Below are 72089 nucleotides of genomic sequence, written 5' to 3'. Positions count from 1 at the left end.
ACATTGTATATTTTAATTTTATTTAGTGAAAGGTTCACTCCAGCTTCTGTGCTCCTTTAAATTCCAGAATTACTTGTTTAGAAAACTGCATTTTTAGGGACTCCCTAACTCAGTATATGTGAAATATACAGAAATACTAGAAAAAAATAATAATAATCGTTCTCTGTATGTCACAAAAAGCTGAAAATGCAAGGATAAAGTACAGCTAGATTCTCTTCTTTGGAAATGTCAAAAAAGTACGATTTGGGGATTTTAACACAATATTGGCAGATTTCGGTTTCATTTGGATGTAATTCTCTTTTCACAAACATAAAAGCACATCTTTTCAGCTGTTAAACTCAGAGATAAATTCAGTTTGCATTAGACAAGTGTCTTTATACTGTAAATGTAAGCTCTGAACTATTTAATTAAATGTAGCTTTGAAAAAGTGTGATTGTTCTGAGCCTAGTGCCTTTCTTCCTGGGGAATAGCCGTGCGCATTCAGCCAACGCAAGACCCGAGGCAGCTGGCGAACACAGCTGTGAAGCTTCCACTGGGCCTGCACCTTCCTCTTTGTAGTTGGGTTACAAACAGAATTAATACCATTTCTGAAGCCACCTAATTAATATGAGTTTCCAACATGCCTGGGGAGTTGGGTGGATGCCCCTAGGTTTAACTGGAGTTCATCAAAACTTTTAAATTCTTATTGTAGTATTGCATTATATTGCAAGTTCATTCATGGACTTCTTACATTACACGCTGTTTAAATGCCACTTTTTTAATTATGCATAATCATCTTTTTCCTATTGTCAGCAGACAATTGTTACAAACTGTTCAGAAAAATAACTATTCTTCAAGAAAACTGGACTGCTGAATAGAATTAAAAACACATGAAACTGTAAAATTTGGAAAGTTATTAATATTTCCCAGCATATTCGCTTAATTTGTCATACCAGCTAAGAGGAACACCATGGAAGTTTTTTTTTTTTTTTTTTTTTTTTTAATTTTGGTCTTATGGTTTTGCTGTTGAGAACATTTATAATGCTGCTTTTTTGCTATTATGTACCTTACAGAAACATTAATGATTAATATTAACAGCTGAAAAACTCTTGGTAATGACCCAGCACCTTGTAGAAACTAATTAATGATGTAATTCCAAGTGGAAAAAGAAGGAAAATACTGACTTTAAAATCACATTTTTTGAAAAAGGGGGGTGTATACATTTGCCTACTTATATGAATATTTTCTACAGAGACTTACAATGTTGCCTGACAAATGCATATAATGATTTACTCATGTATGCAGGGTAAGTATTTTGCTCCAGGGGAGTAAGGCAGGAGATGGGATTCAAACCTGGGTGAGAGATTTAACCACTATTCTATTTGATTTCTACGCTTTTAAAACTACATTTCATGAGCAGTGTTTTCCCACTGTCACACACTTGCCCTGAACATGACTTCCTCCAAATGAAATGTATTCTTTGATGCTATATAAAAAGTTTTTAACACTTTAAAGATTTTCATGAATTTTATATCGAAGCCAATAACAGATAATAAATAAGAACTTTTTCTTTTAAAACTATTTTTAAAAAAAAATGTGGGTTAACTTAAATGCAAGGAAAGAGGTTTTCATTATATGCAAAGAAATTACCTATCTAGTATTGTTTAACCCAGGTGAAAATAAAAAATGAAAATGAAGTGAAATGAAATTTGAATGGTTCCTTTTCATATTGCGATTACCCTTTTGGATACCTTTACATTTTAAGACCGTAAGGCTTTTTTCTCATCTGTTTGTCTTCAGCCAGCATATTAATTCAGTGAATAGCCCTACAGATTACTTCCTGCATCTGCAGACTCAGAGTCATCACGTTGTTTAGAAAACTGTGCACACAGAAAATCAAAGGGATATTGCACTTAGTCATAACCAGATTAAGTCTAAACTTCGCTCGCTCATAAATTATTAATGAATTCATCTTAAATGATTACATTACAGTTTGAGCAGCAGATTCCATCTCCACTGGAGTCTCTCTGCCCCAGTTGTTATCATCAGCAGCAAACAAATTACTTGCTATTAGCAAATGGGTTTTACATACAAGGCTGATTCAAATATATATTGATTTATATATATATATATATACATTTTTAATTTCTTTTATTTTTTAAGAGCTCAGTCAGATGAAAACATGGAAAGGGCTTGCTGACCATTTCTAAAGATGGTACTGAAGATTTTATGAATGTCAAAGTAGAACAAACACAACTGTATTAAACTAGGATTCAACAAATGCCTAGGCAACATCACGGCGATAAAGTTTAGCATGTCTGGCCCTACTGCTGACACAGACAGACAGAACCCAGCGTTCTTCTTTGGCATCTAGTTCAGAGCCAAAATTAAAGAGATGTCACATCCCACTTCAGTCTGCAGGATGGTCAAAGGTCTTGCTTTGAAGAGAAAATCTATGGGAAATCCCTGGTGTGAACAAGAGAACCCCCCAAAAAAGGGAACGTTTCAAACAAATAAATATATGAGTTTTCAAGGTGCCCTTTCTACATCATAGTAGGCAATTGATCTGTTTATTTAACCCAAAGGAGAATCGAGGGAGTCTTTCTCTTTAGGACAGCTTCTCCTGCTTTACAAACAAACCTCTGGGTTTCTATATGGAGAGACAAAGTGTGGTTCAATGTGGAAACGGCACATCTTTAAAGTTGGCCCTTAATCTTTGCAAGGCATTTTGAGCCACAGGATTTTTGCACTTCATTCAGAAGTGAGGGACTTGAAAATAACATCTGATTCTGTTCTTATTTCACTTCTGTGCAGACAAGCCACCAAAGTCCTTCCTTATATGATTCACACTGCTACATATTTATTTCAAGTTTCTGAAGTTAAGAAAGAAAGAAAGAAAGAAAGAAAGAAAGAAAGAAAGAAAGAAAGAAAGAAAGAAAGAAATGATATATGATATGACACGATATGATATGATATGATATGATATGATATGATGTATTAATTTGTTGGATATTTGCAAAAGCAAGATAATGCAATTGAAGGTATATAAATACATTCAACAGCAAAGTATTGTAGAAATTATACATTTTTGTCTGGGGTGTCAAGAAAAAATAGAGCAAAGATGAGAGAGTGCATGTGTTTTGCAGGTGAAGTCTTTGTCACCATCATCCCGCTGACCAAAGTTTCCCGCTGAAAAAAACATCCATCTCAAAAGTGAAACAGTTTCTTTCTAAACTCCAATGTAATCTTACATACATATTGGCTTTGAGCACCCAAGTTGAGAACATCTTTTTTCATTGAAAGAAATAAAATGTATTTTTAAGATAAAATATTTTTATTAGAACTACACATATTAGTCAAACATACGCTTTCAACAAGCAGCGTGGTGGTGGTGTGGTGGCTTAAGCTGGTGCCTGCTGTGTGGCAGGTCTGAGATTTGAGCCCTGCTTTGGGGTGCCTTACGCTGGGCTGGTATCCTGTCCTGGTTATGGTCCTTGCACCTGGTCCTGTGTTGTTGGGTAAGGCTCTAGCTTGCTGCAACACTGCTCAGGACAAGTGGTTGTTGGTGAGGGATGTATGCTTTCAACACAATTACATCCTGAGCAACATGACAAACATTGTTAGAAATAAGAGGAAAGATAAGTAGCTGCAGAGGGTTAGTCTGAACACAGGGATGAGTAATTTAGTTATGAATATCATTATTATTAGTAGTAGTTCAGTTCTTTGTTTGTTCTGTCTGTTAATATTTCAAAAATAATTTATTTCACCTGCTTCACACATTACCATGAAATAGCAGTTTATTTCTTTTTTATTGAAAAGGAAAAATGGAACAACACTGTGTGAGCTTTTACATTCTTAGGGAAAAGTTTAGTAATCTCTTTGCGCTTTTGTTCTTTAGAAAAAAACATAGAATTAGACAACATATTTTCTTTTTTTCCTGTCGGAGCAAAGCTATGACTTCAAAAAGATCAATGTAGCATGAAGCCTTCTTTTTGTTCTGTAATTTAGAAATTGCAGTATCAAACAATATTAAACTTTTTCAATAATTGTTGTATGAGAAGATTTTTTTTTTTTTGTATTCATTAAATAAGAACTTTGTGCTGGAAGAAAAACGCAACAAACGAACAGAAAAAGAGAACTTCATAATCTGAGTTGGACGCCTTGAAGCTCATCACCATTACTTATTGCAAATTTTAAAAAGTGCTTTTGAATTTTGAATTAAATAGCTGTCTTTATTATTTTCCCAATCTGCTTCCTATCTTTACTGGCACTACAAGTCTCCTCTCATTATGATGGTATTCTAGAGCTGCTCATCTTGTTTCCTGGGGAGTACAAGGTCCATCCAGTAATGGAGGTCATTTAACAGCAATCAGAGTTGACAGGGCCTGGTTCAGCACTTGGGTTTAACATTCATTACAGTAGTCAGGAGTTTTAATAAGCAGTTACTTTTAAATGTGTGCTTCCTTTTCAGCTGACACCTGTTGACTCCATTCTATCTTTTCGTTCCACCTTACCCTTCACCGGTTCTTTTAGGAATGTTTCAGGAAATAGCCGTTTGATGTAAGTTCTACTATAAAATCTATAATCATGTACAAACGTTACATGCGAAGTGGTGCTAAATGCATGTGAGAAAGTTATGTCTGATGACTGATGTACAGAAAGCATTATTTCTGTGTTTGCTGTCAAATGAAGAAGGAGAGATTGCAGGAATCTCAGGCAATGCATGTTCATTCTCAGGAAAAAGAGAGTACACTTCCCATTGCCGGCAAGCCTTTCTCCAAATATTTGCTGTTTTTCTGATCTGGCTTCATGTGCCATTTAGAATTAGCTGGGTTATTAATGTTTGCTGAGTGCGCTATGAAAAAATTCAATATCATTTTGATAATATTCATTCAATGTATTATGAACTGCCAAGCAATTCCCTCTTGGTATTATTAAAACTGACTGTAGGACTGGTGATTTATTTAACTCAGTTTTGTTGAGTGAGAAAAGAAAATAGAAATAAAGTCACATAAATTCTGTATTTTTTTATTTGAGAGTCATGACCATATATCAGGCCACAGTGTTTATAAGAGATTTAATAATTACATTGGTGTGCACAATAACTGTTAACTAAAAACCAAAATATAGCCAAATATATAATTATATATAATATAATAATTATATATAAACATATAATTTTTTTATATATATAGAGTTAACCAGTGCAGTGCACAACCCTATTTATATTTATAATTATATCTATTTATCACATCATATCTCTTACTCGCATTCCCTTGCATTTGTGTACAACATACCTGTACACACATATGTCTAGTGACTATTTTTGTATATTGTGTGCGTTATTTTTTTTTATATATTTTTTATCCTTTATTCACATATTCTATCTTCTCATCTGCATCCTGTCACTGTCATTCTGTCTGTGCTGTGGAAGTTTTTGTCACCAAAACAAATTCCTTGTATGTATGAACATACTTGGCAATAAAGCTCGTTCTGATTCTGATTCTACATATATATATATATATATATATATATGTTACTTGGTGGTATATATACATGTATATACCGCCAAGTGAGTACCTCAGGCAGCAGAAGACAGAGGGTGATGAGGAAGAAAAGGAGACATTGTGGAAGACCAAGCCCTTCCATGGGCTCTACCATCAGATAAAGGGAGGGGCTGACATCAAGAAATCCTACCAGTGGCTGGAAAAGGCTGCTCTGAAGGACAGCACAGAGGCTGTGATCATAGCAGCACAAGAACAGGCTCTAAGTACCAGATACATAGAGGCTGGAATCTACCACAGCAGACTAGACCCAAGGTGCAGGTTGTGCAAAGATGCCCCTGAAACAGTCCAGCACATAGTAGGTGGGTGTAAGATGCAAGCTGGGACAGCGTACACTGACAGGCATAACCAAGTGGCTGGGATAGTGTACAGGAATATTTGTGCAGAATACGGACTGGAAGTCCCCAAGTCCAAATGGACGACACCAGCAAAGGTGGTTGAACACAGCAGAACTAAAGGTCCTGTGAGACTTCAAGTGCCAGACTAACAAGCAGTTGGTGGTCAACAAGGAGGAGAAGATGTGGCAATCCAAAATGATGGCAATATCAGAAAGAAAGAGTGTGAGAAGATCCAGAAGTACCAAGGGCTGAAGGAAGAATTGGAACGGATGTGGAAGGTGAAATCCAGAGTGGTCCCAGCGGTAATAGGAGCACTGGGGTTGTGACGCCAAAACTGGAAGAGTGGCTCCAGAAGATTCTGGGAGCAACATCTGACGTCTCTGTCCAGAAGAATGCAGTCTTAGGAACAGCTAAGATACTTCACAGAAGAGAACCCTCAAACTCCAAGACCTCCAGTAGAGGACCCGAGCTTGAGGAGGACACACACAGCACCCTGTGTGGGAGTGAGAAGGAGATAATATATATATTTATATGTTTTATATATATGAATTTTTTTTTTCAAATGTACACACACAGTCTGCAACTGCCTATCCCAACCAGAGCCTAACCCAGTAACACAGGGCGCAAGGCTGGAGGGGGAGGGGACACACCCAGGACAGGACACCAGTCCATTGCAAGGCACCCCAAGCAGGACTCAAACCCCAGACCCACCAGAAAGAAGGACCAGACCAAGCCCGCTGCACCACTGTGTCCCCCTATTTTTTCAAATAGATTCACATAATATTTTTTCTGCTAACCACAAGATAGACTACATACTATGCAGAAAGTAAAACCAGAAATGTTTACCTCCTGTATATTAGGAATTTTTTGCGAAGGCTGTATTTATAGTTTAGGCCAGAGAATTCCTCAAACTAGTGTGATTAAAACATCTCTGTTATCCCCTGACAAATATCACATAAATTATGGTCAGACCTTTTTTAAGATTATAAGCTGGAATGTAACAGCAACACGCTCTGCATGCACATCTCCAGCATTACATGAGGTGGAACAGTAGGCCTTTTGGTAAACTGTCAAGTCTCACCATCTCATTTCACTGCTTTTCCTGATTATATCTAGTGTCTTTTCCCAGTGTGTTCAGACTTAGGTATGTGGAATAAAATGCTTCCATTTCAGTGTACTGGAAGAAAAAAAGGAAATATAGTTCATAAGGTCATAATTTGCTTGAAGGATGCTCTGGAAGTGGTGGCTGTATAAATGTAATAAGACAAACCCATCCACTTGTCCTCACAGGAGCAGAATGTGAAACAGCAGAGCCCCAAGCTTCTAATCAGCATCACTGCTGATGTCTCGCTCAGTTTTAAAAGGTGTAACATTTAATTAGCGCTTCAACATCCCAGTTCTGACAGTAGCAAATTATCTCTCTAACAAATGCCTCAGCCCGACATGTTATGGCATGAAGAACGCCCTTGTTGACTGGCATTAACTAATATGTTTAGAAATTAAATTGAATTCCCCAAGTGATGAAATAGAAACAGGAGATGAGCCTTCCCAAAAGAAGAGTTTTATTTTTTTAAATACTTCAATTATGCATGGAAAACATCATTGCAATTATAAAAAAAGTTATAAAAAAGTTATACCACAGGAGAAAACATGCAATAGTGTTTTTTTTTTTTTTTTCTGGTACAGCCATGTTTCAGGATGAAAACAGTATAAAGCAAGAAATAGTCAATAATGCCATTTTATTATAATATACCACCAGCTTTGGAGTGTGACACAGGTTCAAACAAAAAGGGTTATTCAAATATCAGAAAAAAATTATAATAGAAAATGTAAAATGGACACACAAAAAGTAAAAAAGCACTAATTAAACCTTCTGTTTGCATGAGGTACTTTTCATTAAATGAATATCTTAAACAAATGCATAAATTTATATTCTGTTCTGTTCAAATAGAGTACAGTCAAATCAATTTCAATGTAATTTAGTCAAAAACGCAAACTGATTATTACACATGCCTGCTTATTCTTGAAATAAAGCCAGTAGACGTTATTCTTTAAGCTATTCCTCTATGTAGGATTTTGGATTAAAGGTAAATAACTTGGATCTAAGGATACAATGAGCTACATTCACTTTGGCAAATAGAAAACATATGCACTTCATACTTAGGTTATGATAAAAAAATTGTCATCTAAGAAACGAGCACTGGGGATTATGTGGCTGTAACAGAGATTTTAGATCTTAACCATCTCACTCCATTGCAAACCAGGGCATATTAAACATTGACTTACTGTAAACTTGAAATATAGGCATCTCTGAATCTTACATTTACATTTACATGTATTCATTTAGTAGACGTTTTCCTCCAAAGCAACGTACATCTCAGAGAAATACAATGTGGGCATTACATTAGCAGGAAGAGCGACAAAGTTGCAGACGTGTGATTCTTAAGGAAACTTAATTTCTTTCCACTATTCATCCCACGAGTAGGTGCATAAAACTCAGAACAGATGATTCCTATCACCTTCCTACAATTTATTTTTTTTTTAAAGGTACACAAACAAACATTTACGTACACTGCAGGAGTAGCAGCTGAAGTTATGGTGCATGAACATTCACTCCTTACATGAGCCTTACCTTATGTGAATCTTGATTACTATCTTATTTTGCTTGTATGTTAGTTCCTGTTAATAACCGTATGACTGATCACTTAATTGTATAGCCTCTGAATTAAGATTTCTGAATGTGTTTGTATAGTGAAAGGTTTTTTTTCGGCAAGGGGAGCTGACCACACCTACTCCCCTACCCATACTGATAGCTAAATGAGTACATTGGTCATTGAAAAACAAACGAGTAACAGGGCAAATTGAACAAAGTATCATAAAGTCAGTGTCATGGCCACTGAGCCAGGAGACAAGCAGTAGGATACAAGTGCAAGATTGTGGGTCGTGAACCGTAGGGAGGGTCGGTCAGACATGCATCGAGCAACCGAGGAGCAAACGTCGTACTTGGGGTAAATCCATGTTCATCATCAAAGTTCAGAGCTGTGGTCAAAACTGAGGATGTCTGGCGCTGGGACAGGAAAGCAGGGTGAGGGTGAAGTGGTAGAAAATGCGAGACAAAGAGTAGAAGAAGTGAAGTTGTCTCACTGAGATTCCAAAACCTGAGGGCGGTGGTGTAGGGCCCTTTATACTTGACCCTGCTGATTCAGATCAGGTGCGTTCAGCTGAAGTGTGGTCAATGGCGTCACAGTTAGAATCTTTAGAGAGCTTGGAAGGATGACTGGGAGGGTTTCAATTTCTGATTTATGCAAAAGTTCTGAGTTTGAGAATCTGGAATGTTGCATTTGCAATAGCCATTGTTTTACTTTTTGTTCCAGATTCTTAAATGTTCTTTCTTTCTTTCTTTCTTTCTTTCTTTCTTTCTTTTTCAGCTGGGTAGTCTTGTTTATTTCACTTGATTCAGTTTTTATGGTTGTTTCACAAGTGCGAGGATAAAAATTCTCACAAATCCAGTCACTTTTTTCCTATGCCTGGTCACTTCCTGAACCAAGAATGTCTCTGCGTGTACAATCACATCAATACATTTTTCTCCAAAATAACTTACAGCTGAACTCAAACAAGACTGTATTCTACAACAAAAGGGTTACATACAAGCATATAATTATTGAAGTGCAGCTTTCTTTACTGATAATATTTTCGTAGCACAAACTATTGCGTGGCCACCTGTAAAAATGGCATACACGTAACAAAATGTCTAAATAAACATAACAGATGGTGATGGACTAATTTAAAAAGATGAGTTTTGACACTTTAACATGGGAAGGGATTCAGCAGTGTTGAGCGAAATCAGGACTGAATTTTATGATTACTTGTGAGTGGGATTGGTCGATCACATTTTCTGTTATCATATGTCTATGATCGCTCCATAAAGGTACCCCAGACTTGCACTGTCTTGCAAGCCTGATTGGTCGAGCTGCAACCATAGTTAAAAGTATAAGTTGTAGAGGAAACATTAAATTGTGTATATGTGTTGACTATGGAGCGGTATGAGGAGTGTGTGTGTCTACAGAACATTGTGCTGAGAAATATAACTGCTGGGCAGGGTGTAGTTACTCAGAATATATGCCTGCATAACAAAGGCCAGAAGAGTAATGGCTTAGCAGGATAGGGAAAGGGCCTCGGGGTTAGGAGATAAGAGCACTCCTTCAGAAAATAAAGCCTCCCATTGCCGTTACTGCCTGTGGAAGTTAAATGCACCAATGAGAAATAAGTAACCAAAATTATAGCCAATGGAATGTATACTATGAGCTGATCATGTGTCGAACATGCATGATGTTTGCTATAAATTATGAGTTTTTGTTGTTCAGGGAGACTCCCTTATCTCTACCTAGAGAGTGGGGCTCTCCCTTCGGCAGAAGTGAAGGATACCATCAAGGAGAACTTTCTCCTGTCTGTTGTTACGTCTTTTATTCAGTTGGTTTGTGCAAATTCCTTCTACAAAGCCTGTGAAGAAATTATGCACTTTTGCCTGATAAGGAACCCTCTAAAAAATCATGATAAATTTATTTCATGACACAACCTTTGACCTTCTAAATCTCTAAGCAGTGGACTTGTCATGATACCAACAGTGATATATAAGTCTGGGGATACTGGGCATTCAGTTCCTTCTGGGTGAATCTTCCTCTGTGCTCAAATTTGAATGGCCATTACACACATGAATTTAATTTGAAACATACAAGCACTAGATAAAGGGCTGCTCTATGGCTCTTGACTCAATACACTCTATGTATTGTAGACTCATCTGTCTTTGAAGCAGCCACATAAAGCTTCTTCCACACACTGAGTGGATTTTGTGTTCAACTGTACTGCTATCAGAGGTACCTTTCTGGAATTGCCTACAGCATCTTCTAATATAAAATCTTGTATGTATATTTATGAATCTATGTATCCACTAGGCGTCACGTTCAGCTTCAGTAAAAAAGAACATATCACTTATAATACAACAGAACCATGCTGAAAGATTACCAGCATGACAATAACAATTCCCTGTTGACTTCAGACATGATCTAAATTTGTCCTTGGACTGATGTTTGAATTGGACTTGTATAAAAATGGTGCGGTGAGATCTGTGGCCACATATCTTTGTATTTGTAATTCCATGACTCTTTGTAAGCTCTGCAGTTTGTTCCCCACTGCAATTGCTTACCTGATTATATGTCCCATCTATTCTTTCTATTCTATTCATATATTTGCATTTTTAAACTACACAGCTTGACATGGAAGCTGGAGAGGGCATTATAGCCCCCGAGGGTTTTAAATGCTTAAACCAGGCAACTTGCAAGGCTCAAGCGGAAAGCTGATAGCTTTCAAGGGTCCCAGTGGGCATCTCAGTGGACTTATTCAAGATTCACTCAAGCAGACTGGCTCCAATATTACTTTCCCCCTCATAAAATCTCTTTTTAGTGGAGAGGTTGACTGTACAAGCCTACAGTTTTTCACAACTCTTCCAATTCACCAGTCATTAGGCGCTTCTTAAATTTTGCTGCAAATCACAAGCTGCATGATATGTAAAAATTGTATGACAAAGATCCTTGAGCCATGTAGGTCTATGCATGGACAAATAGATAAAATATACAATGGGAACTGCAAAGGTCTCCATTAGAAGACAAGCATGAGCTAATCAGAAAATTAAATAATTTTTCCATTTCCTAATTCACCCTCTTTGTTCTCAGAATGATATGACTTGCTTCGTGTATTCTAAATTTCTACAGATAAAATTTCAGTAAGAACAGTGTTCTAATTCAATTCGGGAAAAGAAGCTGCAACAAAGGAATTTGTTGAATCTTGCTGGCCAGTGTGTGTGTATCCAAATCACACATTAATACTACTACTAACTCAGTTATCTCTACTATAGGTAGAAGGCATCCGAAGCCAGCTGACTGAGGAGTAAGGAACAAGCCACAAACTAATCCCCCTGTTCTCCATTGTACAATTAATCGCAAACATAGAGCACAATTTCATACTGCTGTGGCAAACTGCTTCTCGGTATGCCACAATATATTAGTTTTACAAAGGTGTATATCTTTATCCCTCCGTTGGTTTTTTTTTTTTTTTGGCATCGAATTATTTTATTCTTCATAAAAAAAAAAAAAAAATGTGAAAACCAGTTTGCAGAATTAACTTCCAAGACATATTCTGAACTTACATTTACTTACTTAGCAGACGCTTTTCTCCAAAGCAGCTTCCAACAAACGCTATGTAGTCTTATGAGCCCACGCACTTTATTCTTCGAGGTGACTTACACTGCTAGATAGACTACTTACAATGGGTCACTCACCCATACCTCAGTGAAATACACACACTCTCTCTGTCACTCACACACTACAGGTGAACCTGAATAGCATGTCTTTGGACTGTGGGAGGAAACCCAGAGGGAGAACATGCAAACTCCATACATACTGAGTGGGGAATCAAACCCATGCTCTTTCACACAACTCAAGCGCTACTTGCTGTGTCACCCAATCTAAGATGCTGCTGCTTTTCTTTTCTTTCACTGCAGTGATGACTGCAGTACTGTACTTGCACGTCATCTAATGTTATTATATATGATTACTATTTGAACACTTAACAGCATTGTAATGTATTCTTATGTTTTATATTAATCCTCAAGCATATATTGTATTTCATAATATAATGCACAGTACACTGAGGGGTCCATCAGTAAATAATCATATATTATTCTTTATTATTTGTTGTCTGGGGGGAGCAGTGGCACAGTGACGCAGGGGGTTGGACCAGGTCCTGCTCTCTGGTGGGTCTGGGATTCGAGTCCTGCCTGGGGTGCTTTGCGATGGACTGGCATCCCATCCTGGGTGTGTCCCCTTGCCCTGTGTTGCTGGGTTACGTTCCGGCTCCCCATGACCCCATATGGGACAAGTGGTTCAAATGGTGTGTCTGTGTGTGTGTATGTGTGTGTGTGTGTATGATTTGCTGTCTGAAGTCTATCCATAGCAGTGTGACCTGCATTCTAGCAGCAGTTTAATATGTAAAAAAAATTAAGTTTCTTTTGTTGATAAAATAGTTCTGAAGGCATTGTGGTCACTGTGTCAAATCTGTTCCAATTAATTACACCAATCAAATGCAATAATTGCACACATTGTCTGAAAGTGCTTGTCCCGAGTGGGGTCACAGCGAGCCGAAGCCTAACCTGGCAGCACAAGGTGCAAGGCTGGAGGGGAGGGGACACACCCCGGATGGGACACCAGTCCATCACAAGGCACCCCAAGGAGGACTCAAACCCCAGACCCACCAGAGAGCAGGTCTTAGCAAACCTGCTGCACCACCGCGCCCCCCATGCAACAATTAATTTTCCTTTTTTTTGTCTTGGAAAAACGCTAGGAATACATTATATATGTCATGACATCTTTCACCTGAGCAGGATCCCTGTGTTGTTCACCATCATCAGCTTTGAAAACAGACACTAAAACTCAAAATTATGCAAACTAGGTTCTAGAGCATAATCTCTGCAAAGGCGTACATCATGTCTTACAGATATGACACTGCATTGCATCAGAATGCTTGCTGTAACACATTTAGCAGTAAATTGATGCGATCAATCTGTCTTGCAAGATCCAGTACAGTAAGTCTACATTTTCCGTAATAGAGAAGATCAGGTTTAAGTTATAGAGCTATGGTTAAGGGGTCAGCTCCAGTAAGTCAGCAATTTAACCTTCAGCCAGTCATCTCAGGTGACTGCTGCCCTGCTAATTTAAAAAAAAAAAAAAAGTAAATTTAAAAATAAACACAAACACAGATTTGCCTCCTATCAGTTTATGAAAGTGTGCCTGGGGAACTTTTCTTGCCTGAACAACTGGAACATTTTGCTTAACAAGTAAGAATCTCTGGGAGGTTGCCATTATTTACAAAAATATGTTTCTAACAATCCTTAGGCATACAAAGTCTTTAAAAGCATGTTGCTCTCACAAGGTACCCCTAAGGGCTTTCACATTTGCCTTTTACAGCAGAATTTTTAGCTCTTCAATGAGATGATAAGAAATTCTTTTCTTTGTGGCCTCCACCGCTCCCTACTTCTGTTCTCCCCAGGCTTATCGATGCAAGTAGTTATTTATTTTTTGGTTAAAAGCATTATTTGCATTATAAGGCCACTCCCAGTTATCAGAATGCAGTTTATGTTTCAGTGCGGCTTTTTTGTTTGTTAAAAAAGTAGTAATAAATGAAAATCTGACGGCATTGTTCGTAATCAAACGGTTTTAATGCATGGTGGCATCATGGAAGCTTTTTAGAAATTCTCCGAAGGATTGTGCACTACCAAGAAGAAATAGCAACAGCTGTTGAAGAAGGACAGCGTCTGTTTGAACAGAACTGCCCCTTAGGTTATGTAAAACACTGCGTAGCCCAAAGGGCAGGTCTCCTTCTGCAACAGATGTTCCTATTCCATCTTAGTAGTGCACACCCCTCCAATATCGTATGCAAAACAAAAAAAAAAAAGGAAAAAAATCAGTTACTAAAGAAAAAGTACATGTCAGCTCTTCTGGCTTATCCAAATGCTTCTCTACTGCACACAGGAAATTATTGATATTATCCATGACTGGTAACCAGGGACAGATTCAGAGCCTGGTGCTCTGCCACATCTATTTCACAAAAAAAAAACTGATTTAGGATTTAATCAATAGTCATGCTTTCCCATATTTACCATCAGTGCTTTAACCACTTCTTTGTCAACGTCCAGCCAGGGTCTACAGATTGTATCCCATGTAAAAGATGACCATTCCTGTAAGTGTTTGGCTCCAGAATAACATACTATAAATGGATGCATTGCTCCTTAGCTCAAAATGTGAGATATTTGAAATAATTCACTTTACCCACCTTGTAGCGGCCTGTTATTTTTGTCATATTAAACTAGTGTATATCTATACACGGTGTGACACTGAATGCATTGATTGCAATTGATAGCAAAGCCTATACTTATGACAGAGAAACCCCCTCAATTGAATAACTGACCTCACCTTGATGGAAAATCAGTGTATGTTCTGTTTGCAGTCAAGTTAGTTTACATTTATTCTGTCAGCTGACACTTTTCTCCAAAGCAGCTCACAATTATTTACCCAGTTATAAAGCAGGGTAATTTTATTAGAGCAGCTGAGGGTAAGTACCTTGCCCAAAGGTACAACAGGAACAGCTGAGATCTGAACCAGCAACCTTCAGAGAGAAAGGTAGCAGTGCTAAGCACTATGCTATCAGCTGCCCACATAACAGATGGCTTTGGTCTGTGGCAGATGTTTGTAATCCATTATGGGCAAAAGAATGTATTGGTCACACAGTACTGTGAAAATGTATTTGCCTCCTTTCCAGTTTTTCCTACCAGATCTTCTGTCTCTTCTATTCAGACAACTCACTGTAATTATCCCGTTAACTAGGCTGATTAAAGTTAGGGGTAATTGTACATGTCATTATCTTCCACACCAAGGAAATCACATAACAATAATACTGGTGAGACTTTTTCAGTGGTTAAGAAAAACCGATAGATCAAGGTCAACCAAAGCTCTGCTGTTTTTCCCTTATGTATATATACACACACACACACACACTTTCAGAACCACTTGTCCCATACGGGGTCGGGGGAACCGGAGCCTACCCGGCAACACAGGGCGTAAGGCCAGAGGGGGAGGGGACACACCCAGGACGGGACGCCAGTCCGTCGCAAGGCACCCCAAGCGGGACTTGAACCCCAGACCCACCGGAGAGCAGGACCGTGGTTCAACCCACTGCGCCACCGCACCCCCTCTTATGTATATATCTTAGTAGAATTTTTTTCATATGAAAATTAGTTAATTTCTGAGGTTTTTCATTTAAAAAAAAAACACAATTTTTTAGCTTGGAATTGAAACAGCTCTGTGTTTCAGTTTGGTTATATTTAGGAGGCAGTGTCATTAATCATTTTAATACACATTTCATTCTTTAAAAATTTGACACCTAATTTTCCCTGCCAGAGACAAATGAAAGTCATCACTAAATCCTTCATCTGTGGCATTGTCAGCTATCATTCTTTTACCAACAAAATTAGAAACAGCTATATTTTTACTCATCCTCATTGGGTAAAACAGTTGGTTAAGACATATTGTGCAAGCATGGTACCAGTGATGTGCAGAATAAGTTTTATGGTATTTTGAAATGCCAGCTGCGCAATGACTACCAACAAGGGATTATGTTCTTCCAGTACTATGTCACCTGAGATCCTGTAGAGGACATTCTCAAAGAAAGGTATCAGCTGGTTATAGCTCACCTTTTCACCTACACAATGTCAGTGGGAGTGCATTTCTGTTGTATACTTGCATTGGCAAGTCTCAGAACTTATTCAGGGTGTCTCAATAGCCAGGGCTTTGTTTTGGTGTTAGTATGACAGCTAGCCAATTATTGTTTGCCAGTGATGCAACTGAGCATCAGCCTTCAGCCTTGAAGATTTCAGTTTTTTCCCTGCTATGAGGCTGACATTGTGTGGTCTCATAGCTCTCAGTCCATCAGCTGTATGCGTGTAGCAAATTTCCCTCAAATCAAGCCAAAAAACAAAAAAGGAAAGGGAATCTTGTTGAGCTGTCGCTGCTTCCAAAAGATACTGCTGGTTAGCAATACATTTTTATTGCAACTTGCTATTGTTCAAACTCTGTTCGTGTGAACTATGTTTTGTCCTCACCACTCCTCTCAGGATGGATGTGTGTTGGATAAATGGCTTCTTATTAACAACCATGGCTCTTGACACCACATTCTGTGAAGCACAAAATATACTATATTTCAGATATCTGAAAATGTCTGGACTCACTTTACAACAAACCCATAGAATCAGTGTATTCATTCTAGGATGTGGTGATTTTCAATAAACTCTGATTATCTATTGCTACTTTCATCCAGCTAAACTTTGTTAAAAGAAAAAACTGAAAACACTGTAATAGTCAATAACAGTTATCTCCCAGGGCTCTGCTGACTACTATTGTAAATAGCTTTTCCTTTTTGGCCAGGCTTCTACTCCCCTCCCTCTTTCCATGCTCTTGTTCATGTTTCCGGTACTTGCTTCTGTGACACCACAAGCTAAGGTAACTGTCGGCTATTTGGAATGACTGTCTAATTAATGTCATCAGGTCAAATGCTGGAGCTTGTGACTATTTCAGTTAAGTCTAACCTGCACAGAAATGTATATGGAACAGTCAGTATTCTTTAAATTAAAATAAAAAAATTAAAGCACATTCGGAACAAACTAAATACTGGAAATTAAAGTGTCCCTTTAAACATGACAGACCAGCAATATCACTCACGGAAAAATTACGACAACAAAACTGAAGAGACGTATAGACAGACAAAACAGAGAGAGAAATATTGATTAATTTACGCAGTTACGCATTAAAGGCAATTTAAATTCACCAGTTAACCTGAAACACGTCTTTTGACTGTTGGAGGAAACCACGGTACTGGGAAGAAACTCAAATAAACACAGAAATAAAACAGACCAAGCTGGATTGAAACGTTCATTTGAACAATCCTGGCACTTTTGAAGCGGCATTACTACCTGCTGGGCCATTGTGCAGTCAATGTAAAGGTGTGCAAATAAATAAAAAGTAGCACTGACAGCTAAGTCCACTTACGCAATGAGAGATCAGTACGACCCCAAAACCGAGAGGACTCATTATAGAGGTAGCAAGAAGAAGTAAGAAGCCAAAAATGTCTACAGTAACGTGTGTCTGTATTGCAACACTAATGGACTGGAGGTGTTCTCTTTCTGACAGCATGCACAGAAATTCAAGTCCCAACCAGACAAATGCAGGGGCGGCTCATACAATTGTGGGCAGCTGAAGAGGCAATCGACACAGTAATCATTTCGGCAGGGCGCCCACTCAGAGTGAATCTGGCAGCCCCGGAGAGCTGGCCTCCTCCTGCAGCTATCCCGCAATTCGCACGGAGGGCAGCTGGGCTGCACAGTCTATTGGTATTCAGGAAGGAGGGAGAGAAAATTGCCATATTACGGGAGTCAGAACCCTGTGCAGCTAATGGGTTTGATATGTCAATCAGCTCTTCATCTCCTGTGAAGACTTCAGGCTGGATTTGTGTCGTACTGTATCACCGGAAAAAACCTGGGCATACTTAATTTAAGAGCATGAGCATTCATCTAAAACTTTATTCTTGTATCCAAAGGCTATAAGTATAACCACAAAGGGCAGTACTTGGCCTGGGTTAAAATAAAAAACAGAGATATTAGCATTTGCCTAAGGGCTCAGAACCAATCAAAGTGCATGCTGTCATTTCCCAGGTACAAACAAGCAGGATATCAGTGCAGCCACTGTGCTTACAAGTCCTGTGTACCTAATAAAATAAAGTCCACAACTGCCATTGGCCTAATCTGGTCAAATATACTCATGTCACAGATGCTGCAGCACAACAGTCTACACTGTTGCTCATTTAAGTAAAATGCTGTTTTTATATACTGTGTGTATATATGTATATATATATATATATATATATATATGTATGTATATGTATATTCACAGAAACAGCATTTTACTTAAATATATATATATATATAGGACATGATCTCAGAGATCACTTATCCCAAGCAGGGTCGCAGCAAACCAGAGCCTAACCCGGAAACGCAGGACGCAAGACTGGATGCCACCATGACCCCTTATATAATAATATATACACACACACACACATTTTCAGAACCGCTTGCCCCACACGGGGGTCACGGGGAGCCGGAGCCTAACTCAGCAGCACAGAGCATAAGGCTGGAGGGGGAGGGGACACACCCAGGACAGGACGCCAGTCCATCGCAAGGCACCCCAAGCAGGACTCGAACCTCAGACCCACCAGAGAGCAGGACCCAGCCAAGCCTCCTGCGCCATGCGGTTGTTGACAGTGGATGGTTACTAAGCTTTGTAGGAAGTTTATTAATTAAGAGCATTATTTTTGTAAGCATTCTCACTTTGCAGCTTTTTCCCTAAGTTCCTAAAACTTTTTCACAGTATTATATGTATATAGAAACATACACATATATATTTTTTTTTTTCCTTTTCGACTGAAAGCACCATGAACATTGTTGATATTTAAAACTGTCTTCTTCAGTGCTTCCTTCACCCATCACCCAAGGTTACTGTTTATGTTGCCACTTTTTAAAGTCTCTGTATAGAACACCACCACGCCTGTGCACACAATTTACACACCCATGACCCTCACAAGACTTGCAGTAATCTCTTCTTCCTTCCCTCCACGCCTCTTTGGCCCCAAGCTCAGACTTGGAGGCCATGCATCAATACAAGAGTTAAGCACAGGCTGCAAACACTACTTATGCTTTTTTCTTTCACCCTCAAACACCCTTCAAGGACAGACTGTTTCAAGCTCGAAGTTTGAAAGCAGACCATTTCAAAGCAGGCATCTCTATATCCTAAGAGCTGTAATTTTCTATTGTGTTTTGACAGAAATCCTTTACAAAGTACTATACATTTTATGGGTATAGCTCTTTGTGAGCTCAAAGTATATGCCTTTTTTGATATTCTCTAAATTGCGGTCAAACACTTTGCTATTGCTTAATTTTCTTTTACGAAAATAGCGCATCGGAAGCTGCCAGGTTTGTCGGCTTTTTGACAAGCCTCTGTCATGAGCAGATACCTTATTCAAGGTTGTGGCCCTGTGAAAGTTAAAGAAAAAGGGGGGTGAAAAAAAGCTCACCCACCACTTCAAAGTCTGAGAAAGCGTACGGTGGCCCTTCTTCTGAAACGTACATTTACAACATTTAATTCTATATTAAAAGGTTTGCAGCGGCTAAACATGGGCTGATTTAAGTGTGATAATCATTTTACTGTCCCCTCCACATCTGCAGTGATTAATTAGTTTCTCAGCCTATTTGTTTTATCAGTTTAATACATTGGAAGAACAAAAAGGCACCTGCATCAATCATAATTATTTTACTGGTACTAAAATTAGTGACGGCCACTGGGCAAATATTACTTCTGCTTTCAAGAAGAGAATGTAGCTTCTGTCAAACAATGATCATTGAATCGATAAATATCACTCTGCCTGATTGTACTTAATTAGAAAAGTAAAGGTAGCACTGGGGAAGCTATTTGGAACCTGGCTGGCGTGGCTGGCAGAGCCAATTAAGTTGCTGTATTATTGCAATAGAAAAGGAGATTAAATTAAACTGGGAATGTTACCGATGCTTTGCCAGTAATGAGCTCCAATGACGTGAGGCATGATTTGAAGGTTATTAACAAACGTGTGAGTGCTGCTGGAAGGAATCCAATTAGTACTTGCACGTGCTCCAAGTAGGGCAATGCCAAGTCAACACAAATATGGCAGAAATTGATCACTGCATTTGGAGTATAGGGGAAACTCGAGGAAATTATATCTTTTCTCGTATTCTTATTGGCTGGGTGCTATTCGAGATATGAGCTCTGTAATATTTGTAGCGTGACCAGGGAAACCTGAGATTGGAGGAAAGGCTAAAAACTAACAACCGAATCACCCTGCAGAGCTGCCCGATGAATCCTACTAATTATTGACTGGCAGTTTTCCTTTTTTCTTCATCTCAACTTCAGTATTGATCATAGCAGTGATGGGGTACTGCATTCAGTCAAGCTGTTGGGGGTGGGCAGGTCCAGATCCAGCTGGCACAAGATAGGTGTATATGCAGCTTCCCCGCTCCAGCTGTCAGCTGCAACTCCAGCAGGCCAATACGTTTCACTCTGAATTGCACTGTTGATTGCTAATGGAAACCGTGCCATGCTTTACAAATTCATAGTACTGTATGTGTGTACTGTTCAACACTGCCAAATGAATGTACATTTGTCATGCTAAAATATAAAAGTCCGCTGCTGTTATTGAAAGGAATTTAGAGAAACAGGCAGACAGTTCAGTTAATAAAGCAGATACTTTTCTTGGGTACCTTTTCCTGTAATTCAGACTTTAGCAAGATTTATATATTTATGTAATTCTGCTGTTTAAACATTTTAGCTATGCATAACCACATATGAAGCCCATCAAGGAGCTTTTTTTGTTGTACATTTGATGCTGATCATCTTGCTCTGTCAATGACAAACACTAAAAGGAAAGTAGAACAGGCATCCTATAACCAAAAAACTGCAGGATCAAATCCAAATGGGTAAAGAACACTGTGCAAATGTTTAACCTGGATTTTTCCTTAAAATTTGTTCCTGCCTTACAGGGTAAAAATATTAATTATTCTGCACAAGGCTCTCTGTGCAGTAAGTTTAATAATAACATTAATAATGAAAAATGACAGATTTGCCTTTATCATCAATCAACATTATGCAGTAGTCTATATCAGCTGAAATTATGGGAACTATAATAACGGGCCCTACAAGCAAAGCTGTCCAGAAACTCCAGGCTAGTTATGAAAACACCCCAGCTGGGCCAATTTATTCTTCTCGGTTCAGTCAGTCACGTTAGGGGCAGCTGGACATCATTACTGGTGCTGGATTTGGCAAAGGGCTGCTGATTAATTGTCATGATGTCAAAAAACTGCCAATTCCTGTATTGTGCCATTTTACCATCACTCCACCTCATGCCAAATAAGTTGCACAATGTCAGTAATTATTATCATGATTAATATGATCAAGACCAGTCAAAAAAAAAAAAGAAGTTTCTTTGAGATTCAGTGGCCGAGGAAATACTTTCATGAGATCATTGTCACAGAGGTGTGCCCAGCAGGTCAATAAATCCTACCCCTTGCGCCTGCACTTGACCACCTGCACCTGTTTGCCACCGTCAGATTCGGGATAAAACGAACATCAGCACAAACGGACGCTGCAGAATTTTGAGCGAGAAAGCTGGTCTGCTCAGTTGAATGTGTGCTTGCTGTCTGAGTCCCAGACCAGTCCTGAGGTCTTTCTTGGCTTTGTCTGGTCTCCTCTGTTCAGTTTTCTAAGCTACACCTCCCTGATCCTCAAGGATTCACTTATACACAAGCCCATTATACATCACTGTATTTTTCACTTACCGAAAAAACACTTTGCACCTGGGTTCACCTCAAGCTGTGTTTCTTAATGATCCTTAAATCCTATTTGCATGCTAAATAAATTTAACAGCAACTAAATATAAAGCATCCTGGATATGTTTTGTTTTTCTTTTTGTTTATACAGTTTTTTTTTTTTTTTTTTTTTTGAAACCATAGAAATATATGATTTAATCAATTAAACTGCCCAACCCTTTCTAATCCTCCACTCATGTTTGGCTTCAAATTGACCTGTTTCAATGATTAACAGCACTCTGTTTTTATTTTTTTATTTTTTTTTTCTCAGTGTGAAATTGCTGACATCCTCAGCAAGGGAGATTTCAGCTTAAGTAAATGTAATATTAACTGAATGTGTTTGTTAAAAAGCCAATTATTTTCAAAGTTTTTACATAGGTAATCTGAATGTACAAATTGCCAAATACCTCAAAAACTGCACTAGTTTTTCCTATCACGACACTAGTCATATAATTTAATTCTTAGTGTTGACTGTCTGTAAGTTTGACTATTTGAGCTTGCCCTGGGTGTGGAGGTCCCTTCCCACAGTCCAAACATACCAATGAGGTACATTGTTCTTTTTAAATCCCCACTGATATATGTCTAAGTGCACCCTCACATGGTCTGCTTTTTCCCTAAAGTTTCCAGAATAGGCTTGGCTTCCTAAATCTCTGCCCTGGATGAACAGATTCTGAGCCTGAATGAATGTAAGAAAGAATATTCCAAACAGCTGAAGGGGATGGTTGATGTGTCTACACAACAAAACCAAATCCTCACTTCACTCTGAACTGCACTAGTTCTGCAGTAGCTTCTGTCCACATTTAAGTGGTTTATTATCCATGCAGTTATTGATCAAATATTTGATTATGATAGAGAGATGGTGGAAGAACTGCTGGGAAGTGAGGATGAAACTAGTGCAGTCCTGAACAAGATGAATTGTCACTTGATAAGGAAGACAGTCTTGATTTATATCCTCATCTTGAACAGTTCATAGAAACATCTGTATGAGTGTGAGTCTTCAGTTAATGTGTGGGAATATTACTTTCTCAAGATTTTAAATATACCTTTCAAAAATATACATATGGCTTAAGTGGTGGCTGTGTCCAAACCATTAAAAATGTTAATAAATCTAATATTAAATCTTCAGCACAAAAATTTCTAAATTTCTAAACCTATCTAGCATATTTGATTTCTAATAATAATGCTATTAAATCCAAAGCAGCAGCAATAATAATAATAATAATAATAATAATAATAATAATAATAATAATAATAATAAAACTGTAGATTTTTTTAAGAGAAAAATTGGTTTTTCCTTGGTAAAATGTATTTAAAGACACAAAAATGCAAATAATTAACCTGTATTGTTGAAGGAAATTGTGTTTTTGTAAAATACAAAAAATTCAGTCTTTAGCATGGAAAATACTAATTTTTACTGATATAAGGTGATATAAAATGGAACTGCTAGCATAACAGATGCAGTGTACTGATTAATATAACACAATGGTTAAATTCAAATATTCCTTAAATGAAATATTGTTACAATAACCATTTGGTTCCTCCATTGCTGTATCCAAAATTGGATCTCTATTATCATCTCTGTGATATATGTTGGGGCTGTCCAAATATCCAGGCAAATAATCTGAGTTATGTTAAAATTCCTATATCAGCAAATGAATGAATGATCACAACAGTGAATCACAACCTTCTATGGGGAGAACAGCAAAGCTGCAAACATGAAGCAGAGCACACACCTCAAGAGCTACAATTCTGACCTGTTATTCTCTCCTTTGACTTGAAGTACTGGCAGCTCCCCCTGGATAAATAGCAATGGGACAGAGGAGGAAAAATGTCATCTGTTATAAACTCTCTCCCTTTAATTTCATCAGCCATGTGTGTTGTTGATGGCTTTGCTTCGAGTCAGGGGTATATCAACCTGTGGCTTGAGCTGCAGGTGGGTCTGAGCTTTGCTTGGTTGGAGTGGAATGATGGGAATAAACACATTAATTAAAAGCTGGCAGCTGTTAGATCCCAGAGAACAGCTTGTGAAAGGACAAGAATAATAATTGTACAATATGACTCTAACAGCGCCATAGAACAGTTATGCAAGTTTTCTATACATTGTATGTTTCTACTATTCATCAATGGCTCTTCAGGAGGTTTTTGTCCCAGCTAGGCTGTGAAAAAACTGATTTGTTGTCTTTACAGAGCACATGTAACTCCCTTTCTGTTTTATATGATCTAATGGTACTAGGAAATCTTACTGTAATCATGTGTACAATACCAAAGTTGAATTGCCCAGCTAAAGATCAAAAATTACTACAGGTGATAAAACATGACTTAGAGATGTGTCCAAGGAGCAAGTAGTGCAGTGGTTGGAGCTGTTAACTTATTATTGGAAATAATCCCTATTCCTACTGCCGTACTTTCAGACAATGTACTTACTCTTAATTGCTCTTGTCGAGAATGTTAGTTTCTTTGTATGAGTAAATAACTGTACAAAGTCTAGTATACAAACCCAACACTGTAAGCTGCCTTGCACAAATGTGTCAGAAAAATGTAAACTTGTTTTAATCCCTGGTTTGCAAAGGTGATTCTTCTCATCCAGTCTATTGCCACCACAGTGCGATCAATATTTGCCCATCACCGCAACATTATGTGTCCTACAAATGCATACATAGTAATTAGTTAGTATTTTCCCTCATTTAAACTGCATTCAAACTGATTTTTCCAGAGTAGAGACTGAAAAAAGAGGCAGATGCTTGTTTGAGGACCAATCATGTACAAGGTTCCTATCTATATCGGTCCTTCAGGGCCCTACTGTCTCGCTCTGAATAAATAACATCTGCTCTGTTTGGGAATAACTCTGCCTTTCCAAAGGAAACAACTTAGAGAGGCTTATCAAATCAATACAGTGTACAAACAAATTAAAGTGCACGTGCAGTTGACACAACTCAGAGTCTAACCCCCACCTCTTTTCCCTCTCGGCAGTGAACCCCAGTGTCACAGAGCTTCATTCCCATGCTCCAGGTCTTCAGGAATGAGCCTTCAAATCACAGCCCCACCAAGATGCACAGCTGCATATTAATTTCACGTAGCTGTATGGGCTTTGTTTTGATCTTGAAGTCTTTTTTGAAGCTGTGTTGCAAAAGCTATAACATTTCAGATGGATTTCCAAAAACACTTTGAATGCATTTTAGCTAATGTACTCTATACCTTTTGATGATAATGCAAAATACATGGGAGGCAGCAAGGGAAATATCAGGGCAACAGTAAAAGCTAGTTATACTATTATCTGCAGTTCCAGACAAACTGTGTAATGATTGGATAAAGTCTACAGTAGGAAATAGTTACTGTGAGTTATTTCTAAATGGCTTAGGCTGTTTGCATTTAAATACTTTTAATTTAATTAGTGCATGTCTAATTCTTTTTTGCAAATTAAGTAAATTCCAAAACATCTCTGTTAAACCACTAGGCATATCGTTTAATCAGTCTTAAATTAAAATAAAACCACATTTCCTTTCTTCAAAATGCCCCTTAGCATAGAAAATTCTTATTGATTATTAAAGACAACCTTCAAAAATGTCAACAATGTTATTGCCAGTTGTGACTTTTCTCACTCCGAAGGATTAAACCATTTAAATGAAAACGGATTTAAGCGCAGGGTTTGTTTTTCCCTTTTTCTCTGCCACACCAGGATATCTTCGGCGAATAAGGGGGATTTCTTGAGTTCCGAGTCGCCCTGGTTCAGCGGCAGCATCTGCAGGATTACAGTCAATGCTCTGTGTGGAAACAAAAGTAGACAAACAAATCACTCGCTCATCTCAGTAAAATTTGTGCCACTTGCCAAATCAGTTCTGCATAGTTATGTTCCCCATACAGTTTTTTTTCCAAAACAGAAAGGCCAAAGATATATTTTATTTGATTTTTATCCAGGTTATCTACAGCCCTTATCTGGGGCAATGTCAGTTTGTTTCTCGCCTAAAGAAGCCAAGGTCATAATTACTGCCAGTTTTCTCTTTAGTCCTCAGAGCCGGATAGAGCAGCACACGATATGGGAGGCTGACCTATAACAAGCACCAATGTATCCAGCACAACCAGGGAACGTGCCAGTGAAAGTAAGAGATGGGAAGCCATCTACTGGTGGATTTATGCAGTGTCTGAGCTGTCTCTATCATGCACTCCCACTTTGACTGCTGGCTTTTCCTTGTCAGGGTTCTGGACATGCTGGAGTCTCTGACCACCAGGCTAAGAGGGGTACACTCTGGACAGGATGCCAGTTCATTGCAGGGTACCCTTACACACACACGCATTCACACTCTATGGACAGTTCAGAGTCACCAATTTCCCTGAAACATGCCTTTGGACTGTGGGAGGAAACAGAGCACTCAGAGGAAACCCACACAGCCGCAGAACACGCAAACTCCACACATACTGAGCTGGACTGAAACCCACACACATACAGCCCAGGTACCATGAGGCAGAAGGGCTACCTGCTGTGCCATTGTGCCACCCTCTTCATTGTTCGGTTGTTTCATACCACTCAGTGGGCCATGCTAAAATTCACATTCTCTAAACCTTAAAAAAGTTGTTTTATATGGGATAGTTCCATAATTACAGCTCTTTATCTTGATAGAGATTGATGGAAATAGTAAGGCTGTGCTGCCACTTGAATATTTGTGTTACAGGACACAGTTTGACAACTAGACATGAGTTTTTTAAAAAGCAGAGAAAAGCATATCAGTTTATTCAGTATTCACCTGTACATGCATCAGCATAACTTTTAGGACATACACTGATGAGACACAACATTTAAATCATTGACAGGTAAAGTGAATAACATTGATTATCTTGTTACAATGGCACCTATCATGGGGTGGGATATATCAAGCAGCAAGTGAGCAGTCAGTTCTTGAATTTGATGTGTTTGGAAGAAGGAAAAATGGGCAAGCGTAAGGATCTGAGCGACTTTGGCAAGGGCACAATTGTGATGGCTAGACGACTGAGTCAGAGCATCTCCAAAATGGCAGGTCTTGTTGGGTGTTCCGGGTATGCAGTGGTTAGTACCTTCCAAAAGTGGTCCAAGGAAGGACAGCCGGTGAACTGGCGACAGGGTCATGGGTGCCCAAGGCTCACTGATACGCGTGGCGAGCGAAGGATAACCTGTCTGGCCCTATCCCACAGAAAAGCTAATGTAGCAAAAATTGCTGAGAACCTTAATGCTGGCCATGATAGAAAGGTATTAGAACACACAGTGCATCCCAGCTTGCTACGCATGAGGCTGCATAGCCACAGATTGGTCAGAGCGCCCATACAGTGTGATGCTCTGGGCAATGTTTTGTTGGGAAACTTGGGTCCTGGCATTCATGTGGATTTTGATTGTTGTTCCGTCATGGCAACGGTATTCCATGATGGCAGTGGCCTCTTTCAGCAGGATAATGTGCCCTGCCACATCGCAAAAATTGTTCAGGAATGGTTTGAGGAACATGACAAAGAGTTCAAGGAGTTGCCTTGGCCTCCAAATTCCCCAGTTCTCAATTCGATCGAGCATCTGTGGGATGTGCTGGAAAAACAAGTTCGATTCATGGAGGCCGCACCTCGCAACTTACAGGACTTAAAGGATCTGCTGCTAACGTCTTGGCGCCAGATGCCTCAGGGCACCTTCGGAGGTATTGTGGTGTCCATGCCTCGACGGGTCAGAACTGTTTTGGCTGCACAAGGGGGACCTACACAATATTAGGCAGTCGGTTTTAATGTTGTGGCTGATCGGTGTATGGTAAAAGAGCAGCCTTCCAGAAGTCTGTGTTTTTTGGTTGTATTGGTTGCTGCATTAATGTACTGTGAAGTCAGGCCATTCCTCAGTACAAATAGGAGGTCTGGAAATCGCAGTGAAATTATTTTACATACTTTTTTGATATATGTACTAGGGGTTGAATCCAACAAGATAATAATTGCACCACAAAAGCCCGAATGATTTAACAATATTAAACTGCTGGATATATAATATATAATTTATAATACAATTTATGTTAACCACATAGTGTGGATCCTTGAAGTCACCTTATAATACACTTTTTAATACGAGTGACAGAACAGAATAGAAGTTTTCCTTTAGCTCTGTAGTTCATCATAAAACAACCTGTTAAACTCCAGGGATAACACTAAGGCCATTTGTCACACCACTCCAAAATGTCAGCGCCGGATTATAAACACAAGGAAAGCTTTTGATTTCACAAGCTGAGATTCACAGACCACTTTTTAACCAGGGAGTCACCAGTTTCTGGCACTTTTGTTTCTGTCTTCAGACTTTAAATTTATTATTCTTTATATGGAGAATGGTGGCATTTTGTAGACACTGCCCCTAAATTAACCTTTAAAAATGAAGTGATCAGGACAAAAGCCTAAACTGTAAGCGTGTTTTTCCATTGCTAAATAGCGCTGTTATAAACAGGACAATACAGGAGAATGATGTATTTTGTTATGTTCTGGATAATTGCTTTTGTAAAAAAAGTTCTTCGAAATACATCCTGGGAAAGCAGTGATGCAGCTTTTGTTTTTTTTTTTAATCCAGTTCAGATTGAATTCCAGTGAAGAGATCTGATTTAAATTATACAATTTTTCTCTGGAAGCATATATGTGAATGCATAGAAACTTTAATACTGTGAGCTCAGAATCCAATTTTTTTAAATTACAGTTATTGTTTTTAAAATCTGATAAATTCATAAAGGGTTAATATTTTAGAGAAAATTCTGCAAAACCCATGAACCCTGTTGCACTTTGTCAGACTTCCTCGACGGGAGCTGTAGCTACAAAATGATTTGCATTCAATCGAATTGTTTTCAGCACCTCCAGTCAAAGAGGTCCCTTCCTTTTTTATAAGTGATAAAAGACAATGAATTATTCAACAGCACCTTTAAAGAATGAGTTAATGTTAGATTGAAACAGCTGGTGAAGTAGGCATCTGAAGGTAAGGATTTCAATACTATTTTATATCACAGTTCTCCAAAAATAGACTTGAGATGTTACTGGAACATGTAACAATTTGTAAAAAGCAGTGTAAATTCTGTCTTCTATGACTTTTACATCACTATATCCCCCAAATTATTATTATTATTATTATTATATGACTTTTTAACAAGTACAAATACTACAGAATGACCATTTAGAGTTATGTTATGTTATGTTATGCTGAAATGGTTGCACATCTGATTTTAGATCAGCTGCAGAAAGATCACATACTGCGACACCTGACGCTGACGGAAAGCATATTAGAGAATGGACAGCACTGTGTGTGAAATCCTGGGGCTTGTTTTTGGAGTAATTGGTTTTCTGCTCTTAATATTAGCCAATGAGACTGACTGCTGGAGGGTAAGATCTTTAATTTGTCTGACTTTGAGCGGTGGCTAAATAAAAATGACAAATGAAGATTTTACTAGAAAAAAATACAAATAAGTTCATTTTATATTTCTGAACCAAGCCTAACCAAAGAATAAATCAAAAGCAGACACTGATGTAAACAGTAAACACAAAGTAGAAGATGCACATAAGAGTAAATACTACACCCAACACACACAGAAACATTATAGGGTTCACCCTAATAATCTAGATCTGCAAATTCATGGCTAAAAGTGTTGGAATTCAAACTAAAGCTGCAGATGGAGACTTTTAATATGACTGTTTCGAGATCCAGAGAAATCCGGAGGAAGAATCTTTCTACCAAAAGTGCAGACATCTATCACCAACTAGCTGTAAAAACATGGAATTCTAAGTCCTATCTTAAATCGCATACACTGTACAAGCAAACTAGTTTTTACAGATTGAGGAAAGCACTTTGCATTCATTTACATTTTATTTATTCATTGAGCAGAGACTTTTAACCAAAACAACAAAGTACAATTTTTAAACAGGTAGCATTAGCAATAGCTTTACATCACAAGAATTTCATAGTACTTTGTACACCGTACTTGTACTCATGACAATAAACCTTGAACTTGAACATGAGTAGTAGCACACAGAGCTGAAATACAAAGGGATTTGTGCTCAGTAAGGAATGAAATTATACACACACACAGATACAGACACACACTTGCTGAAGCAACTTGTCCCAACCGGGGATCGTGGCGAATCGGAGCCTAACCCGGCAACACAGGGCACAAGGCCGGAGGGGAGGGGACACACCCCGGACGGGACACCAGTCCATCACAAGGCATCCCAAATGGGACTTGAACCACAGACCCACCAGAGAGCAGGACCCAGCCAAACGTATTCTGTTCTGTTTTATTATTACTATTATTATTATTATTATTACAGACTCAGCAAATCAAAATTGAACTATTTACACATAAGCATACATTATTTGCTTTTATAAAGCTTGGCCATAAAATGTCTGTGGGTTTGGAAAAACATGGACATTTAGCTGTGTTTTCGTTCTTTAGCACGACGCTAAAGACCCGTATGCCTCTGTGGGGTTGAGCTTGAGGTGCCGAGGCCTCTGGAGTGAATGTGTCCTTGACTATATGGCCAATGTGTGGACGTGCGACATCCACCTCTCCTACCTGGGGGACCTGCCTGGTGAGGAGCATTTAACCATCTCCATGTGAATCACTGTTATTGTGCCAGTAGAACCTGACAGCATGGTTAAAAATCAATAACTTTGCTACAGTGTGTAACAGGGCTGTTCAACTGAAGTCCTTGTTGCTCACCGGGAGGTTTTGTTCTACCCCAGATAGTGAACATCTTGTCTGACTTACCTTGATTGAACCCTTTTAACTCTCTTCTTAAACTCTTAGGAGACCTTGAAAACCTGCCGAGTTGAACCCTCCAAGACAAGCCACTAAAATTAAGCCTTCTTATAAATATGGCTCCATGGTTTGAAGCTTTTCATTCTATCCTCTGGTTCCTCTTCACAGCTGGCATGACAGTGGTTCGTGTGCTGATTGTGATGACATGTGGGATCTGCATTCTGGCAATCCCATTTATGATCTGTGGGATGAAGTGCACCAAGCTGGTCAGTGATGAGAGAAGCCAGAAAGGAAAGCTGATCTGCACCTCTGGGGTCCTCTTCCTACTTGGAGGTGACTGTCATTTTGATATCTTCAGATGGAAGCATTCTGAGTCTCCGATGGATGTTTTACATGACACAATAAATTAATTTGCTTCCAAAAACTTTTGAATTAATTTTAACATTTGTCTAAGTTCTGCATTTTCTAATCATTTTCTGACCCAGTCGGCTGCAATTCATTCCAACTAAATATGAAATAAAACCTTGCCACCTTACAGGTTTGTCCGGAGTAGGGGGGCTTCTCTGGTATGGAACTGAAACTGTCATCAAATACCAAGAGGAGGCATGTATTTTAGAAGCCAAAAATGATCTGATACTTGTTATTCATTTAAAGCAAAGCCAGTATCCCTGTAATGAAACTATAAAAAATTCATACTCTCCTGGCTTGATAGCTGGCTTGCAACATTTACATCCTTTTGATTTTACCTTTATTCGTTCAGTCAGCATTTTTCACCAAAGTGATACACAAAATATGTATTTCACAGTAGATTAAGAGCTTTAGATATAGACACATGACACATGGCTTATGGGATTTATGCACTTTAAGTCATGCATTAATATAAACAGTTAATTGAAGCTGTATCTCTTTCAGGTGGCATTAGGCATTCCTGGAGTGACATACGAGTTGGGCTACTCTTACTGGTTTGCAGCTGGAGGAGTGGCCTGTGTATTGTCATCGGGAATGGCCCTGCTGACAGCAAACCATGTCACCCGTAAGAGCGATTTCATCAGAACCATACGGTGCAATCGGGCCCATGTAGGTGGGCATCCACAACGGGCCATGGGTGACAAGACATACGTATAACCTGGTGATTTCCCTAATCCACCTAAAATCTAATCTTTGGTCTGTAAATTAAGGAAAAGACAAATATTTTTTTGGGGTAATTTAAATACATATTCAGTTGTATTTGCTCTTTCTGATTTTATGACCAGGAGTTTGCTGCAAAGCATAATTTCTAAATGGAAATCTGTCTGCCCCAAAGCATTAGGCAAACATGCTGTGCATGGCCTATTGATGTGAAGGGTAATAGGAGGTTAATTTTTTTTAATAAAGTTTGTAGGTGATGCTTTTCTCCAGACACAGAATATTTGAAAAAGAAGAGAAAAAGCACTTCTTTCTATGAAACTAAATGCTAGAAGAAAAAACTCTTTGACAGCCCTAGGAGTTTCTGACACCACAATACCTTTTGTGTTGTCCTTGCCAGTGAAAATCTGGTTCTTTTACCTTTTATATAAATCTCTTTTCTGTCAGCTGTTGTGAAAAGAAACATAATGAAGTTATATCCCAGGATAACTTGCTAAGAGAAGATAAGTACTGGTACAGTTAACAAAACTACATTAACCAAACTCTCTATTCAATCTTTACTACTTCATAAACTGTAATAGACATGTTTATGTCAGGCACAAATCTTTTTGTTTCAGAAATACACTCTGTGTACACAGAACTTGAAAGCTATAGAGCAGCCAGAAGCCAAAACAGTCTGTGGGCAATGATCGCTCTATCTGTGTAATATGACATATTTTGCACCACTCAGATAATCTTTTCTTTTATTTAAGTTCAAAATAAACACAGAAGACCCTGAGATATGAATCGTTACTGTTCTGGGAGATTATATATGTATATGCAAGCTGAAACACAAGCAGTTTTAATGTTTTAATTTTCCCCCAACAGCCTAATTTTTAAATAAGTTTAATGAAACTTTTATGTATTTACCAAAGGATCTATGTTACTTCATGTACATATCTCGCTGTTTTACTTAGTGATGAAGCTTGGATAACAATAAGATCAAACTGAAAAAATTAAGCAGAGCCATTTATAACACACATGCACACATGAAAATGTAAACTCAAGTCTTACAGATAAACTGCTGTAACAAAGATTATTCCTAAAATAATTTATTGGATTTTTTAAAAACAGCACTTTGAAATAAAACTTCTAAAAATCTGAGTTGTAAACCAAACAGCAAAACTATAGAAATAGATGCTATAAATTATAATTTACTCTTATATTTAGACAGCAGAAATAGAAAAATGACAACAATCCCACATTTCAATGAATTTAAGAGTAATGCAAAGTAATAAAAATCCACGGAATCCATGGAAACAGTTATGACTTCTTGCTGTCCTTTTGATTTTCACCCAGTTCACAACAAACTTATATACACAAGCGTAACAAAAGGCAGATGTTAAAAATGTACATCACTGTTCAAATGAAAAACAATAAACAAAATGAGAGGGAAAAAACTAACAATGACAATGGAATATGGCTGTAACAGCCGGAAGTAAAAGGGACACGGACGTGTGTTTCTGTGTGTCCAAATGCGGACGAAAAGGGTAATGTTCTCAAAAGCAGAGTGAATATATCTATGTGCTGAGTGTTCTCAAAAGGGAAATAGTACAAAAACATGACTTAGACCGGGCAGTGACAGGGGAATAGGGCAAGGGCATGGAGGACAATCGCAGATGGGACTGCAGCGCTGGACTAGAACACAAACACTGACCAGGACTTCAGAAACATATGAGAAAACATAGACTGAGAATCACTAAACAATCACAAGGAAAGGCAGTAGAGAGCTGATCAGGAATCCCCAACCAGATGTTTGTCCATCACTCCTCTTATGGTGCTGGGGTTTAGCGTTTATTGGATTCAGGTGTCCTTGGTGCGGCCAAGTGGCTCTGGGGGTGGCACTGGCTACATTCATCCCGAGTCCAATCTTTAGGGGTCATGAAAGTCCCACTCTCTGATGCAGAGGAGGATGCCCCCCTTGGATGAGGAGCAGGATGATCAGGATGCACCCGGGAGAGGTCCTGTGTGAGGTTTGGGTTTCAAATGTTACCTGCCGGGACCCAGAATTGCTCTTTTGGTCCATACATCTCCCAGTCCAACAGGTAGGACATGCGGCCTCTACGTCATCTGGAGTCCAGGAGACACCTGACAGTATAAGCTGGGGCACCATCCACCTCAAGGGGTGGAGGTGGAGCAACCGGTGCTGTAAAAGTGGCATGGAAGCAGGCTTGAGCATGGAGACATGGAACATAATGGACAGGTAATTGTAAGCGGTATTTGGCAGGGTTAATTCACTTCACAATCTTGAAGGGTCCAATGTATCTTGGGGACAGTTTTCTTGATGGCAGGTGCAGTTTGACATCCCTAGTGCACAGCCAGACTCTGTCTCAATCTTTCAGATGTCATCCAAAATGGTCCACCTTATTGGGGCAACAAAAGGTGTGGCAGGAAGTACGGGCTCTGCAGGTTACAGACTTGGGGGCACGTTGTACAGTCAGGAAAGAGCATCTGCTTTACCTCTCCAGGCTCCTGGACAAGAAGAAGGCCCATCTCGCTTGCCTGGAATTCAGCTTCTTGGCTTGTAGGTGCACCAGATTGTGGTGGTCAGTCAAAACCACAAATGGGTGAGTAGTGCCCTCTAACCAATCACTCCATTCTTCCGAGATGAGTTTAATTGCCAAAAGTTCCCTGTTTCCAACATTATAATTCCTTTTGGAGGGAAATAATTTAAGAAAAGAATAGACAGCTATGCATTTTTAGCGGACTTCCTTGTCTTTGTGACAACACAGCCCTTGCTCGAACCTCTGATGCAGCCACCTCGACTGCAAAAGGCAGTGAAGGATCTGGATGTCTTAGAATATATCTCCGTCTTGATTGGTTTAACAGTCTCATTTTTGTGTTGCAAGACACAGGGTTGGTTTCAACTTTCCCCCTTCTATCGTGGGTGGTCACATCCAATGAAAATTTGGGTTGGGATAAACTGAGGGCATCGCACGGGGTTTCCTCTCAGAAGAGTCACTTTATTGCCATCGATTCTGCAATGTGTACAAGTTGCAAATGATGGGTGCCTAGGCGCTCTCCATTGGAGGCCACCACCTATTGAAGAGCATTTAACTCTGCTTAGTTTATCGTTTTGTGGCAGATTCTTCTGTTAAATCCAGAGGTAAAAGGGGCCTGTGTTGCTGTGCATCCAAATGCGGACGAAAAGGGTAATGTTCTCAAAAGTAGAGTAAAAATGTCTACGTGCACCGTGCAAAGAAAGAAAGTGCTGCAGTGAGACAAGGAACGTGGAACAAAGAGATGCGCTGAGTGTTCTTGTAAGGAAAACATTACACAGGAACATGACTTAGACCAGGAAGGAACATGTGACTGGGACAAGATCACGGAAGACAGATGCGGACGAGACTGGAGCGCTGGACTAGAATACAAACACACTGCGAGCAGGACTTCAGAAGCATATGAGTAAACATGGACCGAGAATCGCTAAGTAATCATTAGAAAGGGAGTAAAGCTGATCAAGAATCCGCAGCCAGATGTTTTTCTTTCACTGCTGAACAGCAAAAACTTTTATTGTGCTGGGGTTTTAGTGTTTATTGGGTTCAGGTGTGCTTGGTGCGGCTGAGTGGCTCTGGGGGTGGCGCCAGCTACGTTCATCCCAAAACCAATCCTCAGGGGTCGTGATAAAAGGAAAATCGTTCCCTTTATGAATTTTACGTGAAACTAAATATGCTAAAGATAACTACTGCAATTACTGAAACCGTGCCAAGTAAATACAAAGTATCATATGCAATATTAGAAAAACGTAATTTCTCTGCATACAAACAAATATGTGAAAATAAATGTACTGTTTAGGTTCCTTACATATTACAAAATAATATGAATGTGCATTATATCTATACTACACTGTATATGCTGCTACATGATGTGCAATAAATATTAATATATTTTAAGAACAGATAAGCATGAAAATAATTATACTAATGCTTTTCCAGCTCATGCTGAAAACTACAAATACAATTAGTCAGATGCTTTTTTTTGTACGTATGCTTTTCATTTTTTATACAAAACACCAATTCAGAGAATGTTTACGTAAGAAATATAAATAATAATGAAATCATTTAAATTATTTATTTTGTCTTTTGTCATATGTTACTACATTACCACAATATCTGTAACTGAGAAAAACTACACTGTTCAGCAACAAAGCACATTAAAAAGTAGTGAGACCCAGGTTTACTATAGACTTTCTTGATTAGGGCTGGTTTGAAGTGGGTACAAGTAAATCCTTAGATATTTGAAAAATTAAGAAACAGTCGCCCGCATCAGATGAATGAATCCTCTGCCATGTGTGCAAAGGACTGGCAAACACCTTGAAAATACATTTTAACTGTGCAGAAGAAAGTTTAGGAATGTCCATCTTGTATATTATAGCCCATTAAAGTTAGAAATAATGGTACTGCAGGTTATGAAATCTGGTGGTGCTTGCGGGCTGACTGGTTTCTTAATATATATTCACAATCTCGGGTCAGCGGGCACTCTCTTCCGATGGTCATTCTCCTCTGAGCTCTCCTCCTCATTACTGGTCCCACAGCAAGTGTCCCTACACCCGAGAATCCATGGCATACTTCTTTCCAGCTGCCGTTCTCCCATACTTGTATATTGACCTGTTGTAGTGTGAAGACCTGGCATCTAGGGACAGAAGCAGATTTATTTACCTGTGGCAGTGGAAAGCATTTTACCTGTCCAGGTATATCAGTGCTTTCTGAATTATGTCTATGAGCTGATTATGTTATTATGCCTATAAGTACACGGAAATATATATATATATTTTTTTTAATTTTTTTACAGAAAAGCCATTATCTCTCTCTCACACACACACACACACACACACAGTCTGAACTGCTTCTCCCATTCGGGGTCGCAGGGAGCCAGAGCCTAACCCAGCAACACAGGGTGTAAGGCTGGTGGGGGAGAGGACACACCCAGGACAGGACACCAGTCTGTCGCAAGGCAACCCAAGTGGGAATTGAACCCCAGACCCACCGGAGAGCAGGACCCGGTCCAACCCACTGCACCACCCTGTCCCCCTAAAAGCCCTTATCGTGACCTGCAAAAAGTATTACGCTGGCATTTTCGAAGTTCAATAATTCTCAAACCATGAAACAGTACTGTAAAGTTTTAAAAATATATTTCTTGGACAAGATTTAATACCTGCATTTTTGATGGCTTCTGTTAAGTTGAAAATGATATTGAACCTGAATTTAGAAAGTGACAACTCTCTGCACCTTCAATTTTAAACACTCGATAAAGTTTTCTGACAAATCCTTCCACTCTAAGAGAGGAAATATCTGATAATTATGGTCTCTTGTTCAAGCAAATTTTCGAAATGGCAGAAGTCAGCAGGTCCTTGAGAAAAGTGTTTCGTGAATTTTCCACATTGACTCATTGAACTTGGAAGTGCAGCCAGCTTGGAGGTACAATTGAGATGGCCCTTGACACAAAATTGTGAAGGACTGCAACTAAATCCCGAAAGCAGCTAAATCCCTTCCTCACAACGGGACATCCAAATCCACAGTGTCAGCGGTTCATACGAAATGTCACATTCTGCTGAACCATCTGCAACACCACGGTGCAACACCACAACACATCATACGGAAAACAAGATCTGGCTACGTGGCAATTATCGCATGAATTAGTGCATGAGTGGTTTGACATGTACTGTGTCCCCTGGAAATGTACCACCTATGCCGTTTCAGCAGAAGCATTCAGATGAAATCCTGAAAATAAATAGCATATGCTAAGATTTGTCAAGGGATGCTGCTGCAAACTTTTTCGTTTGTTGCGTAACAAGTCTTGTATTAAAAGGAATACGCAACACACACAAAGTGAGCTGTTGGCAGATTTTTTTTTAGATAGGGGGTGCTGTCTGACAAAAAAAAACTATGTTCTGTCAAAATACTTTACATTACTTCATTCTATGTATTACTCTAACAGTAAAGCAATATTGGGACTTGTTCATCTTTGTGTGACCACTATACACACACACTGGCTGAAAGCACTTGTCCCAAGGGGGTCACGACAAACTGGAGCCTAATCCGGCAACACAGTGCACAAGGCTGGAGGGGAAGGGACACACCCAGGACAGGACACCAGTCCACCACAAGGCACCCCAAGCAGCGCTTGAACCCCAGACCCACCAGAGAGCAGGACACGGCCAAACCTGCTATGCCACGGTGCCCCCCGTTACCACTATAGTTTTGCATTACACTATAAACCATTACTTACTGTGTTAAGATATAGAAATGCCTCTCAAAGGTATGTTTTATTACAAAATAGCAGAATTTAAAATTCATGAAAATGTCCCCACAATGATAAGCTCTCATGTAGTTGGTCCATGAACAGCACTGCTCACCTCTAAAAATGTATAGACAGCATGTCAGCACAATGGAGGTTAGGAAGCATCCTGTTGAACCTGCCATTCCCAGCCAGCAGGACCAGCCAAACTCATAGTGCATTCCTAAGTAGACGTTCTTCAAGACGAGGGTGGCCCTCTCTACGTACACATCCACAGCATACCACACAGACCCGATCATTCCAGGGATTCCTGTAGACAGCAGCAGAGAAAGCAGTCCTTCAAGATTCCGATGCCCAAGTCCCAACGTGTTGCAGTGCAGTACCATGTCAAAGGGCCACTCTGCCACATGGTCATAAAAACATATTGATCCGGTTCACTTAAAAGCCATGACTTTTCTAAAAAGCCCTCAATACTTTTGGCTGTGTGAAAAATTGCAGAAAAATAGGTGCGGTGTTTTAATATCCACCAGCAGAGTGACCGATGGCTGAGGTTTGATGGCCATTATGGGAAAAAATTAAGTTCTCTAAATTAAGGAAAAACTGCTGCACAAGAATTGCTTTCAACATACCGGGTAACTTTGCCTCATTTAATGGATCACTCTGATTTCACTCTCCCACCTTACCTCCCAAGCCAAAAATGAACCCTGCAAAGTAACATATCCTTAGTTTGACGTGTGGCTCTTCCTTGAGCAGTTTGATGACATCCAAGCCCAGTACAAGGATGATGAGTGCAAAGCTGGCCAGGATATCAGCTGTGATCATCAGGGCACGACTGAGCACTATTTTCACTGCAAAAGACCACAAAAGGGAAAATAACAAAAATATGTAAAATATGTGACTTTTAAAAGCTTTTATTGGAGTTCATTCTTTAATCTTATATAATATCTCAAAAATACTGTATTTTCCAGTATTGGCATATTTTACACTTTTTTTCAAGGTCCGAGGTGCTACTGGAGTAATTCAATACTTAAGATTTTAAGACATTTCATGTTAATGGTGTATATCTGTCGATATTTCCTAAAATCGCTTAGCTGCATATTGTACAACAATCTATCTGGTACTTGATGATAATTTTTTTCATTTTTTAAATTTTCTTTTTTTATCTTCTGACACTTTCAGATCTAAACAGTTTGTTATTTTCCTTGTAAAACAACTAGCTAACCATGGCAGTATGGTTTGGCTGCAACTAGCATAGAGGTCTCATAGCATCTTGGTTGTGAGACAGGGACAAGGGTTTGATGCCCGTTCAGTGCGCGTGGCATTTAATTTACATGTTCTCTCTGTGTTCAGGTGGGTTTCCTCCTGCAGCCGAAACATGTCTTTTAGACGAAATGGTAACTCAAAAGTTCTCATTGTTTGAGTGTTTGAGTATGGATGGTTACCCTGCAATACAATAGTGCCCTGCTCAGGGTCTACCCTACAGAGCCTAGCACCCTATACTTCTGGGACAGGCTCCAAACCACTGCACCCCTGCAAAAGGAGAAGCAGTTATAGATAGTGAGTCAGTGAACAAGTAAAAAAGCCTTTATATTTTCCTGATATTTCCAGTTTAAAGTGTTCTTATTTTCCTCACATATACATAGTTAAGCTTAGGGAGCTTTTTTTTTTTTCTTGGGATGTTTGGAAATCACACACACACTGGCTGAAGCCACTTGTCCCAAGTGGGGTCACGGCAAACCAGAGCCTGACCCGGCAACACAGGGCATAAGGCTGGAGGGGGAGGGGACACACCCAGGACGGGATGCCAGTCCATCACAAGGCACCCCGTAGCAGGACTCAAACCCCAAACCTGCCAGAGAGTGGGACCCGGCCAAATCCGCTGCGCCACCACCCCCCCTCCCCCCACATGAATCATACTCAGTAAATTTATCTGATAACATTGCACTGCAATTAAAGCAAGAGCTTTACCATTTCGCTACCCAGGACCCAACAGTGCATACAAGCTGTTGTTCTCTGCAAGTTCTATGCCTACGTCTTCAAGCCGAAGTCATATGTGTGGAGTTTTTCTGAATGCGTGGGCTCACTTCAGAACTTTTACCCCCATATTTCCATTTATGGCATTCGAGTAATGGCTCTGAAGGAGTGCCAGGCTGGTGGAGCAGAAGCAAAAATGTTCCGTCTGCAATTTCTGAGCAGCAGGAGGCAAGCCCAGGAGTACACATTTCATTTAGTGGGTAGAAACGCGGTGAGAGGGTCAAGGCATGCCGTGGCGTGTGCAAACACTGCCGATTGCTTTTGCTTGATTGAGTGCATGGTAGGGAAGGCGTTTTCTTGCACCCCATCTTCTTACTGGAATCCTTCGTGGTAATGAGTCAAATTCCCAGAATTCGAGCGCCAAGGAGAGAAAGTGTTTAAGCAACTTACAGTTTCTGTTTATCTTTTTGTTTGGGAGCCCAGACTACACTCCATTGTTTTTTGAGCTATAGTTAGTACAATGTTTTGAATCCTTGAAGGTTCCGTGAAAACCTAAGAAATTTTATATCTACATCATCAAGGAACCATCTGTCAGCTTGGATACGGCTACAGCTCTTTGCAGGGTGCAGCAGCTCTAAGCAATTAGGTCTAGGACAGGAAGGTTGGTCGGCAAGAAAACGATGATAGCAACAATTCAAAACCTCTGTGAGCATACATGTATGTGTGATGGTACAAAGCACAAAACAAAAATGAAAGCACAGACTCTCAGGGATAAGGGGACTGGAGAAATATAAAGTATAGCCTCAGACGATGTCTTAGTCTAGTTCACAAAATAATTAAAAAAAAAAAAAAAATGGAACAACAGCCATTACTCACAAAAGAAACTGTCAACAGCCCTCCAAGAAAGCACCAAAACAACAACCTGCCTGTCAACTGAACCATCACCCAAGAATGAGCGCCGGAACCTTATAAACACTAAGAACAACCTCAGACAGTTCCAAATCACATTTAATTAACATTTCTCCGGGTATGCATTAGAATCAACAGTTACACGATGCAATGTTTATATTCACAATACACAATCACATTAAACATGCGGCCATAATTTCATTAAACAATCAAGATAGCATGGGTTACATCAATTTTTCTTGCCCTGCAACTGATATTGTCTAAGCTAACCTACATATTAGAAAGGATTTTGTTTCCTGCAGGTCCTGTCTGTTTCTCAGGCAACATTTCTGTATAAGGAAAATATGCTTCTGTTTCAAACTTCATCTGGATTGCATTTCCAGCACAATTTATGTGTGCACCTGCAAGTTGTATTTTACATTTCTATGTAGCGCTGGAAACCAAAGCGCCACATCTCCTCTCTGAGACCAATGAGGATTTCTTACTCAGCCCTCAAGCTAGGCCCTTAGCATTGTTCGGCTCTGTTAGGAATTGTCTCGTGCCATAGTTTACCCCATTATTTAACCCAGCAATCCATTCCTGTCACCCAGAATCTGTAGCTGATTGAATGAGATCTTCTCATTTGTAAAGTTTCTGGTATCATTAACTATCCATTCTTCTCCATGTCCAAATGCAAGACTTTGTCTCTCTCTCCATTAAGATCGAGTCAGATCAAGATCAAAAGTCAGTTTTGCCATACTGTGTCATTGTGATCTGAACTCAAGTTCTATCACCTGCCAGAGCCCATTCCTGTGTCTACTTTGAATCCCAAGTTCCCTGTCAGCAGTGGCTACTTGCTCACGCAACTTGTGGAGAGCAGTCACTTCCCAGTGGACCTTCTCCGGGCCTGTCTGCAGGTTGCCATTGCTCACCTGAGCCCTCCTTAGTGCTTTGCTGTCTCCTGTTCTCTGACCTGCACTGTCTGACAAGATCTGGGCCACCTCAGCATGTAGTCAACTTTCTATCATACACTCAGCTGGAAGAACATTAATATTAATACCCGTGACGCCATGTCAAGCTCACAAATTCACTTTTCATGGGTAGTAAGCTCGTCCTGAAATAATTTCTTCTCCACATTGACTGCTGGTTGAAAACCCTTCCTCTTGACTTCTTCATCCTCAATGGGGATGTGACCTGCCACATCCCATATCAAATGGAAGCAGTAACTGTGGTTTGAACTCGTTTCGGTTCAAATTTAAAGATGACATCTGAACTAGACCTACTTAGGACGTTCATCTAAATTCTCATTTAGATGCCATTTAACTTTAATTCCCCACAGCAGGAGGTTTAGTTTTGTAAGCCAGCTGTCAAAGATGTGTGTGTTAAACTCTTCTAAGATACCAGCACTTCATTATTTATCCCCTAAACAATATCTTCATGGAAATTAATCTAAACTTCAAATACAGACACGCCTCACTTAACGACCTACCTGTTTAACAACCGCATGGACTTACGACCAGCTCTTCGAACAGTCGGTATTGTACGCTGTACGAGAACTTTGGTCGTGGAAACGGCAGCGCGGCATCTCAGCGTCAAGCATCTCATCTCCCATCACCCTTTCTCAGTCTCAGTCTCGTTCCCACAGTCAGTCAGTATTCACTACACTAGCATTCGCAATCTCTAAGACTACATATTTCGTATTATGTAAGAGTTATGCAAATTAAAACAAAGTTATCAAGTTGGAGTTTCCTTTAGACCTTTTCTTTATTCAGAATAAATAAAAACGATTACCTGTATTCACAGTATGCAAACCTAAGTAACGTATATTAGAGCTGATTTCCTCTATTCTGTTTATTACGGTATACAGTACACTATTGTATAAACATTTATAAATATACTAAAAATGTTCTAAATGGTTCAAAGGTGACATTAAAACAATATCTAAAGATGGTTGACACAAACTCACAGTACAGCACAGTACAGTACAGTATGTTTGAAATATTGGTAAGGGGCGGCTCCTCGCTTATCGACCAATTCGCTCAACAACCTAGTCGTAGGATCGGAACTCGGTCGCTAAGTGAGGAGTGTCTGTACACTGTTTATTAAGGTGTAAAAAGTGTGGTGTATGTTAGTCATGTTATTAAATGAAACAAAGATCATCTTCAAGGTGAAATTATCATAAAATATTGTTAAAACCTATTTCCTGCCAGTGTACTTCTTCACCACTCTCATTTGATACTGATAGGAGGCATCTTTTACTACTGATGAGTTAATCATCAAGAGATGTTCGCTATCATTACAGGAAATGATTCAATCATGTTCGTATTCAGTCAGAGTATTTTGAAGGCGTGCAAGACGGGTTTTCACCTTAAATATGTTTCTGTGGGGAGAACGGTATTACTCATGATGATGAAACTATAAAAATGCTTCTCTGAAAAGTTTTACAAGAAATTTTTGCTGGCTATGCCTGCTTCTCTCATTACAGGCAAATGTTTTTCCAGACATGGTGAAGCTTGGTATCAAGCAGTAGAAAACAGGTTCTCATATTTAAACTCCTTATCTTATCGAATATGGTTTACTGTACAAACAATAACAAAACTGTGTCTGCGCCATTACATAGTGCGGCATATGTACACAACGTAGCATCTTAATTTATTCTTATATAATATGATTGATGCAGCACCATGAAAGGTGGTATTTACATGGATGCTCTGCAAGTATGGTCTCGTACTGGTCACAAGTGCGGATGCCATCTTGCGTGTTGGTGACACATTCCCACCATAGTCCTCTGCACTTCTGACTGACCTGCACAGAAAAAGTCAATAGTTATTCCTTGGCTTCTCTGATCACTCTGCTTTTCCACAGTGATGGGAAGGGAAGAAGTAAAAGATGTATTTTTCAGTTGGTTATTATTGTACGATTATTATTATGGGATAGAATTAGGGTTAGGATTAGGGTTAGAATAGGTTCTGAAACATCCACAAAGGTTTCACTGAAATAGAATACTTATCTGGCTTCTTAGAGCACAATCCATGTCAAAGCCTTGAAAGGTTTTTTTTTTACAGTTTACCTGTATTACTATGGTAAACTTATTAACCCATGGTATTCAGGACAGATCATCTTTCAGAAGGCATGACCTACTAAAGTGTGTGATTGTAAACACCATGTCTGATCTATGCCTTCTCACAGAAACCTAGCTGAGATCTTCACAAATGATACAACCTGTAGTAAAAACTATATTTTTACAGAAAGCCTGCAGTTTAAGAGGGAGTGCTGTGGTCTTGGCCGGGTCCCACTCTCTGGTGGGTCTGGGGTTCGAGTCCTGCTTGGGTTGCCTTGCAATGGACTGGCGCCCCGTCCTGGGTGTGTCCCCCCCCCCCCTCCAGCCTTGTGCCCTGTGTTGCTGGGTTAGGCTCCGGTTTGCCGCCACCCCTGCTTGAGGCAAGTGCTTTCAGACAGTGTGTGTGTGTGTGTGTGTGTGTGTGTGTGTGTGTGTGTCCTTGCAGCTTACGGCATGACAAGAGACCCACAGCTGTCCTTTTTGCAAATAAATTTCAATGGTCTTAGAGAATCTGAGTCCTCCTAGGGAGTAAACATTAGAAAAAAAAATCGAACCATGTCCACATCTTTGTTTAATTTTCAGACTCACTATTAAACATAGTTGATTATACAGAGCTCTTAGATTTGATACTCTTAACATTTACAATTGTTTTAAAAGAGATACTTTCAAGGAAAAAAGTTCTCTCTTGTAATCTGAATGAATTCAGCAAGTTTGATAGGTCTGACACTTGCAGAACCATACATTAAACCCAGGAGTGCATCTCGGAAATATTGTCTTCACGAAATTACCCTGTTTCTGAGAGCTATTTTTTTCCCAGGGCAAGTAATCCACCCATTATCAGTCACAGACATTTTATGGATTTCTTTAACAAGTTTGTTTGTATTAGAGCTCTGTTCCGCATTCGCTAACTGTGCAGAAGCTGTGGAATACTGCGCTCTACATGCCACCTGCCCATTACATCCCATCCCTACTAAGTTGTTTAAAGAATCACTACCAATACTTACTGTGACCACTCTTGAGAAAATTAGCAGATCTTTATGACTCCACGTTATAGTTTGACTGCTGCTTGAAAAGGCAAACTGAAACTGTAATGTACTTAAAAACTGTAAAATGTTCTGTAAAAACCTTTAGAAAAAGCAGTGGTCACTTTTTCGCTTTTCCTACATTCTATTGATGTGTTACTATAGCTGAAGCTATGCACTTCGCGTCTGGAAAATATTCAACAAAGCTTGATTTTCCATCACAGAAATAGAGAAGCAGCAGAACATACCTCCCAGTCATCATCAGCATTCACCATCCAGCAGTCGGTCCATGTGGCCACAATGAGGAAGACGGTTGATACCAGGGCAAGACAGAATGCCATGAACTGAAGAACGACGATCATTCTAAACTCTGGAAGGCTCCAAAAATAGACATTTTTTTTTTTTTAATTCTAGTACAATATGAAATAACATCCAAAAGATTTCTACATCATTTTTCTGTTCCTGTCATTTTTAAAAATAGATTTATTATTTTGAGATGATATAAGGAATGTTTTTAAGATGATGTGATGAATAATAAAGCTGATTTTCAAGAAAAAGAAACGTTTTGACACACACATATTTGTTTCAAGGCATGTGTCTAAGTTTGGCCTTGAGTCAGCAAAGTATTGCCTTTCTATCTGTGTTTCCATCTTACTTTAACTTTGAAAATTCTGGTGAAACTACAGTGCTTGCTGAAGAAAATACATAAAATCTGAAATGATTTCTGTGGAGAGTTTCTTTCATCAAAACATATTTGTAAAGGATGCATCTTTCCAAAGATTCCAAACTCCCATCTGCGTTATGTATATTCTTTAGCATTTCCCTTGTAAATTTAAAATTTTTACCATTTTGCAGCTGGTAAGTTACTGGATCACTTTCAGTTTTCTCATATGTATCACAAATACCTCCAGAGATCATAACTGTCATGATTATCAATTTATTTGTTTCACTTTTGTCCAAGGTTCCTTACAGGGCTGTGTTTTAATATACTTGACTACTTGCAATGACTGACCCAGCTATAGAGCAGGGTTTTCTTACTGGAGCAAAATAAACAATTCACCGTAATTACCATAAGAATATTACAGCAACATTCCATCTGAAATCCTATATTTAAACAACTGTTTGTATTTTCTCCCGAACAATAAAAGAAAAAAAAAAAATCACATCACTACAAAGACACACAAAAATGTGTGATGATTGTAAATATCATTCAAACTCAAATATCCAAAATATTAATAAAACTGTTAAAGAAAGCAAATTTAGATTTAGCACATGCAGCAAGAATAGCTCATGTTGAGGTATTTCTAAAACAGTACCTACATCCCCCTGTTTAAGGTGGTAAAACATTTTTAGATTATTTTGAACATATCTATCGAGCTGCCTTCTCCGTTAAGAAGATTTCTCTTAACTCTGCTTAAATGTGAAGGGTACTTCCTACCAGATAGAACTGAATGTGTATCCATAGATGCAAAAGTAATTATGAAATAAAATTATATTTACCTCCACTTTGAGCACGCAGGACTCATGGTTAGGGTCTGCATGAAGGTTTGCATGAAGAGAAACCAGTTCTCGTCACTTCCGTATGACGAGGGAACTGTTAAATCAAAGCGAATTTTGCGGAAGGAAAAAATTCCAAGTGGTCAGGCAAGAGCGAACCGGATGAATCCAGGAGACTGGGGAGCATGTTCTGAATAATTAAAAGCACCAATTAAGTCCTTGTTCTTCACCCACGTATAATTAACTTCTGCCCCTTTTCCGATAGCTATTTCTGGGCCCCTTTAACTCGCTTTCTGTGTGCTCTGAATGTCCATGTTGGGGCTCCTTTCAGCCATGATAAGGGCTTTAATGGTTCCTAGGCATGACTGTGAAAGTGACCCCACATCCTCCCTGTTGCGTCCCTGTTCCGTCAAGCATTGTTCACTATTTTCCTTTATTTGCCTTTTCAAAAAGCTGTGAGCGGTGCAGAGTGGTCAGCTGGCAAGCACTGTGGATAATGACAATTCCCTGATTTGAACAGAAATTATTGACAGCAATCTCAGAATTCATTTTCATTTGGTCCCTCGGTGCATTACACGGGTCCTAACTAAAAGTTAATGTTAGTAGCGCACAATAGAAATTGATTTATAAACGGTGCCTCGACTTATTAATGCAATTAGGATCGGAAGTCAGTACGTGATCAGCATTGTTTGTACGTCCACCCTCTACGTCATGATCAATATAAGTTTATTAATACTGTTTAATCCTTTGATTTATTCATGGGTTAAGTACTGTTAAAACATCAGATGATGTTAAATGAATGTAAAAATCACAATAAGGCTTTATTCCATTTCCCTCAACAGCTAATATAGTGCGGGTTTTCAGTTTCCCTCTATATTAGGAATATTGAGTGACAAAGGATTCTTCTTTTTTTTTATTAACCTGAAGCATTATTTTTTATTAAAATAATGATACAAAAAAATATTAAAATTAAGCCTACTTTGAAGAGACTAAAAATAAAAAAAAAATGTATGTAATGAGTCATTGTTCTGACATTCTGAGTTTTGATACATCTGAGAGCATCTACATGCTCTCAGATGACCACTGCTCTGCCGATGTCCATATTGACAACGATGACGTTTCTTAAATGAAAGCTGTGATTTCAACTCAGATACAATAATTAAAGAATTACTGTGTATGAGAATGCTGTTTCAATACTTTTTAGGCTTGTTACACTGAACATTATTTTGTTAATTAAAATGTAATTTAATTGTGTCATATCAGAAAAATTAATCGTGACCTGGTATTGTTTTTAGGCCTGTGTTTAGAGCCTTTGGCAACAAAAGCAAGGATATTTTGTTAATATTTTAGATAAGACACCCACCCAATGAAACTGCTGTATTTTCTATTTATTTTTGAATTCAGAGAAATAACATGAAATCCAAATCAACAACATATCATTTTAAATGACTTTAATTGCAGATTAAAAAACACATTATACAAAATACAATAGCAATTTATACTGAGAATATTCCAGGAAGAAAAAAGGAACCTAATTTATATAAGATACAAAGACTTGTTTGCTACATAGCCCTGTGAACATTTCATGTATACATGACTCATGTGTAATACCATAGCTAAACAACAGCAATTCTGATGAACATTGTTTATAGTATTGATTAGTGTGTTAGTTATATGCACTTAGGTATTTGAAAAGACGCATTACATGCCCATTGTACATTACTGAGGATATAAATTGAATTGACTGTGGGATGATAAGAAAAGGTTTTCTTGCATTAAAAGAAAAAAAAAAAAAAAAGAAATAACCTGTACAGTCAATACATTATCTGGATATTTATAAAATATTTTTTTCTGAACATTTGTGTTTTAAAATAATGCTTTCAGAATTATATTACATTCAGGGGATGCATGTCCTGCTATCATAAAAGGAGACATATCACAGAAACATAAAAAGAAATTGTTAAAAAAAAATTAAAATTACGACATTGGTTTGTCTTGTCAACGCACACAAAACTCTGCTGAAATGTTAGACCCCCCCATAAAAATGAAACAATAAACCAAATTGAAAATTACACTCCCCACATCCAGATGAGTTCTAAAAAAGAAATTAGACAAATTCTATCTCCTTTCATAATCAGTGTATTTACAGTACAGTATATTTCAAGAACATGCAAATTAATATTATCTACATTAATCCCTTACCTCAAAGTTGCCCTTAAAACATTATTTTTGATTACCCTACTTTTCCTTAGATATTTGCATATTTCTTTTTTTTTTTGCATTCTGAAACAAATTCACAAATTAGTAGATCCAACGTTTCTCTAACTTTTTAGTGATGAAACTTGAACTGCAGTTTTTATCTCTGAAGAACAAATCCCTTTAAGTAGTAGTAACATACTAAAAAAAGTGTCTATAATTGCTAAGCTCAACGTCTTTTTCCCTTGTATTTCTACATGTACTTAGCAAACCGTTGTACTTTATCGATGTTCATGAACAAAATCACTTTTAAACATAACTTTTATGTAGTTATTTTAAGTGTATTTTCGAATGAGAAAATACTTATATATGGTGTTCATGACATTTTACCATTTTATTTTTTGTGTGTGTTTTGTTTTTTACTAAATTGCATCAATCTCTAAATTTGTTTTTTTTATTATACTATTATTTTTGGAATATACTTTGAATGTAGTTTTCTGCATTTAAAAAGCAAATCTGTCACAGTTTGAGATGTTGTGCCATTATCTCACCACTGGACATGTTCTCCTATTGATATTATTTGAGTTGCTTCATGCTGCCAGTGCCGCAAGGTTCCGAAATTACACTTTTCTTTTTTTTGTAAGCTATTTAAAGTCAGACAAAGGCTGGTCAGAAATCTGGAATGAAGAAGGTGCTCATATGGTTTAAACACAGGACTTCTAACATTTACGCATAATGTAAGGACACAGATATCTGATAAATGGGGTTTATTTCAAGAAGACTCCAGTTTGGTTTGGTCTGCAGATGTTTATTATAGGTCATTTTGTTTGGCTACTAGGAGTGTCTTTTCTGCTGAAAGAACTAAACAGCAAGTGACCAACGGAGTTGTTCACTCTCCCCAACTACAAGTACTGCTCTCCTTTTTCTGGTGGAGAACTTTTTACATTTGGTCTGCAATTTGAAAGAAAAGGGAAAAAAAACATGTTTAAGTAAATGCACAGTTATATATTTAGCAAATAATAAAACAAAAAACAAGTACTTGAAACAACTGACCCAAACTAGGAATTCCAAGACTAGAAATAGCATTATCACGTAATACTCAAGTGCTCTATTGACGGACAAGTTTCTCTAGCTGAAGATACGAAAGCAGCTGATAATATAGTACAGTAAGACAGTATTGTCACTAAACATGTCTGTTCTTATAAGCCCATATTCAAAACATTCGTAAAAGGGAGAGGGGTGAACAGCAAAAAGGGTAACAAGGGAGAAACATTGACATGAACTTACATACTAATACCAGATGCTGATAAGATACATGTATTTATGCAGGGCAATATATGCTATAGTGATGTGATAAGGGTCCAAATTTTGAATCTAGGAGGGAACAAGGAAACGGAAATAGTAAGTAGAACGTGGACAATCTTCGAGAAAAGCAGAGGGTGGTCAGTCAGGGAAACTAGTTTCACTCAACAATTCATCCCTGAATTGGAGAGAGAGAAGAGTCAGAGAAAAGAATTAGACAAGAAGGTGCACATATCCAGACACTGATTTGATTTTAATGTCTTTTTTAGTAGAAACAAATTGACAGAGCAGGGTCTCCGCAGTGCAGAAATAAAAGGAGAACAGATTGAAAAACAGCTCATAGTCAACGGTTAGGTGGATCTGATTGCAGGCTACAACACCCAGAGATCTGTCTAAAGGAATATTTGATTTTATGAAAGGTTAGCATGTAAAATTTTGGGTCCCTTCATATTCGTATAACTGTGCTGTATATCTGAAAGATGGATTTTCCACATCCCATAAACTGAAACCTCTATTAATATGTAAATGATGCATCAATACAAAAATGTTAATGCATGAGTCATAAATGGAAAATGTGTGTCTTTTACTAAACGTGCAGTTCTTTTAAGTCAATAATTAAAGTCCAGTTTGTCAGACATAAGCTATCTGTACAAGATTAATTTATTGGTGGTTGGATATCAGTGTTAATTTGGGCTTTGAAGGATGGAGTGATGGGAAGAAATGACTATATATGCTTGCTGTATCTGTGGTTATAGACATCTGATAACTTTTTTGTCTTTCCTTCTCTGCACTGGGATCATGACGCAAGGTGAGCAGCTTCTCCTACACATTTCAATTGTCTTGTAACAACACACTCACTTACAGGCATCACTCAGGAATCTCAAGACTTTCTACTGTAGTATAACCAAATTTTTGTTATAATCATTTATTAAAATAAAGAGCCCTAAAGCAGAAAAGGCATTAAAAATGCCAAAAGATTATGAAAATATAAAAAAGGTCATTGGAAGCCTTACCTATCAGTTTAAAACTTAAATGTATAAAATACACGGCATTCTAGAAAGGTAATGCGATCACAGATGACTTTGTGTGATTTAATGTATTACAAAATGATTCTTTTATCTACAATATGAGACATTATAAGTGTTACAAGTGATTACTGTCTTTCCAAAAATAGTTTTGAATGAGCTTTTCTCTCTTACTGATAAAAGAGAAGATCTCTAAATCTTGGCACTTTTTGGTGCAAATTCTCACTAAGTACATATAATGTTGCCATGATCATCTAATAATCAGACTTTTGCTCTTTCAAAGATATGGCAGGAATTGTTCATGTTTAGTGAAAAAATGGGCAAACCTTCTGTAACTCAGGAACATGTGTTTTTTTTTTTCCCATTTAAATTAATTTGTTATTTTCACAATAATTCAGCTCATATAATCAGATTTTCTGGAACAAATTATGTTTCTTCTGAGAGCAAAGCCCATCCTTATGACAGGGAAAACCCCTGAATTACATAACTGACCTCACCTTGACAGAAAAGCAGTGTCTTGTTCTGTTTTCAGTAAAGTTAATCTACATTTACATTGCATTTATTAATTTAGCTGATGCTTTTCTGTAAAATTACAATGTTAAGGTACTTACAATAATTTATCCATTTATACAGCTGGGTCATTTCTACCACAGCAAGAGGTGGGGACTTGAACCTGCAACCTTAATCTAAATGTGTTTACTTCACAAGGAAAGTTATTACATTTTTTCCTTACGTTTTGTATTTCAGAATTTATTTTGTATCAGCTGTACAAACATTCCATAGAAAATAGTTAACATATAACGTTAATGTTTCCAAGCCTTTTTTGTTCTTTTCTGCTCATTCTAAAATACACAAATATTGACACCTTCCAAGTTTGTGAAGTTAATTTAATTATGTTTAGAAGTTTCTTGTATGGATTTGTTTGGATTTCTACTTTTTTCGGCCAATGCCAAAAATAATGTCAACTTGAGACACTTATTCAGACCTTCCTGAACAATTTTGGCCAAATAACTGATCTGCTTTTTGTGCTTCAGTGGTAAATTAAAAACAACTGAAAAACTTTTCTGTAAACTAACAAACTCAGCAAAATAAAGCAAATGGATGACTTTTATAGTAATGGTTCTATGAAAGCAGTTGATAGCGTTTGGAGAGAAGCTTTCCATCGACAAGCATGCAAACAATGAAGTGTTAGTTTTGCTCTGTTAAAAGCCTGCAGTGATATGGATATGTTTTTGTTTTTCTAATCTAAATGAATGGAAATGTTTTCCTTATTAGACCATTTCTGTATTGCGGAGAAGAAATTTAATTTAAAGAAATCTATTTTCTCTATTAATTCCTGATGTTCTTAAATCTGTATTCTCAAAAAGTTGACACCAGTGTTTGTATAATGCATAAGCAGACAGTTTGTCTTTTATTAAGTTTTTTCCAAACTTTTATTACCTATTTAAATTGCTTCTTTCCACTTCATCTTTTCTTTAATAAAGATATACCTTATGATATTCGATATGAACTTTTTAAAAGATGTTTTTCATATGAATTCTGAAATCGTTCAACTTAATGCATAAGAAAACATTGTATGCCTGGAAATGAGATACTGTTTAAATATTCTGGTTGTCATTTTCATCATGTTATGGCTTAAATTTTCCACATATGTTGCACACTCGTCAAATGTAACATGATGTAATGTTTTTCCATAATTGTTGAATAATCAGGCATGGTATAAGTATGCCTGTGGCCTCTTCCCATCCTTCGTTCCTCCTCTCGGGACCTGCTCTGCTGAAGAAGCAGAGAAGCTAATTTATGGCTTCTGACATTTAAGGAGGGTGGCCTCACAGTATTCAGTTCCATAACAGACAGCGAAGAGCTCATCATGTTCAACCTCCTCAATACAACGTGACCCCGGCAGTGCAGTTAATAACCGTAGAACCGCCAGCCAGAGTTCCAACTGCAAACGTAAGCAAGCAAAATCAATTCCAGGAAAAAAACTGCCGTTTTATTCATTTCACTCTTTTCCAGTGATTTGTTTGTTGTATTTCTTTTCTTATTTCACGTGTTCGGTCAATGTCCAGCTGTATTTTTTGCCCAGTTACATCACTCTTTACGTCCATGTCCATCACTGCATTTCATTAAACTGTTCTACGTATCTTTGTGCACGAAATTGCAATAAAATATGTTTTGTTTTTTCATGCAAAGTCCACTGTATATCTTGGATAGAGTAACAGCATTCTTTTCAATAGCAAACTTACTGAAATTTTCTTCACTGCATAGACTGACGATGAAACAAATGTAGCAGAAGCAGAGAGAGTTTCAGCGTAATATCATTGCCAAACAAATCTCTGTAAAATCTTCTCAATGAGAATTTTGTATTATTTCCTCATATTAAAAAGTTTCAAGAATTATCCTTTTGAAACATACCCCAAACATAATGAAAAAGTAATGTTGTCTTCGTGCCTATTAGCCCCGGCATTTTACATTATACTATTCTTCCTTTTAAAACAGTAGATTTGAATTTACTTTTTTAACCATATGCTTCTAATGTACATATCTATATGCATGCTATATGATTATAGTAAGAAATTTTAGTTTGCTAAAGGTAAGGTACTTTTTCCCCTTATGTTTAAATTTTGTTTATCTGTTTATACATGTGGTTATTGTCTCACATCTTTCAGAGCCTTACATTTAACTTAGACTACTGTATTTGACAGTGTGCTTTCATGTTTGTCTACAGCTGTTTACGTGTACTTGTGTGTGACAGAGAGACAGCGGGGGTGAGCATTCTGGAGCAGGAGGGGTCAGTTAAACGGGGGTGTAATTAAAGCGAAGGCGAGGAGCTCTGGCTGTGATTGCCTCCTACTTTATGGTTCTTTTTTTTTTTTTTTATTCAGTGACAGGCTACTAGAGACATGTTACACGTACTCCCTGGCAGTGGAGGGCTGTGATTGCCTGTAGTACTGCTGCCCTCTCCTCTCCTCATTGGGGCAGGAGCAGCAGAGGAAGGACCCTCCCAGCATGGTCAGACTGGCTGCTGCCCAGCCCACAAACAGGGCAGAGCCAAACTCATACCTGCACAGAAGGAGAGGCACTCATCAAAATGCAGGGGACCACAGTAACAGGCCCTGCAAGCAGGGCTTTTGGGAACACGGATGATAAAAGCTATTAATAACTGAGTCACTACAGTGTAAAAATTGCTGGTTTGAAAACTGTAAGGCCTGCAGAATTTATATTTTGTAAGTCTTGCTTCTGATTGTAATCTTGTAAAGGCAGGTAGCATATTGCAAGGCACACGGATTTATATATATTGAAGGTTTAAGCTCTACGTTATACTTCCACAGTGTGAAAATTGCCTCTTGATCAAAGTACTTTTCCTGAACGGATATTGTTACAATACGCAGCTGTGCAAATAGGTAAAAAATTGTAATTCACTTTGATGGAAAGAATCAGCTAATAGGAAATAATAGTCAGAGTAATTTTTAATAGATCATTAATCACGTGAGGTCACAGTTAGTAATACATTTGTTGATACCGCTCATCCCACACGGGGTCGCAGCAAGCCGGAGCCTAACCCAGCAATACAGGGCACAAGGCTGGAGGGGGATGGGACACACCCAGGATGGGATGCCAGTCCATCACAAGGCACCCCAAGCAAGGCTTGAACCCCAGACCCACTGGAGAGCAGGACCCAGTCCAACCCGCTGCACCGCAAAGCAATGTGCACCACTGCGCCCTCCTCCCAGTTAGTAATATTCATTTTTAAATTATAAAAGTATACATCGATCAATAAAATCTTACATGTGAGTTTTTTTTTTTTTTTTATCGTAATTTTACCCCAAAAATGTATATAACATGGGCCTTAACTGTCTACAGTGAACAGTAAGGACACAATTATAGTCTGTAATTTAATAAAAGGCTGAATTTACCTGGCATTTACAGGTGTGTTGGGATTGAAGAACTGATGAGACACTTGCGTGGCATACCAGGATACAGACACCAGCGTGCAAAGCCCTGCAGATGATTCAGAGATCATGCCCAGAGCCATAATTAGGACTGAAGTTTTCCAATAGAATGACTTTGGCATCAGGCCCACGTTGATTTAAGTCAGAAGTACAGGCTTTGTAGAGTACTTCAGAACTGCTTCACACTGGCTGCCCTTTTTCCATTGCAGATTTTGTAAGCAAGGATCCTAAACAATTCTAGCAGCATGGCAGAGAGCACCTCAGATATGGGTATGTGTCGTCGCTCATGCGGCATGGCCATCATGGTGAAGGGGGGTGCCTCACCTGCGAGCAAGAAGAGCACACCCCCGGAGACTGCAATGCGGCTCTTGATCAGAGGGTTGTTGTCACCGACCCTGGTGCACTTCATTCCCACCACACTGACAATGATGGCGATGAAGCCCATGAGCACGGAAACGACCATCAGGGCCCGGCACGTCTGGATGTGCACTGGAACACAGCGGAAGGGATGAAAGCAACTCCCGGTTAAAAACCAAGCAAGCTTATTTTCAGAAATAGGAGGGAGAATATGACATTTAAGCACCGCCTTGATTAGTTTGCTGACTCTTTCATCAGTTTACTCACTGTTTACATGTAGGAGCTCGTGACATTTTGTTTTGCATCAAATAATCTTAACTTTTGCGTGTGATGCATGTAATAATAGATAAGAATAACAATAATAACAGCAAGAGAGAATGCCTGTTTGGCTGCAAAGCAGCAATTAGGGATATATTTAATCTATCTGTGCTGATTTTTGAGCCCGAGCTTCTACGAATTCCACAAATAACCGGGACGGGCTTCAGAGCACACGCAGATCTGTAGGAGTGGCATTTCAACATGTTTCACACAGAGGGGATTAATGTGGCGGCCGCACAATGGGAGATTGTTTTCACTGCTGCCATCGCCATTGTTGTCAAGGGTCATGGCTCAGCCCTCCTTCCCAGCTGTTTTCAAAATCAGCGACTTCCAAGATCACATGAACTCGCGGAGAAAGACTGTGAAACATCACCGAAATGTTTCAAAGAAACCGAAACTCCACGTCCGTTTCAAAGGATGTTGCGTGGTGTAAAGCACCGTAACTCTGACAACAAGTGCAAAACTTGGCAAACGCCCCTTTCTCAGCAGCCTGGCTTTGAACGTAATCATGCTGACAAAAAGAAACACTTTTTCTGCAAAAGGATTTATGGCGGAAAAAAAAAAAAAAGCCATAACGAAGTCATTTCAAAGCAGAGAAAGCAGAGTGTAAGAGAAAGCATGATCATATCTTTGATGCTTGATTTATGGGACGACACCCATTTTTATGCCATATTTAATGGTTTATGCAGGGAAAGCCAGACTCATTCTGTTCTTTCATGAAGTCTCCACAAGCCATCAAAGTGTCTCTCTTCTGTGTGGTCCTGAGGTGATCCCCGAACAGAAGAACTGGCAGGCATGCCACGCCACCTCCCACAGTCCCTCGGCCCCCGGTGCCACGACGGGCAGTGCCTGGCACGGGTCTAAAGCAGGCTCACAAGCATGCAGCGGTGCAGAGAGGCAGGGAGGAACATACTTCAATAAGGTGCTTGTTGTACTCTATCTATTCTACTCTTTCATGCTCCCCCTCATCGCCACAGACACTGTTTATTGTAAGGGTCTCTGTCGCCAGCTCCCCTCGTGTGGCAACTCCCCCTTAGCCTTGGTATCTTTTCCATTTAAACTTATTCTGTCACCCTCTGTAGCCCCAGTTCCATTGCCCTTGTGTCTTGTATGATCACTTCAGTCATAAGATGTAACATCCCTTCAACCGTTGAAACCGAAAAATGGCAAAATACAGAAGGGAACATGTTTTTGTCCGGTGGGATAAGAGGCTAAAGAGAAGAAAGAGAGAAATCTTCCTCTGTTCTTACATAGTAACTAATGTTGATCCAGTTGTCCAATCTTTGTAAAATCTTATTGTGCACAAACTCAACTACTTTTTCAGGGAGGGGTTCAAGTGGATATGAGGATGTTATGCTTGCCCAGGTGTAGATCCTTCTACATATTTATTACTGTTTATGTTTACATTTAAATAATGTATTTTTTTAAGAAAATTTACAAGCACATCATCATGGGAAGTTCAGCCTCAGCCATGCTGCATAAAGTATAAAACTCTACTGACAGAACTCATAACTATAATTAGTTCGGGAAAGACATCCAAGCTTCGAGGGAAAACAATGGCAGTTTGTCGGGTTCCTCTGTAAAGCAGAGGAAAGAGCACTGATGACAATGTCTTATTGATGACCTAAAGGGGGCCAACAATTGTAACGGTGTCGGACAAAGTGATGGGGGTGTCACTGCTCTTTGTGGAGAAGAACTCCTCCCAGACCACCCCTCATAGCACAGGCTTCATCCCTGTGTTCTCTCTTCAAAGTTTCAAAAATTTCAGCAGCTCGAGGTCAAAATTTAAAGTTCTTGCGTAGTTTGAAACACAGGTTTGTGTTTTTCTAGGCAAACTGACAGTAGAACACCAAATGTGGACTTTTTTTAAATTTTGTCCAAGTAAAATGTAAAAGCTTTATGTAGTTAAATTTAGCTTGCTTGTTTTAAAGACATCTTCTGTGCATTGTGCTGTAAATGGTCTAAAAGTTAAGAACTGTTCCTTCAGCACCACAATTTTGAAAGTAACATCATATCCAGCTATTTTAAATATGATAGGATGGGAAAAATCAAACGAAATGCACGTAAAGATTTATCACATACATAATGAAAGAGGTTATTTTGTGGGGCTAAAAAGATTTTCATTAATTCAAGCAACCAACAAAGTTGATTCAAGCAACCTTTTTTTTTTTTTTGCTGAAAAATAGATCTGCTGTCCTGAAAATGTCTTTTCTGACTAGCCCAGCATTGAGCTTTTCTCTTTCAGATCACTAATTTTGACTATCACAGACAATAAGCAGTAGACACTTGGAAATGAAAGAGAAAGCTAATTTATTTAATCGTTAAAATGCAGACCACAATAAACTAATGACAAATCGGAGGCTACAAAGTGTTTGTTAACACTGTTTTGGGGGATCGATTACACAATAGCAATTCTGAAATATTAATTAGCTAAAAAAGTTTAATTTCACAGCACACCAATACTGTTAAATTCTGTGTAACTGTTACCACACTCCTTAGGTTAACTGAAGAGGCATTTACTCTACTATGTTGGATGTTTTGGAACATAGTGATTAAGTAGATCCCCACTGCTTATTGACGCAAGCAACAATAGAGCAATAGTGATGGATGTCATGGTTTTATTGCTAATAGCTGACAAACTAGAGCAAATACTTCTACTAACTGTCTTTCACCATGCTTTATTGTTGTTTTGAATGTAATCAAACCAATGTGTATGACTTTTGGAAACCCACCAGCAATTTGAAATTCTTAAGAAGAGAATAATTCACTAGCTGCACACTTATCACACATAATACTTTTACTGTGTGGTTATTTACTAATAAGGTGCTTTACTTGATATTTAGATTATATTGTCTCATGTATTACCATCTCATTACCATCCACCAAATTAAACCATGTTTTATTCCAATGGAAATTGGTAACTCTATATCAGACAATCCAATATTAAATAAGAATAAAACATTTGTTGAAACAATGTTTCATTTGTAACATGTTGTGCTTTAAATGAAAAGCTTTGAGAGTTCATAGATGAGGAAGCATTTCAAAAAACATTTTTCAGTTGTAACTGAAAAGTTGAAGGTTCGAGCGTCAAAGGAAAAAAACAATTTCTTCTCTGAGCAGGGATATTATCTAAAACAGCTATACTGTCTACCCAGGTATGCATGAAACTAATCTACTTTAGTCGCTTTAAAAAAAAATCTCACTAGCAAATAATTGGAGGAAAACATTTGAAAGTTTCGTATATGACCAATGTCACACAACCAGTGGCACCACTTCAACTCACCATCCAGCGATAGCATGGAGTCAAAGACCTTGCACTGCACTTGGCCGGTGCTTTGGGAGGCACATGACATCCAGAGCCCTTCATAGAGGCCCACAGCTGTGATGATGGCATCCCCAGCATAGGATGACTGCTTCCATTGCGGCAGGGCTGTGGTAGAGATGATACCGATCCATCCACCCAGTGCCAAGAAATACCCCAGGAGCTGGAATCCAGAGTTGGCCATTACTTCTAAATGAAAATCGAAATGAGGAAGAAGTGAAGGTGATCGTTGAAATCACACTCCTTTCCGCTGCCCGTGAAGACTGTGGCCTCAAAGTCCACTAAGCACAATTCTCACAGATGCTGGAAGACAATGGAGAAGTCCTTTCCTGACAAAGTGTCAGTGTGACCCAAACATAGAGTCCTCACTTTTCAAAAATAGCACTCCTCTTCCCTCTAAGTCTCAAAACTCCACCAAAAGGTAAGTGAAACAACGTGTGCTCAGCCTTTGCTCACTGCCACTCTCCGTCACCTCGTCATTCAGCTTTGAGCCTGTCTTCGTGCTCTTCACGTTCAGAGCCCACTCTGTCATCTGGAGGTTGCCTTTCTTTCTTGTTGGATCAGCAGCCCAGTTGGAGGAGGGTGGCCCCTCATCGAGTGGAAGGCAGGGCTGCCTCACTGCACTGCAGTACGCCTTTAAGATGACTTGCACCTGGAGGTTTCCTGACGATTCCCGGGGCCTGCTTCTCAATGGCTGCAGCGGGCACAGGGACTGAGGAAAGGGCTGCCCGGAGACCGCATAGTGTTCCCGTCACACTCCAGTGGGTCTGGATGCTGCTCGGGGGGTTGAGCCGCAATAAAAACTTCACTTTGGAAACAAAAAAAGGCCCTGACAGCCCGACAAGTGCAGAATGCAAAAGGGGCGGAAGGCTAGCCTCTGATTGGCCAGTGGAGTGACGAAAGGGACGCCCACTGGGAGAATAAGAAATTCCAGACCCGGGAATAACTAAGAGCCCAGGGTTGTAAAGATCACCAGCGAAGTCATTCCACAGCGCAAAAGTAGCCTTTTGCCTCCTGATTTAATCCCAGTTCAGCAGTTCATTGGACATTATGCTATGGCATGTAGACAATTCGTGGTGTATGGTTTGGTAGAGGAATTTGTTGTGTTGTCTCCTCTGTCAGAGACTGTTTTCATTTTGGCCATGAGGCGAGCAATACATGCAGAGAACCTAAACAAATGAGTGTAAATCAGCCCCTGCAGTGTTTCCATGAAAAGGCTCACTGCAACCGACAGCCGCTCTGCACCATACTGGGAAATTTAAAGCTACATCGTGAAAGGCCTTGAGATTTCCATGGAAACATCTACGTTGCGACCCCTGAGAGAAATAAGTACAATGGCGAATGATGGCCCCAGTGAGTAAGCCACAAAGCTGGGATGGACAGGCGCGGGGAGGGGTCAGGATATCTTACTGTACAACTCTATGTAGCTTTCAACAAAGGAGACATTGCGTACGCCAGCTGTCTAACTGAAACCTTGGAATGTTTTCCTTGACTGTGACATTCCTGTGGCATTTTATCCCTTTCGGTAGAGGTTGTGGCTCACTGGATGAGTGAGGCCAGCTATTGCATGTCTGAAAACCCTGAAACCTCAAGCAAAAACATAAACTGTGACTTCTTCTCATAATAAGATATTAAGAGACATTCAGAAAACACATTAGTTAAGCCTGAAAGCTTGAGGAGACAGAAGGGCTCCAAATAAATGGTTGCTACATACTTCAAAATGTGGCCCAGATTGGACCAGTACGCACAGCTTTTCCGGGATGACACCATCTGGTCTGAAGTGGATTAAACATGTCGAAAAATGGCCTTCAACGCTTGGTGGTCATGTAGAGTGGGCTTCTGAGACTGGCATTTTGTCGGATCATTTAAAAAACCACAACTTTTGTAACCATACCACTAGACAGGCATTACCCCTTGCTCCCACCCACTCCCACCCAGCACTTTGTGTACATTCGAGTGGAGTTCACTGGACTGTGCGCCCAGAATGAGCTCTTTGCAAACTGTCTTTGCTCCTGGATGGATTAAAATACCATGTGCTGCCATGCTTGTGTGCACCTGCACAAAGCTGTTCGGGTGCAGTGGAACAGAACCAAGACCCAGCCGGAGGAAGACGACACAGGCTCACCCCCAAGTGCACATGATTGACTTGTTTTCACCACCTTGTAGTTATAGACGATCCCATGTGTAAGGCACTCAGCCGTGTTTTGTGACAGTAAATATTTAACAGTTTCTTTATTAACATGCTCTTAATTTAATGCATACTTGCACGCAATATGCTTAACTGTCATTTGTTTCTAAAAATACAGCTAACATCAGCTGCACACACAACTTTAACTGAAGGCACTTCCTGTGGATATTAAAGGATTTAACATAGTGTTTTCCATAACCGTTTTAAATACAACGAATGAGGCAGAACTCGATACATTTCATATGTTGATGCAAATAAATCTTGTCTGTTATATCCCCCTTTCTAGTCAGAGATCTTTGGAAGGTCCACCTTGAAGGCTGACAATGTATCTCCAGTGTAGAGACCATTGCTATGCACATCAGTCATCTTCAGGGATACATTTATTTTTGCAATGATTGTGATTAAGCAACGTCCGTTAAATATTGTATTCTTGGTATGGTTTATAGCGTATCTTCTTATTGCTTACTAATACAGCTACTCAATTATTTGAACAACTTAAGAAACATAAGAACAATGTAAAATAAAACTGTGAAACAAAAGTTTAATTCATTATCTGTCCTTAAACCCTGTGGTTTCTGAGCCTGAGGCAGGTTGCAATACTTTGAATGCTAAGAGGCTCCCATGCTGACTGTGGAAAAAAATATTGAAAGTGGAAATCACTGAAATAACTATAATTTCTTCTCTCAATAAGAAGAAATCTTGGATCAAAATCCCCATTCAACCCAAGAACACGTGTTACTCTTGAATAGTTCATTTTACATTTCATAGGTCATTTTGTTCTGCCAAGATCAAAATTGTTCAGTAGAGTTTCACCTCTCTTTGGCTGAAAGGTATTCTTAATATCAGTACATCCCTAATTTTATTAATATTAATGTATAAGAAATTAAATTACAAAGTATAAAACATGACCACTCAGTCCTCAGGAGAGGCCCTTTTACAAGAGGAAGAAAATTCATCACTTGAGTTATCCGTATACTGTTTTTACAAAGGAAAACTCAATAAAGGGAAAGTACAGACAAGAGAATACAACAGGAAAATGTTACTACTACCACTACTACTGAATTATTAAGGCTGAAAGAAATTCAGCTAACACATGGCTTTCTACAGGGGGCGTGGTGGGTTTGGCCTGTGACTGCTGTGTGGTAGGCCTGGGGTTTGAGCCCCGCTTGGAGTGTCTTGCAGCAGACTGGCGTCCCATCCAGGGTGTGTGTCCCCTCCCTCTTTGGCCGTGTAGGCTCCGGTTTACCACGACCCCTCTTGGGACAAGTGGTTGTAGACATCACATGGCCTTGTACATTTTTAATACACCTTGAAGAGACTGTCATTCAGTTTACTTATATTTAAATATATTTGTCATCCAATTTAGAATAATATTAATACCCCAGGTAATAATTTTAAAGGTAAACTCAAATAATTTAATAATAAAAGAATAATGAAACCCCAGTAATGTAATCTGTCGTATTTTTAAAAAAGGAAAAAAAAAAAAAAAAAACGTAGACCATGCAGCCCAGTGAAGTAGAAATCATACACAAAGAGAGAATGAAATAGGGATAAGAAGAGCGAGGGACACAGAAATAGAGATTGATACCGAAACCCAAAATCCAGAACCAGACTATAAACAAAAGCTCCAACAACCCCTCCCCAGAGAACCTGTCAGCCACCACTTTATTTACAGGTGCAAGGCAGGGATAGCACCTCGTAACTAAACATCCCTTGCTGTACCTCAGTCTAAGTCCACCATACATAAAATTAAAAGAGTAAACCCACCCAAACAAGTAAAAAGCATAGTTAATGAGAGTAAAGTCCAAAGAGTAAAGAATCTGTATAGAGCTGGAACAGAAATGCAGCTCTTCCAAATAATTGTATGAATCATTGTCAACCTTTCATAGTGGCCAGATATGCAATAGTCAATGTTGTGCAGTTAAACTGGCAGATCTTCCCTTCCTGTAGATATATCATCTGCTACACGCCACCAGACTGCTGCGCTCTTCCACATCTGCCCGCTTGTTGGTCCCGCGCACGAAAAGTAAAGCACGGAGGTTCTCAGTTCTGGCTCCGTCGTGGTGAAACGACCTCCCCCCCTCACTCAGAACTGCTGAATCTCTGTCCACATTTAAAAAGGGCCTTAAAACTCATCTGTTCCAAATTCACTTCGCCCATGATCTCTTAAGCTCATACAAGGTATAAATGTTTACGATAATGTTCGGATCAATCCTTTACAGAGCCACTCCTGCAATTTAACGTAAATGTTTACATGTATCTCGAAAAAAAAAAGCTACTAGGAAGGTAATTAGGAATCGGCGATATTCTGGTAAAGTTTGATGCAGCTACTTGTGTGGTGAACATCAGTGCGTATGGTGAAGGAAACAAACTGACTGTACTTAAGAATCAAACATCTTCAGTTATGTCTCTTTTTCCTAAGGTAATGCACAAATTGTATTATTTATGAGATGTACATCACTTTAGAGAAAAAGGAAAAAATGTATGTAAAGACAAAGTGAAGCCCTGAAACATTTTGCTTTCTTTAAAAGATCTGGCATCTCAACAGACTTGTGCCTTCTCCACATAATTTTACCTGGAAAACTGGGGTAGAATCGTAGATGGGACAGTAGGCAAAATCTATAGATTTTTTTTTTTTTTATTTGGCCAGGGAGTATTTAATTCAGAATTTTCAGGTAGTGTGTGAGTGACAGAGAGAGTGTGTTGCACTGATATATGGATGAGTGACCCATTGTAAATAGTGTCTCTAGCAGTCTAAGTCACCTTAGTGAATAAAGTGTGTGGGCTGATAACACTACATAGAGTTCACTGGAAGTCGCTTTGGAGAAAATCGTCTGCTAGATAAATAAATGTAAATGATGTAGGTAAGGTCACAATTTTCCTTTTTTGGAGCAGTTTCAACATTCAGCAATTTTGCTTGATAAAGCTCAGCTTTTCACTCCAGGGTGACTGTTTGTTCACCTGGTAATTACTGCAAATCCTCCGAAGAAGAGATCTTGCACTCAGTCTCAACAAAACAAGTTTCAAAGCTTTTCACACACTCAGTTAAATTTTTATTTTATCTCTGCTGTGTTGCAGGATAGTTTCTTTAGTTAGTCATTGATTGCATCCAACTTTGTAAGCTGAGCTTTGATACTACTTATTTGGTCAAACATTTTGTTCATGTGCTCACATGGCTCACTTGATGTGAAGATACCTATTTCAACCATGGTACCAAACCTGCCTCTAAAGGTGAGCTGGTACAGCTGGCAACAAAACGGGAGGCCAGAGCCCCAGTTTCTTCTTCTTCATTAAAAGCTTCAGATATGTACATAACAACCTTCTTTAATTGAACAATCCAAGCCACTCTTTTCTCAGTGGCCTCTGTTTTAGATCTTTTCCCTGTCTGAAAGTGTGCTGAGGGGAAAACTGGATAATCCTTGTCATCCTTGAAAGCAATGTCACTTGTGGCAATTTAAAATCTTAAAATCCAGGAGGAGATAAATATCACATTTGTGGGTCTCTGGAGCAGAGCCAAAATTTAAGAGGCATTTTAGAAACCAGCCAAGTGACCAACCATTAACAGTATAGTTTTATGTTTTTGCTTCAGTCTAAGGCTGGCACGATGGCACAGAGCACAGTGCAGCTGCCTTACAACGCCTGGGCTGTTCGGGTGTAGGTTAGAATTCAGCTCAGTCTGTGTGGGTTTCCTCTGGGTGCTCCAGTTTCCGCCCACATTCCTAAGACATGCAGTTCAGGTGAGCTGACAACGCACAGTTGCCCTTTGCGGGCATGTGTGTAAGTGTGGCCACCTCGCTGGACTGGTGCACCCCCACCCCCCAGCCTTGCACCCAGTAATTCCAGAGATTGGTTCCAGATTGCTGCAACGCTGGTCAGGACAAGTGGTTATGAAAACCGAATGGATGGATGCTTCAGTTTAAGAAATAAAACTAAATTCTACCACTTAAAAATTTTGCCAGATAATATAAAACAAATCCTGCTTCCCAGGCTGGATGTCATTTATTGCCTGATGTATTGTTTGCAATAAGAAATACTGTGCACTGTGCCAGTTTGTGTTTTCATGATTACCGGTGAGGTCTAGTGATGGATAAATTATAGAACTTTTCCACATGTCAAGGTTGTGAGTTCCACAAAGTTATCATCTCCCATTGCTGGAACTGCTACCCTGAATTTGCAGCAAAATCTGTGTTACACATTTTTAGGAAACTTTATGCAGCCATCTGCAGTGCCGGAGCACCGGACATGCTGGAGATGCTGGGAAACCACGATTGTGGTAACTGGGCCATGACCCTGAATCCAGGTTCATTGACTTCTGATTAGTTTTGACACATTTTTCTCCTTTAAAAAAGAAGTTGGGGTGAGTGACAAAAGCTTTTACACTTTAAAAGTGTATTGGTACTGGAGCAATGCTACTGTGATAAACGTTACATTACAGTTATCACTATGATTTACAATCATTAGTTAAAGATTTATTCCTTTGTGCTATTTCTCTAGCTACTATACATGCAAAACTGTTCTTCAATTAAATGCGTGATTTCACTTCATAATGGGTGGTGTTTGCTTATAATTTAACTACATGAGAAATTGGCTTTATATTAGGAGAATATGGCCGAAAGAAAATACTGTAACTGGGAAAAAAATTGTTTTTGCATGTATTTAACAGTAAAATGGCATCAACTGTAAAATATCATACTTTTTTGCTTGTAAAAAAATCTGTACATTATCAAATTGCATAGTGTAGTTTGGCAATTATTGCTACTATGGCACAATTATCACACATTGAGCCTTTGTATACCATATAATGTAGAACCTAAGCAGCAGTTGCCATCTGCTTGGTGCTTGAACAAAACCTTTCATGTTTATATAGACTAACTGGCACTGCTTTCACCATGCCTAAACTGAAACACTGCTGTATTCAAGAAATACAGTACTCCATACGTGAGGGCTGTGGAGTAGTTCCACCTGCCTGGCAAAGAACGCATAGGGTTTTGTGAATAAGCTGTCAGCTAAAGGAACTGAAGGAAGGTGCCATATATTATCCAAATAGCCAATACAGTGCTTTAAATTATGAGCTGAATATTCTCAGTGGAAAATGAAGACTGGAGTAAGATTTGTCAACATGTAATTCCAGCAGATGTCTTGGACACAACCACTAAATAATATAATCACTCCAAGTGCGTTTGGAAGACAATATACCCCAGTTCTTCTAAATGACCTTATTCCTTAAACATTGTATAACAGTCAGTCTGTGTAGCCAGAGCTAGTTAACAATGGTATTACGCCAAAATCAAACACCTTGCATTGAAGTGTTTATTTTGTGAAAGAGTGAACATGTTATCAAGACTTGCTTACTTGTTTGACCTTACGATAGCTCCAGTGGAGCACAAATCCAAAACTGTCCTAATCGCCATTCCAGGTGTAGCAGGTAGAGTAGTAACAAGGGTTGTCACCTGTCGAGCGAAAACTTCCTAGTGTAATCCCACTCCACCACTAGTCTCCTTGATCAAGGTATTTACTGTACCTTCAGTTTGTACACTGAGAATACCATGCTGCATAAATGGGTAAACCATTGTAAAGTTGTTCATCTAACACTGTACGGTACCTTGCACAAAAGAGTCAGATAAATAAAGGTTAATCATTTCTGCACTGTCAGATCATGTTCCCGTTTAATATAATAACTGCATCCTTTGCAAGCATGCCTTTAAAGGTTCCTAAGTTGTGAGATTGAGCTTACTTTGACCTTTAAATGAATCGATGACTGACTGGAGCACTGTTTTTCCCATTTTATAGGAATAACATGTGACTCTCAGTGATCCTCTTGAAGCCACTTTGATGGCTTCCCAATTTGTCTGCCGTGAGCTGTAGTCTGCCCGTGAGAACCATGTGCATGAGCATGCCTTGTTTTCAGAAAGAGGTACCGCTTCTCTCAAACTGTTCCCCTCTTTAGATTTTACAGGCCCTCCCATCACTAAGCTCAGCTTAAAAGTCAGCTGACTTGATCAAAGACGAGAAGTCATGTTTCCAGCTAACAAGAGCGGACTGTTCACAATGCATGGATGGGACCTCCCAGAGATGGGACCTGTTCTACGTGCTCGGACATGGGAAAGGAAGGGCCTTTGTTTCCTGGGTTTGTGTGCCCCCCATTAGCGTCCTGTAATTACCCTCTATCCTTGCACTGGTCTCCACCGGGGAGAGGAGTCTGAAGGGGGAGTGAATACCCCCCCCGTCTTCAGGACGTCGGAGTACACTTGACGGCTGGGCACACTGAAAAGGGTAAAAGAGTTGGCCTCCTCGTTTTGCCCATACCGCGACATCGGGGCTGGACGGGTCCATTGAAGCCTCCCACGCACCCGAAAGCATGAAAAATCTATGCCTATCTGGAGTGTAGCCGGGAGGCTGCCTTTCCTGGAGTGCTCCCACCTGGAACTGGCCAGGAGCAGCTGTCTGTGGAGATTGGGAGGTACTGAGATGGGAGGTGCGGGGGGGTACAGCCAACATCAACATGGTTCCTGCTGAGACATACTGGGCTCAGGGGGCTGAGAATGAAGAGATTTGGAAGGAATGTGCCAGGCTAATCCACTGTTGTGCCACAGCCCTGTACTTCTATACACCAAGGAAAAGAAAAGAGGATGGACATTCTTCTGCACAGGCAGACTCCAGTTGGAAGTGCATCAGCAAACAGTTTTTAATGTTGTGTTTGAAATTCTTTGCCCTTTCATTCATGAAAGCTTGCAAAGGCCCAATAGATCAAACAGGTCCATAGTGGATGCATGTGTCTGCTGGTTTGGTTCGAATCTGGGTCATTTCACACTGAAAACTGGTATGTTTATACTTCTCTTATCAGCATCACATGAGTGACCCAGGGCCTGTGCAAGTTTATGTGTGTGTCACTGTTTTCATTTTGAATCATCTTTTTAAATTGCAGCCATTTTGGCCGACCGCAAATCACATTGCGTACAACCGCAGGAATGCTGTCCAGGTTTTGTAAATACGATGGGGAAAAAAAAGGTTTAATTTGTTACTTTTCCCTCAGTGACCCAGATTAAGAGTCAACATATCCCCTTTATAAGCAGCTCTGACTGGATGAGCATTTTGATGAACGTTGTGAATTTCCCTGCAGGGATTAATCGAGTATTATCTTCTTTTACAGTTGGGTGCTTGTTTAGGAGTTAAACACGTACATGAGAAAGCTAAATAACAAATGTGAAAGTCACTGTATTCATTCCCATGACCTTGATATCATCACACTAACTGCTTGTGGCACTTGAGATTTCCAACAGGAGGAATATATGTGTGGCACTGTGTTATTCATGCCGTTTACTCTTGCATGAAACTGGCCTACCCTTCCTTCCCATCTGCCGTTTAAGTTTAGTGGCTGAGGGCCAGGAGTTGGGTCCCCTGGTGCCATGACAACCAACTGCGACATCTTCATTTGACAGGTCTACAATGAGCAGTACGGAGTCTATAAGAGGTGAGGGGAGTCCAGCATGGTTTTTTCTACAATCCCTTTTCCGGAAAACATCGATGTAACCTTCTTGCTCGAAATGGTTGTGTGACAGAACTGGACATGCCATTTAACGCATCCACTCAGCTTTGACGCTTGGAGAAGTATAATTTCTTCTTTGGGTGCCTTAATCAGGAAAAAGCATGTCCTGTAAAGCAAACACAAACACCGTACAACACTGACTACCAAATCTGGAGGACAACAAAAAGCATCACTGAAATCATACCGGTGCTCCCTCGGTAATGAACTTTGATTTGCACTTGGTTTATTTCAAAACTAGAAGTAAAATAGATACATTTCTTAATGTGTGACAAATGTCAGGCAAAGAGTGTAAAGTCAAGGCTTACGGTAGAATTTATTTACAAAGCACACATGGTCGGTTTCACTTGAGTCCTAGGACTACAGTAGCTCTGAAATAGAATCCGTCCGTAAGTAAAATGTTGTGATAAAATATTCTTCTGTATACACACAGTGAAAGAAAATATCTATGGTGTAAATTGCTATGGTTAAGTGGGTTAAGTGTGTCAACAAATAACAGAATAATAATATCCCGTCATCTAAAAGCAAGTTTAGCTATTGAAATAGAACTACTCAACCACTATTAGTTGTCTATTGTCTAATAGGCTACTAGTTGTCTAATGAAGACATTTTTTTGGTATGGTATGATCTGATATCCGTGTTAACTCTTCATCCCAACAGTAAATTTATCATATCAGACTTCTTCCAACTATTAAAACAAGCTAATATAATTTAAGTACATGGGTGCTGGAGATCTCCATGTTAATGAAATTACACCATCAGAAACATCTTAGTAGGAGGGCTGCAAATATGTACTAGTATAGTCTGAATGGTCTCTTGAGGTAAGTTTACGGAAATCTTCCACGCAAGGATGATTTCTTTAGAAATCAACGTCTGTCTATTTGCTGATGAAATCCTAAAGTGTAGTTTGTGTTTTTTACATGTGCTTGTCACACCCTGAGCCAGGGCATAGATGAGTGTGGAACAGTGGAGGGGCCTACCTACCTAACCAGTCTGAGCTGATGGGCTCTCCATTGAGTGGGGCTCCTCGGGAAGAGCTGCACCACGAATCCTTGGAGCCAGTCCCAGGCAGGCACAGAAATGATCCATGTCTTGCAAATAAGGAGATGGTTCATCGTGCTGCCTGCTGAACTCACGCTCCGAGCATGCGTCGAAAGCTTTCAATGGGTCCTTTGTTTCCCACGACACGATTTGTTTTCAGACATGTTATAACTGACCGGTGGCCTCATTAATCAGTATTCATGAGGTTGAGCATTTTTTCATTTATGTGTTGAATTAGATTTTTCGATTTCAATCATAGATTTTTTAACTTGATCCTATGAAAGTTCCACTTAGCTTCATTTAGATTTTAGACTTCTTCTTGTAGACTGCTCTGAGAGAAAATAGAGGCACGAAAAGCATTTTGAAAGTGTTTATTACGCTTTATCAGTAACTAGATTCATTTGCATTTTGTAAGAATTACAGCCAGTTTAAGCAGATACAATAACATTGTGAAAGAAATGATTAGCTTATGTTAAAAACTATTTTGTGCTGTTTTTTTGGGCTCAGAGTTTCAGTAAGCTAAGAACAAAGTGTCAATAAGCCACATTTGAAGCCACCTTGTGGAAGCAGTGTGAGATGTCCTTCAGGAGACGTATACAAGGCAGTGCAACAGGCCTAGAAAGAACAGGTTCCGGACAGGTGTAGGACGCATGTATTCACCCTGTGAATCCTCCAGCTTCAAGGGAGTGAGACCAAAAGTCCATGTCAAGTCTTGTTAGCCCGCTGTTTTATTTTCACAGTCACCTTTTCAAGTCAAAGAGTTGGAATTAATTTAGCTAGGCCGCTGCCTGCTGTGTCTTTCCTAATCCTGCCAAGGAAAGGACGTGCTGGGTCTGTCTCCCTAGAAACGAGTAATGGTTACTTTCATCTGCAACCCAGTCCAAGGCAGAAGCAAAATGAACATAATCCAACTCGGAAAGTTGCTTTCAATGGGTATGTTTGTTTTTTGTTTTTTTTTTTAATTATTTTCCAAACTGAACTTGTAAGTGTTTTTTTTTAAAAATGTAATTATGATTTAATGATAATTATCACTCTGCAAGCCAGGGGTGTCTATTTTGTTCAGTCACTTCTAATATGCTGGTAGTGAAATCCATGCAGGTCATACAAATACTTGATTGGTTGGCAGACTGCGAATATATCCTTTAACTTAAATTCACCGTGATCCTATAAACAACAGCCATGGTTAATTAGGATGTCAAAAGACAATGTGATCATACAATACAGCATATATAACTATGCACGCAGCTATATATAATCTTAAAAGAAGCAGAAAAATGTGACATCTCTGAAAATGTTTCTTTTCTTGTGGAAAAAAAAAACCACAATCCAGGAAACAGGTATTCACGAAAAAATGACATCAGTTTCATCATCATCACAGACAAATCATGCAGTACCTGCGGAAAGTGTGGCTTTAGGTAATACTTTCTTGCCATTACTAAACATTAACTTTTAAAGCTGTTTGAAGCAAGTTTGGAAGTGATTCTGGTCTCATTAAACAGGTCTGTATGCAAACCTTGGCGGGTCTGAATCATGACCTTTAACAGGAAGCCATTTACTGGGTCATATGTTCCAGGCTTGTAGGTTTTAATTGGCTTTCAGGTACATTAGTACAGCAATCATCCCATGGCCAAGGTCAGTGTTTCCTAATTAAAGTCTGCTCCTAAGATAATGACAGCTTGTGTGGAAAAAGAACATTTCAACACACTTTTATGGGTGTTCCGTAAGAACAATTGGCATCTAAGTCCAGTAATGCCTTGCATAAATTTTACTTCTTGTCTCCATTGACATTAAACTGTGGTGTGGAAGCACATGTCTTATTCACCAGATGTCCGAGAGAAAACCTTAAATACTCATCAGTTCCAAATTATGTACATTATAAAAGATTAGTTGCGTTGTCGAGGACTTTCTTCTTGTTTCGTCCAAACACAGACGCTGTGAGCTAAAACCGATAAAAGGGGTTAACTAAATAACGACTAAAAAATAAAAAAACTCGTTTGACGAACATTGGTTCATCTGGTGGAAAGAAGCAAACTAACTGCACTTAAGAGTCACGTGTCTGCAGCCATGTCTCTTTCTCCTAATGTAATGAACACGTTGTATTTTCGATGAGATGTATGTCACGTTGGCAAAAAGAGTCTGCTAAATGAATGAAACATGAAATGTAAAGAATAATAAAAAATATTAACACATACCACCTATTATAATGATATGTCACTGATGTCATCAGTCAGAAAAGTTTTTTCACACGCTAAAATTTTGCTTATGAGAACTTTGAAAGCATTGGAAATAAAGTTTCTTGAGAATTATATTCCTCTCTGTCTTGTTCAAAGGGGAAATTAATTTTAGCCTCAT

The 72089-nt window shown here is 39.1% G+C and overlaps 2 protein-coding genes across 3 annotated transcripts; both read right to left on the bottom strand.

Moving 5' to 3' along the window:
• Positions 1–36356: 36356 nt before the first annotated feature.
• Positions 36357–46521, bottom strand: LOC108938182 (claudin-16-like). The gene is made up of 6 exons (XM_018758545.2): positions 46496–46521; positions 45244–45373; positions 43615–43717; positions 38734–38898; positions 38169–38360; positions 36357–36445 (listed from the first exon to the last, which is right to left on the bottom strand). Exons 1-6 carry the CDS (start codon positions 46519–46521, stop codon positions 36357–36359), a joined length of 705 nt encoding a protein of 234 aa, XP_018614061.2.
• A 2576-nt stretch (positions 46522–49097) lies between these two features.
• On the bottom strand, positions 49098–59777 carry cldn19 (claudin 19). Of its 2 annotated transcripts, none has more exons than XM_018758529.2 (5): positions 58927–59777; positions 55293–55457; positions 54933–55017; positions 53932–54078; positions 49098–50168 (listed from the first exon to the last, which is right to left on the bottom strand). In XM_018758529.2, exons 1-5 carry the CDS (start codon positions 59147–59149, stop codon positions 50132–50134), a joined length of 657 nt encoding a protein of 218 aa, XP_018614045.1. In that variant the 5' UTR covers positions 59150–59777; the 3' UTR covers positions 49098–50131. The 2 variants fall into 2 exon arrangements, with proteins under 2 accessions (XP_018614045.1, XP_018614044.1); XM_018758528.2 differs by having other exon boundaries at positions 49098–49639.
• Positions 59778–72089: the final 12312 nt, after the last annotated feature.

This window comes from Scleropages formosus, chromosome 2 (genome assembly GCF_900964775.1).
Source record: "Scleropages formosus chromosome 2, fSclFor1.1, whole genome shotgun sequence".
NCBI lineage: Eukaryota > Metazoa > Chordata > Actinopteri > Osteoglossiformes > Osteoglossidae > Scleropages > Scleropages formosus.
This window is presented reverse-complemented; position numbering and strand designations above follow the sequence as displayed.

What these genes read in the sequence shown, in the direction of transcription:
- cldn19 (XM_018758528.2), bottom strand. Translation starts at nt 59,149, where the DNA reads ATGGCCAACTCTGGATTCCAGCTCCTGGGGTATTTCTTGGCACTGGGT. An exon ending in TGTGCTCTTCTTGCTCGCAG is followed by an intron (nt 55,018 to 55,292) that starts GTGAGGCACCCC and finishes AATCATCTGCAG; the next exon opens with GGCTTTGCACGCTGGTGTCT. An exon ending in AACACACCTGTAAATGCCAG is followed by an intron (nt 54,079 to 54,932) that starts GTAAATTCAGCC and finishes CCTTCTGTGCAG; the next exon opens with GTATGAGTTTGGCTCTGCCC.
- LOC108938182 (XM_018758545.2), bottom strand. Translation starts at nt 46,521, where the DNA reads ATGAGTCCTGCGTGCTCAAAGTGGAG. An exon ending in CCTGCGTGCTCAAAGTGGAG is followed by an intron (nt 45,374 to 46,495) that starts GTAAATATAATT and finishes CTATTTTTGGAG; the next exon opens with CCTTCCAGAGTTTAGAATGA. An exon ending in CATACTTGCAGAGCATCCAT is followed by an intron (nt 38,899 to 43,614) that starts GTAAATACCACC and finishes GGTCTTTTGCAG; the next exon opens with TGAAAATAGTGCTCAGTCGT.